Genomic DNA, 72,089 nt, shown 5'->3' with positions numbered 1-72,089 from the left:
GGCACTTGGTGTTCAGCTTTCACTTGCTGACATGTCAGGCATTTCCCAACAAACTACGATACAACTATTTTTCATGCCATGCCACCAATAACGACTCTTTAAATCTTGATACATCTTATTCTCATCTGAATGCATCGTCAAAGGACTATAATGTGCCTCGAAAAGAATATTTTTCTTCAGTTCATCATTATCGGGAATGTAAAGTCTTCCACGATAATATAAACATCCATCAACCTTCATATCAAAGTCTTTAGTCTCATTTTTTCTACTTGTGCAATTCTTGCTAAGCATTTTACATCTTGGCGTTGCAACTCTTTTACCCGATTCACAATCATTGATTTTAATTTAAGCTCATCAATCAAGGTACCATCTTCCTTAAAAGATATATGCGCATCCAAAGCCCGTAGAGCGACAAAAGTCTTTCGGTTAAGTGAATCCTCTACCACATTAGCCTTATCGGGATGAAAATCGATGATCAAATCATAATCTTTTAAAAGCTCGATCCATCTTCTCTGTCTCAAATTCAGTTCCTTTTGAGTCAGCAAGTACTTTAGACTATTGTGATCCGTATAAATATGGCACCGCTCACCGTACAGATAATGACGCCAAATTTTCAAAGCAAACACTACCGCTGCATATTCTAAATCATGTGTTAGGTAATTTCTCTCGTGATTCTTCAGCTGTCTTGAGGCATAAGCCACAACTTTTCCATCTTGCATAAGTACACATCCCAACCCATTATGAGATGCATCACTAAAGACTACATAGTCTTTACCCGACTCGGGTTGTACGAGCACTGGGGCCTCTGTTACTATTTTCTTTAACATTTCAAAACTTTCTTGGCATTTCTCCGACCAAACAAAAGGCACTTCTTTTTGTAACAACTTAGTTAGCGGCAAAGCTAACATTGAGAAGTTCTTCACGAACCGTCTATAATAACAAGTAAATATGATTTACTGAAGTTACTGATTTACTAAATCTTTTAATTGGTCGATATTATGATTTACTAATTTACTGGTTTACTGTTTATGAAATATTACTAGTTGATATATGTTATTCAATTACTTATTTTCACTAGGAAATATGTTTATGTCGATTTATGGATCATGGAATATATTGCTTACTATGTGAACTATTTTATTGCGATACTATTTCAGTAGGATTATGGAGTATGGAGGTTCAGCTCTGATCAAGTTGGTAATTCCTTACGGACCTAAGGTGACCCTTGGGTAGGCTTTGAGACCCCAAGAACTTTCTTGGGTAGGTTCTCAAACCCCAAGATGCTCCCTTAGGTTGGCTCTTATACCCAATGGGTATAGGGTAAGTCCTTATGGATGCAGTTCTGGGGAAGTACATTTTGGAGTACGGGAGGAGGGTAATTATGAGTTTTAAAATTTAATTTCACTATGACTTTTATGATACTTTATTGAACTACTTCCTGATAATTTTACCCATTTCATTTTAATTGCACTATTGGAACACATTGAGTTTCATAGCTCACTTCTCAAACTTGTTTTACGACTTATACTTCTTTTGCTACTGATATTAGATTTATTGCGATATTCGTTATGACATCTTTTATTTTACTCAGTCGCTATGATTTTATATTTACTCATTTGGATTTTATCGTTATTAATTATGTTTTTTTAAAGATGTTATTTTTTAATATGAATTTAAATTATCAAAGTACATTTTTTGGAAAATTTTACTATAATTAGCTAGATCTGGTCGTAACGTATAGACCGGGTCTAGGGGTTACAAAATCTTTAAAATGATAGATATGATAGGGAAATGTTAGTTACATTGCCTTTTACGTGATGATGGTCACTTCCTAATCCTGAATATTTTTATGATAATCCCTAAATTGAGCAATGTAATGAAATGAAAAATGACTTGTATGAATGTATACTAAGGTTGGCTCCTGTACTTGACAAGTAAGATAAGATCATGTAAGAGCTCACTACTTATAAGCAAGCACATAAACTATTTGGGAATCTAATGGTTATTAGACATAGGAAAATTAAGCTCCAGGTAATGAAAATTGAACTTTTTTATAATTTATATACGATATATCATATGTTTCTATTTGTCTAATTAATATAATTTTTATTGTTATAGCTGAATAGTGGACATGTTATGATTCTTCAACAACTACTTTACAATAATTTTCCATAAAAAATTTATGTCTTACATGTAGTGTATCAGGATGTGAGAGAAATTGAAGTACTTTTGAGCATATAAGTCGTAGTAGTCAACTAAGTTCTTGATATATTAATAATTATAAACTAAATATATTTCTCTTACAGTTTCATACCAAAAAGAAAAATAGACTCATATAATCTTGATTCAATGATTTGGTGTATGTCAAGTACAATCAAGCATTGATTCAACGATATAAGTTACATGATAAAAGTAACCTATAATTTTAAAAGATGTTGATGACAATAATAAATGGTTGACTGGAAGGATAGAGAAAGATGCTCAAGAGGAATTCGTATTGATAAAGATCTTACTTGGGGACACATTGCAACTGTTGCTAGAGTTCGTGAAGAGCGATTTAACTTGAGATCAAGAGGGACCATAGAAGGAGGAGATGATAGTTCAAGACGGTCCCTAAGACAAGAAGATGAAGATGAGGAAGACGTCGAAGGTTACCACTCACTTGATGGAGATGATATGAAGGAAGCAAATTTGACAGAGGAAGATGATTACATATAATGTCATATATTCTTTTGAGATTATTATATATCTACCTTTAACTATTTACGGTGTATATGTTTTCTATTGCATGATAAAATATGATGTTATAAACTTTTTGATTGGGAAGTTAATGTTAATTAATGAAATGAAGAGTTTTTGTTGAACTATTATATGTTTTAATGGTCTATTTTAGTAAATTATATAGGCGAATTAATAAGGAAATCTTTTATATGAAAAAGTGCACTTTAATTCAATAAGGTGCGCATCTTGCACCATTTTTTACATTGTTAATGACAATTGATTAACATATTAGTTTGAAGGGTAAGTTACGCGTTTCATACTCAAACTATCAGTTTTGATCTATTTTATTATTTAAACTTTTAATTTTTTTAAAATCATACCTGTCATTTAGTTTTTGTTTCATTTTAGTACCTTACTGTTAAAAATTTAACGGCCGATAGAGACATTTTTAATTATTTTCTTAATTATTATTTATATTATTATTTAATTAATTTTGTTCAACTAATAAGGTGGTAACACATGTCACCACCTTAAACAAAGAAAAAATTCCCTTAAAATAAACAAATTACAGGCTTCAAACTTGTTTCTTTGGGGAGTTAAAGCGCTCAACCATCTGAGCTAGACAAATTATTGGTATTATTTTTTCAAAACATATATTTAATGTATATTAAATTATGATATTTATTTATTAGAAAATATAAATTTTAAATTATTTAAAATAATTATTGTAAAAATTATATTATATCATGAGTAGTTTAGAATTATATGTATTTAATTATTTAAAATTTATATTTATTAAAATAAATAAAAATTTATAAGGATATAATATTAATTTAAATTTTAAATTGATTATTTAAATAAATAAATAATAATAAATAAATAATAATTTTAAATAGTAATTTAATTATTTTTATTTTTAAATAAAATGAGAAATTATTTAATTTTAATTTAGTAATTTTATAAGTTAAATAATAATTTTGGTATATATTAAATCAACTCTTAATTTGATTTAGTGGTTAAATATTTGAATAATTTTATGAGATGTTCTAACTTCAATTCGTAGATCTAGCAAATTTCTTTTATTTTATATTGGTAACTAAATATAAGTTAAATATATACTTTGCCAAACAAGGAAAATGGCCTGCCTAGCTCAAATGGCGGCCAAGTTGTAGGATGGAAAGATACTAAGGGTTTTTTTTTAGTGTTTCTTTAAAAGGGGAAGGTAACAATTGACAAATAAAAAAAATAAGAGAGAAGGGTTTACAAATGGTCTGTTTGAGAACTGTGTGGACTTTTAGGGTTTTTTTAGAGTTTACAATTGATTGACGTAGTATTAGTTTGGATTGTGTCTAACTCTTTGTTTTCAAAAGTGCGCCCAAGGCGCAGGTGGGCGTCGGATGAATTGCCTTCGAAGGCACGAGCACAGTGCAAAACGACAAGCGTGAGCTTCTTCTGCTTTTGGTGCTTTTCTACGTGGGTGCAAGCACTACGCTTCTCGTGCCTATGGGAGGGGAAATAAATTAATAAATACTAATTTTGGTACCACAATGGTCATTGGGTACGTTTTGTTGGGTGGTGTGGGGGATAAGAAAAGGTATTGCGCTTCCATTTCTAATCACCGGTTGGAGAAGGATGGTGGCCAAGTTGTGAGATGGAAAGGATTGTCTAACTCTTTGTTTTCAAAAGTGCCCAAGGCGCAGGTGGGCGTCGGATGAATTGCTTCGAAGGCACGAGCACAGTGCAAAACGACAAGCGTGAGCTTCTGCTTTTGGTGCTTTTCTACGTGGGTGCAAGCACTACGCTTCTCGTGCCTATGGGAGGGGAATAAATTAATAAATACTAATTTTGGTACCACAATGGTCATTGGGTACGTTTTGTTGGGTGGTGTGGGGGATAAGAAAAGGTATTGCGCTTCCATTTCTAATCACCGGTTGGAGAAGGATGGTGGCCAAGTTGTGAGATGGAAAGATGCTAAGGGAGTTTTTTCAGGATTTCTTTGATAGGAGAAGGTAACAATTAATAAAGAAAAAAAAAACAAGGGAGAAGGATTTACAAATGGTCTATTTGAGAGCTGTATGGACTTTTTATATAAAGAAAACGTTTAGCCTAGGAAAATAAGATTCTGGTTATGGAGATTACTAATTTTAATTAATTATACTTTTGGACAATAGATATTACTTTTAAATTTTTAAAATTCAAAAGGGTATTGGTTCAACTGCATTAAATATTATTAGTTATAAATTTATAATACATTATATAATATTGAACTATGTTGTTTATACTATTAGTGTTTAAGTATTTGAACTATGATTTCTTTTATTTTAACTATGTTTTCTTATGTTAACGTGTGTGTGTTTTTTTTAAGAAATCACTAATTTTATTCAAAATAAAAAAATCCTAAATTACAATAAAAATTTACAATCATAATCGTAAATTAACCATATAATTAGGACAATTTTTTTATACATTGAAACAAAACTAGCAACTTAAGATCACATAAGGACCGTACAAGGAAAGATTAAAATCTAACCAATAAAACTCAAACAAAGATAGATACAAACAGATCTGATCGCATCACAAAAGGGGATCAAACTACTAAAAGACCACCGACAAACTGCAAATCAGACTCGAGCAACGTGAAAAACTATCCAAGAACACATAACGGGTATCCAAATCTAATATGAGGGTCTAAAACAGGGAAGATCAACAATATAACGGAAAAGCGTCATCTTGATTAGTCGTAACGATGTCTAATCAACCCTTAGAAAAAGACAAGTGAAAAGTAACGGCTAAACGATTGAAAAATGTGCCAAAAGGTAGAAAAAATGTGACATAAAGGCAACGTAAAATGTGTCATACAGGCAGACTTATTGAAAAAAAAAACAAGAGAAAATAAAAGGAAAATAAAAAATACTGGAGATCGGCAACCAACATTAAAGTTGGTGTCGCCTTCGATTGATAAAGACAAAAAAAAGATGAATGTCTTACCAATAAGAAAAAACTTGTTAATGTGGGTTGTTAGTGTAATTATATTGAATATTTTGATTTTTATAGGTTTTTTAGTACAAATGTGCACCTCGCTTACGAAAGTCGTGTCTTGCGTCTAGGTTCCAAGGATTTTTTGTGCGCCTTTTAAAACTAAGGTTTGAACTAACTTGTAAAGTTAAATTCACGTACTTGTTTGTGCACCATATTTACTTTATATGTAGCAGTAGTTGATATAATACATGATTGAAACAAAATGTATGGTAAATATACAGTCGGTTCTAATAGGGAGACACTTCGAATATGAGAAATTCTCGTTATATAACTTGATGGAAACAAAATAGGAATGCCATTTTTATTTTAGGTTTGAATGCATTAATTTGCTTAATCCATTTAACACTTCGCTCTACCTTTTTATTCTTTTGATGACAATATTTTGATATTTTGTTTGTTTTTTGTCTGAACTAACTTGCTGAGTTCGGCAAATGTGGGGCAATGTGAGAGATCCCCTCCATCGCTTCACTTTGTTGGGGACGTTTAAACATAAACCAATTCAACCAAAATATTAAAAAAGTCATTCTTTTTTGGGTGTATGATAAGAGGTTGCTCATCAATGGAGCCATTGAATATGGAATATTTTTGGCAATGAGATTAATCGAGAAAATGCAAAGGACAACTTTCAATTTAAAGAAGACGAGAACATATTCCAACAACATAAATGACATATTATCATATGATTTTAGAATTGTATTTTGTGATAGTCTATGTGAGAACTATCATGATGACGGTTATATTATTAATAACCTTTAGGTACATTTACTATAATTTATTCAGAGTATGATAAATTAATCATGATGAAATTTATTGATATCATGTTTCTCATGTTTGAGTACGTAGTAGTATATTTATTGATATCATCTTTCTCATGTTTGAGAACGTGGTATACTTTTGTTTGATTTATCTCAGACACGATGCAAAATTCTTTTTTTGGTGCATGCTAAAAGGTTGCTCATCAAATGGAACCATTACATATTCAACAGTACCTTTTGTAATGAGACTAATCGAGAACATGCAAAGGACAACATCAAATTTAAAGAAGATGGGATCATATTCTCACAACATAAATGCCCATATTCTTATATGATTTTAGAATCGTATTTATGATAGTCTATATGATAATAACCATGATGATGATGGTATTATTAACAATCTTCAGGTACACTTACTATAATTTATTTTACTATAGCATATATATTATATTTGGAGCATGACAAATTAATCATGATAAAATTTATTGATATCATGTTTTTTATGTTTGAGTACATAGTAAACTTTAGTTTGACTTATCTCAGATATTCTTGATTGTTTAATATATATACATATATGCAATTTGATTTTCAATTCAAACAATAATCTATTGAGGCATTGTATTCATTTAAGTAGAGAATCTATTTGATGCAAAAATATACATGCTATATTAAATTTGTTTTATTCCCTAAAGTGAATACAACAATGTACATCTTAAAGGTGCATTAATTTTAGATATGATATATTTTATAATAATGATAGCTATAAGGGTGGTTGTAATAGTTATTCTTATCACCAGAAGTCGAAACATATAGATAAATAAGACAGTATAATCAATATGTTTTCTCTGTGTCGGACTGTTAACGATTGTTAAAAAAGTTAGTCAACCATTCAAAATATAACACACGACATCTTTATAATTTTTTAAAAAAAATATTTTTTAGCAAACTTTAAATTATTATGATTAAAAAAATAAAATTTCTTTAAAATCTAAAAAAAGAATCTTTGTAATCAAACCCTTATTTACCATATTCGATCATCATCATCGGCCGACATCATCACTGAACGATCACCCATTGACTAATCATCTCCTCTGCCTTTTCTCCCATCATTGTTTGATGATTTCACTGAATAGGACTATGATGATAACTATAGAATTTCTTCCATCAAATTCTGGTGACAAAGCAAACCAAAAGTTCATTCTTACATTGAGGTGGCGATCCAGGATTAGCATATGAAGAAATAGACAATGATATATTATCAATTGAATTCAAAAATGATACAATGATATTTTTAACCATTATACTAGTTTCTTTAAGGGAAAAAATATTAAGATGAGAGCTATCAACTAAAATACATCCATTACTAGTATTATCATGCAAGTATGATTTTTTATTCTTATGTTTCACTTTCATTGTCCTCAAGTTTGGTAGAAAAAATCCACTAGTAATTACTGAGGGAAAAATATGATCAAAATATACTTTTGGTATTCATACTAGAAGACATATTTGTAAAAGAATCATCATATTAAAAAAATCATGCTACTTTCATCTCCTGAACCTTGAATCGAGTCTGAAACATATTTAAAATATGCATCATACTTTGTCCATCTTTCTTATAATTTTCTTCCAATAATGTAACATAGTCGTATAAAAAATCACCATCATAAAATTCTCATAAGAATGATCCATCTAGTCCTTTAACTCTCGTAACCAAATAATAGAACATTCTTCCTTTAATTGTTCTACTATTTTCATCAAATCAACTATTTCAACTTAACCCTCAGTTATGATATTCTCCTCTCTTCTTCGTATTTCATTAGTTCATGACACATAATCTAGATCAAAATAAAAGTATATGCTTTCTTGTTCATTCTCAATACAAGCAAATCCAGAAGCTTTAATCTGTAAAAAGTTATAACGATAACGACTTATTAACACAACTATAAAGGTAGTATAATAAAGTATGAAGTACATGAACAAACCAAAATCTAATATCATATTTTGTAGGAAAGTGAAAGATGGATGATTGTAAAGTTAAAATAACATACACAACTAAGAATTGTTAAAATTTTACGGACCCTCATTTTATTGATAACCCTTGTTCTTTCAGCATCGTATTTTGTAGGATAATAAAACCCAAAGTTGAAAAGTCATTTATGTCTGGTGAGAATAATAATCTTCCACTTTCAATAATCTCTTGTATTGTCTTTGTCATATAATTCAATTGACCGGACCATGTAATAGAACAAGGAAGAATTGAACTTTTAGAAGAATTACATGATATAAACTAAAATTATGAAATACTTCAGCAAAGAAGCATAGAAATTTAACAACCAAATTCTATCTACAAATAAATACTTGATACTTACATTTTCAAGACGTCTGAAGTAATTGAATACGTGTGCATGGTACCATCAGGCACAACGTAATGGATATCCTACAAGCTACAAGTTTTGAAGAGATATGAGCTCCGTAAGAAATTCTAACACAAAACAAATTAGAAATAATATTGTAAGAAACATCAAGCCCTTCAAGAGACCTCAAATTCTCAATACCACACAATGTTGTTAGAGTTTTATTCCTCTAAAACTTGTTACTGACGATGATAAGGGGGAAGGAACGACTTGAGGGAAAGAGATTAGGGATTTAATTATTGAGGATCATATATTAGAGATTTTGAGGATTGGGGTTAAACACAGTCAACGGTTGATCAATGCGTGGGTGGTCATTTGACTATGACAATGACAATGACGATCAATGATGGCTCACAACAATAATGAGGTTTGAAATTAGGAATTTTATGGATTTGTAATTTTTTACATTTTAGAGAAATTTTGGGATTTTTTTGAAAAATAATAATAATTTTAAGTTATTTAAAATAAAATTTTCAAAAAATTATAAAGCCGCAATGTGTCATGTTTTGAATAAACGATGGATTTTTTAAACGACTTTAACTATTAGACACTTAAAATAGTAACAAATAAAACATTAGAAAGTTACCTTGACAAAAAATCTTTAGACACCTAAAGTGAGCAAGAGGTATAGTTTAAGAAATTATTTTTTAATTAAGTCTTTCTCTTATATTTATTTGGCATGTTTATTGTAATAAACCAATATTAACTTTTATAATACAAATTTTATTGAAAATTTTAGAAGATTTAAAAGTATTCATATTCGAATGAATAATTTTATGATTGCTAATATATTTTCAAGTTTTAAGGAAATTTGTATTTCAAAGTTGTTTAATTTTCTTTTGTTTGTACCACACATATATGAATGATATTGATTCACATGTTATGGTAAACCAGAAGTTTATAAGTTGTGAATGAGATTAAATTACATATTCAAGTAAACCAGAAGATTACAAGTTTTGAATGAGGTTGAATCACATGTTATAATAAATCAGAAGTTTACAAGTTTGTATGAATGAGATTGAATCACATGTTATTGTAAACCAAAAATTAACAAGTTTTGAATGAGATTGAATGACATGTTATGGTAAATCAGAAGCTTACAAGTTTTGAATGAGATTGAACCACATGTTATGGTAAATCAGAGGTTTACAAGTTTTGAATGAGATTGAATCACATGTTTTGGTAAACCTGAAGTTTACAACGAAAATTTTAATTGGTTGACGTGATTGGTTAGACCATTATGGTTAATAATGATGTAAAAAAAGTATTAAGATTTATATAAACATTAACTAAAAGAACCTAAAGTTCTTATGTTGGTTGTTTTAATAAAAAGTTAGAACCTCACTAGTTGAAGTTGAGACTGAATGTCTTACAATATGATTAAAATAAGGGTCCATTTATCCATAATATGGAAAATTTTTATAATATTCTAGTATAATCATCTGCAAGATATTCACATATATATTATCAACACACAACTTGTAACTTGCGAGATTATTTACTCGAATAATTAAAAAAATATATAAGTTTTAGATTATGCAAATAAGATTATTCGTCTTGCTAAAATTAGTGAGTTTAATTTCAGAATTTTAAAGTTTATATTGTATATCAATTGAAACAATTGTTATAAAGCCTATAGTTTATGAACAAAAGAGTTTAACATAATTTTTTATTGTCAGACTCCTTTTAATAGTTAAATTATGAGACTAAAACTTCTAGTATCTATATAGTATTTCACATATAAAAAAAATTATATCCATCAAGTCAATAAGTTGTAATAAATACTCTTCCATATGATTGGCTTTTAGTTAGAAGTCATATATTTTATATTATAATTTTGTTGTTGTGCATTATATGTTCAAATTACTTTACCACATGATGAGATCATGCCTTCACAGGTGAAGTCGAGATGCTTGTGTTCCTGATCGAATTAAGGTGGCCAGATTAAAAGAGATGTCAAATTGGGAATTTTGTTGAAATTGTAAGGAAGCAGTAATTATTGAATTTGGAATGGAATGTATGGTGAATTTTTTAAATGAAATTTTAGAATGGTAACTAGACAATGGAGAATGGAAGTAAGGAATTAGATAATAGAACTTGAACTAATTAAGGACTAAGAGGAACCAATATTATAAAATAATATTGACCTGAATCTTATAAGCCACTTAACAAACACAAGGTGGATTTGATGGAATATGACTCAATATCTATATTGAGATAGGAACCAACACTATAAAAAGATGGATGAACACCACACTCGAAGAGTGATAAGTTCAATACAGAGATACCACAAGGAAACCTTGATAAGTTAAAGATAAAAGTGAGACAAACTCAACTTGTATTTCACTAAGGATTATGATAAATTCAACTTTTTCACAAAATGAAATTTGATAGCTTATATACATAAGATAGGTGAAAGGGCGGATAAATTAAAACAAAAACATAAATGAAATTTGATAGCTTATTTCACAAGGGTTGCTTTTGGTGCTTCAATGAACTTGCTTGATGAATGAATGTACTTTTGGTTCTTCAATGAACATACATGTTGTTCATTCATGTATTTGGGACATGAATGAATATTTCTATGCTCCAAATTCACTCCATTGGTTGTCCATATATGTTTAGGAGATGAATAGGTTAATGCATGAGTTGTCCAAGAGTATCCAAGCTTGCATGTATAAATAACCAATTGAATTCCAAATTCCCATTTGTTGTAAACTTTCATATGACATACCTCTCATCCATGCCAAGTGATTAGGCTCTTGAACCCATCAGCCAAGAAGAAAATGAACGAAAGCACCATCCATGAGTGAGTGGTCAACATTTCCCGTAACATAATTCTAACATGCACTGTTTTCAATAAAATGATCATATCTCAAGCTCCCGATATCGGATTGATGTGATTAAAAAGGTGTTGAAAAGCTAAGAAATAGAGGAATAAGATTTAAGAGATTTCAAGAACCAAATATGTCTGATCCCATCTAAAATCATAATACAAGATGACTTATGTTCTTGATTCTTTTTCCAATTTTTCTTTATTTGGACCGACTAATTGAACCAAGATGTCAAGCCATTTCCATGTATGAATATAATGTACACCAAACCTTCAAATGTGTAATACATATAAATTTTTAACATAATATAAATATGTGGCTAATAAGACCCCTTCTAAATCAATGTGACATCTTCAACAGTGGAGGCTCTTCCTTAGGGTCGAAGTAAGACCTCATATATCCGTTCTTTCCATGAAAATAATTAATTAGGACCTTTAGATACTTGAATTAATTAGGACCTCACATATTTTCACCTTAAAAATAAGAGAAAATAAAATCTTAGTCTGAAAGCGTCATGTCTTAGGTGGTCTACAACCATTGTATCTTAGCTGGTCCAAAAGTACTATCTAAGTGCTACAAGATCGTTATCTTAATCTTCAAACATTATTTGATGCCTATATAAATTATATAAAAATAACAAATATGTACGAGATAAGTTGTGTCACACCCCAAAATAGGGCCTAACATTCTTTTAAAAATTTATCAAGGACTAAATTGAATTTTAATTAATTTCGAGAACCAAAGTGAAATTTTGATTAAATTCATACCCAAATTCAGAAAGTAATTAAAGATGTAGGACTTATGGCATGATTGTGCCATTTTATTTTTTTAGGGTTTATATAACCCCAAATATGGGGGAAATTAATTAAATTTTCTCTCTCTTTAATATTTTCCTTTTTTAGAAACAAATCTTTGATCGTCGTTTTATCACCAATCGTTGCTATGTTTTCGACACCTCCCGCACCATCATGTTCCTTGCGTCATCCCGAGTCCACTGGTATCCTTCTTACCTCCGTTGTCATCGGTGTGTGAGGGGGTGAGGAATATCAAGTTTCTGACGTTTCGAAATCGAGCTCTCCGTCGTTCAACGTTGTGAACCGAGTTTGGTAAATGTCTCAAAACCCCTTAAAACACACTTACGATTTTTTTTAGAATTTTTCTGATCCCCTACAGCCCCGCACGCGCCACCCCTGCGCGCAGGGAAAGTCCACCACCTAGTGGATTTCTTGGAAATGGGCCATGTTTGACCCGACCCGCTAATCCGACCCGATCCAACGTTGACCGTTGACTTTGACCAAAAAGTCAAAAATTTTGAAAAGCCATATTTAATGCTTTTTGACGTCCTGAGCCCGATTCCGAAGTCCGTTTTTGTCAAATTCTAACCCGAAAGCCCCTAATTGATCCCGTTAATCCAAAAATGCTTAGTAATTTTAGTATTTTTAGCATTTTTACTTATTTATTTGAGATTTGGCTATGGAATTGATCGAAGAAGATATTTTTATGAAGGTACTCGTATTTCACCTGACCGAGGGTCGATTAGATCAAGTGTTTTTCGTCCATCAGATTCGTTCGATTCGTATTTTAAGAGAGTTAGCTGTAAGTTTCCGTAAATTATTTAAATAAAGATTAATATTATTCATATTAGAATTTTGATATAGATTTTCCAATTCATATGATCTAGCGCTGTCGCTGATTGTGATCGACAGACTTAGTAGTAGGCTTTCTTATCATACTACTCAGACTGATACAAGTGTGTTTCTTGATGGTGTTACATTTATTGTTTTAAACTAATCATTTGAACTGTTTCAGATTTGTGATAATTCTGAATATTTTTACGACATGATACCTGATTTCTGAATATTGCTTATCCGACGTATGATTTATCGTATATTACTGATTTGATTTCTGATTACCATATTTCTGTATATGATTTCCAAGCATGAAACATTTTCATGTTGTAATGGATTAATTATCGTTTTCACTCGAATACATACATGTTTATTACTGTCATTGGGGGTATTGTTGGAGGAAGTATTTCAGGCCTAATCTATGACTTGTAAGAACTTTCCGTTTCTGCAGGCTCTTCTGCTATGTGCTAGGGTAAGACCTTACCGTTTCTACAGGCTCCTCTGCTATGTGCTATGGTAAAACCTTACTGTTTTCGCAGGCTCCTATGCTATGTGCAAGGGTAAAACCTTACCGCTTTCCACATGCTCCTCGGCTTTGTGCTCAGGGTAAGTCCTTACTGCAGGCTCCTCTTCTTTGTACACAAGGTAAGCCCTTACTTGGTGTACAGGTGGGTGTATGGTTCTGGGGAACCTACACATTATGGTGATCGGACGGGGGTAGTGTTCATGTATTTAAAACATGTTTGATAAATCAATTTTACTGAAATATTTTATCTGTATGTTTTTATACACCGTAAGGAGCACACTGAGCTTTTTAGCTCATTATGTAAATTTTAACCTTTTCAGATAATAGTAGACTAGACTAGCAGACTTGGCATCAGTAGGACCAACTTCTCCTAATTTTCTACCACTGTATATTTCTATATACTTTTCTGTTATATTTTGGTGACATGTGTTTTGCTACCTTCTATATATATGTGTGTTACCGGTATTTTGTTCCGTAAATGTTTTATACGGTTTTCTGCGGTATTTTGATATGTATATGTTTTATAAAATTTTCTGACATATGTATACATATATGTTTATCATATGAATCTTTAATATGGATTTTAACGTTGTTTTTAAACATGAAAAAAAAATTCTAAATACGATATGTGACCGCCTAGATTTGGGCCTAACGTTTAGGTCGGGTCTAGGGGGTTACAAGTTGAGAATATGTTTAGATAAGACTATTAACCTAACACATTAAGAAGATATGTGATTTGCTTTCCCATGATAAGATATCAACTATATTATACGAAGATAATGAAAAATATATAGTTCAATTGAAAAGATGATACATTAAAGGAAACATATTTTTCGAAAGTTTACTCCCTCATGATCTTCAAAAGAATAATAATATAAAAATTCGATGAATCCATTCAAGTTGTAATTTGGAAGATTTATTCTCCAATGCATTATCTATTTCAAAATTTGAAGATTGTATTCAAGATTGAATGATAAAGACTCAAAGATCTTATGTGATAATATGATGAGGGAGAGTAAAGACACGGTGTACTCTTTTTTCCCATAACCAATTTTTTTTCACACTGAGTTTTCCTAGTAAGGTTTTTAACAAGATAACATGTTATACATATTAAAGATATATGTACTTATTTCCTTCATTAAGATTTTTATCCACAATTTATTTTATCTTTTTAAGATTTTAACAAAGTACAATGTCTTTAGACATACAAGGGATAATATTATGAATAGTTATTTATGTAGATGTCTATTATGATTAAAACATTATGTATTAAATATGAATTTAAAGTACTTTATTAGCAGAATTTTAATACCCATTAAGATTAGAGTTCTGTATGATATATGCTCCTTATGATTATAAATATAGATGTTAGAGAAAGCATTGTATATAATTCATATTGAGATAATTATACAAGATTTCTCTTTTTATTCATATATCTTCTTCTTGTTCTTCTTATTGCTTCATACCTTTTATTTTATAACATATTAAGTTTTTTTATAATAAATAATATTATTTATTGTATTTGATATTTATGATAAATAATTTCAAGAAATTTTTTCAACCAACGAAAAATGGTTTATACAACATCAACCAAACATCATAAAACGATTTTCAAAAACGATTTTTCAAAAATTACAATTCATTTTATAAAAATAATTTTTCAAATTTTATTTTTAGAGAAACAACCAATATATACCAATTCTCCCTTAAACAATAGATTATTCCCACTTAAGCTCTCATGTGCCATTTGGTCACAACGTTTTTTAACGAAGTCAGTAAAATCAAGGCAAAAGTAAAGATGTAATAAATTTAAGAAAAATTACGTATTTAGTTATACACTTATTCTTGCGGTTCTATTTTTATAACTATCTTTTTTATAATCATACTTGATATTATGTTTTGTTTTTTTAATGATGAATTGACATTATCTTATGATGAGTAATCAATATCACTATTAATTTTTTAACGGTGGTTGATCAAAACGAAATCAAAACATTATGTTAGGTATGATTTAAAAAGGGTAAACTATGTCGATAATCCTCTATGTTTTCGGTATGACCGACTTTAGTCACACAAAAAAATTAAGGGAAAATGGTACTTAACGTTATCGGTCCGTCTGATTTAAGTCCCTAAAATTATCGATCCGTCCAATTTAAATACGTCTAACGTTAACTTCCATTAATCTCTTAACGAAATTCTGAAGTGACAATTAAAAAAAGTCAAAATCTAAAATCGAAAACCCACACTTCTTCTTGTAACACATCCATCACTCCCAACACACAAGTATCTTTTTTAACTCTCTTCTAAAACCCCCATCTTCCCCTCCCCCTTCTCGACACTCCCAACACACAAGTATCTTCTTTAACTATATTCTAAAACCCCCATATTCCCCTCTCCCTTCTCGACACTCCCAACAACAATGACAACTCTTCAGTCTCTGGCTTTGGCCTCAAATTTAATTTGGTTATGCATGTTTCAGTTTGTCTTATTTACGTCGCGTCAAATGTGCTGTTTCCTCTGTAGACATTACCATTCATGGATTATTTTGTAGTTACTTTGCCTCAGAAATGTGTCATAGACTCATAGTGTTTGGTTCAAGACAAAGCTGTACGTACCATACCTAAGGTTGAAATATGTAAGTGAAGGATAAATCAGAGACTTATGGGTGCATATTGGGTATGAATAGTCTGTCAATGGGTGTTTTATGACTGTTTTATCAAATCTATTTTGAAATAAGATATGCAAACCTTATATGCAGAAAGCAAGAAGGGGAAATTTCCTAGAGAACGGTCTTTTAGGAAGGTAAAATGGAAAACTTAACATTGAATTATTGAAGTGCACTAACTCTTGGGTCCAGGTGTAAAGACTTTCTTTTAGCATAGTCATCTGATCCATATAGTTTCTGCTCCTATAAGCGATCATAAAGTTATGCTTTTGGAAATTGAAGTTCATCTTTCACTCCCAGTGAACTTGTGTCGATGAGTTTAGGATCTTGCGTTATTAACCAGTCAAATGATTTATCAATGATCAATTCAGAGAATAATGATAACTGGTAACTGCTATTAGTTTCTATATAAGATCAATCAATTAATTCAGTCATTTTTTTTACCAGTAATGACATCTTCACTTTCTGCTAATCTGGACCATTGAATGATTGCATTCAGGACTTGCGTGGTGAATAGCGGTTTTGGGGGAATTGTTTTAAGTTATTTTCAACAACTCGTATTTTGATTGGGGGAATGGGTGATTTGGACTCGAGGTGTATACATGCGCCTATTACCGGGCTAAATGTTCAGTGTGCTACTGTGACCAACTTTTCACCTTTGTTTTTCCCAAGTTGATGCTGTATCTCATAGTCTCAGATATCACCTGATAGTTGTTCTTTTGTACTAATATTCTTCATGGCTGATACATACTAGCTTGTGTTTTCTGCTTCTTCGTCCTTTGCTTTGACTTATAATTTTTTTTATTATCTGTGCTTTGACCCTCTGCTGGGAAGTCCTGTTGGTAATCAGTGCGTCTCAAAAGAAGATTACAACCTAATGAACAGAAAAGGGTTAGCTGTTGTGGATTGCTCATGGGCTCATCTTAGTGATGTACCCTTTGTGAAGCTGCGGTGTGGTGCTCCTCGCTTGTGCATGAATATAAACTTTTCAAGTGTTTGCTACGTGAATGCACATGCTGCATTTTGTCTAGCATATAAATTTAGTTTTTTTGCCTCTACAATCTATTAGTTAAAACTCATATAGATAGTTCATTTTGCCTCTACAATCTATTGGTACTTCCCCAGGTTGATGGAGGAGGAGGAGGAGGAGGAGGAGGAGGAGGAGGAGGAGGAGGAGGAGGAGGAGGAGGAGGAGGAGGAGGAGGAGGAGGAGGAGGAGGAGGAGGAGGAGACGTGGTTTTTTTTTTAATTGCCACGAAGAGCACGTGATTATTTTATTTTTTTTAATTGTCACGTAATAATTCCGTTAAGGATTAACGGAAGTTAACGACTGAGAGACTAAAATCGGACGAATCAATAATGACAGGGATAATTTCCCCTTAATTTTCAAATTAATGACCAAATTCGGTCATACCAAAAATATAAGAGATTATTCGCATAATTTACCCTTTAAAAATAGTTAAATGACCAAAATGAAATTGCTAGAATAAGAAGGTGACTATATATGTAGTTTATCCTAAAACTTAAGCGTCCACTTTTAGGAAAAAGAAAGCTCTAGAGGCCAATCATTTCAAAAAAAAAAAAAAAGAACTTTAAAGTGGAAGATAAATTTGGGTCAAAATAACTAATATGGAAAAGGGTAAATTATAAATTTCTTACTTAAACTATTAGTTTCGATTCGTTTTAATATTTTAATTTTTAATTTTTTTAAAATCATACTCAATGTTTAGTTTTTATTTCGTTTTAGTACATCGCATCGCTCTTAAAAACTTAATGGATGATTTGCAAGTAACACCTTTTATATGGGTAAATTGCATTATGCATCACTCAATTATCTTTTTACTTCTATTTTGGCCACTAAAGTTTAATTTCTTAAATTACTCCTAATTTAATCACTCTAACTTTCAAATTTATTTTTTTAATTATATATTAATAAAATAAAAAAAATCATGTCACAAAAATTATTAATAAAATAAATTAGAGTGATTAAAATAGGAGCAATTTGAAAGTCGAGTAGTTAAATTGAAAAGTTTTAAATTTTAGTACCAAAATAGAATTGATAAAATAGTTGAGAGATGAATAATATAATTTACCTATAAAAATGCGTAATTTTTAATGGGTGATTTAATTTACAATAAAAGATAAACAAAAACTAAATGTTAGGTATAATTTTAAAATATTGAAAGTTTAAGTACTAAAATAAATCAAGACTAATAGTTTAGTTACTAAACTTATAATTTACCCAAAACAATACAGTGAAAAAAGATTGGTAAACGGAAACATAAATTCCTTCTTTCTCGACCCGTGAAAGTTTAATATTAAAAATTCTGCAAATTTTCGGTTTTCGCAGAGACAGGGAGGGGAGCTTCTTTTTTCTTCCCGTTAATGGCAGTTAGTTGGTTTGGCCAAGGCCATTGAACACGGTATGTGTAATCTTTTAATTTTCTTATAGATCTAATTGATTATTTTCAAGATCAAACCATGCAATACTCTGGGGTTTCGGATTTGGATCTTATGTTCTTATGTTTCGTAGGGAGATCCTTTCATTCCCGTCGTTTTGTTGATGAGATGTCGGGGATGAGAACTCTTTGTAACATTTGAAAATTGAAAACTTACTGCTCGCTTTAGTCGGATTGACTTTCTTTTTCTTTTGTTTTTCGCTTTATTTTACTTCCATTATTGATAGCGGAACTAAAATTAATGAAATTTAGGTTGAATTAGTTTTGTTATGTCTTAGTCTTATGATAGGCCAAAAAAATGGAACAAAATATTGTCTGGTTCTTGCAAATGGGTGAGTTGGAAAAAAATCTAATTCATTTGTGGCTAATTTATTAGCTTCTAATGGCCCTTTGCAAGATCATGCACTTTTAATCGAATATCTATTGTTATTTGTTAATGCAATCAGGGGAAGCGAGAGGGTTAATTAGAGATCAAAATAATATTTTGGTGGATCTAATTTTGTAAGATGTTTTATATTTAGGTTGAGCCTTTGTGAGTCATTTAATTGTTTTATATTTAGGGGATCGGCGAAGGTTAAATGAGGGAAAATTTTCCAATCTAATGGTTAAGTGCTTGGGTTTTATTATCATCTTAATAACTTAAGCCTAAACATTGCATTAAAAACTCCTCTTTTCCATCTCATCCTTCTACCTAGCTAAACTTGGATGGTATTTTACACTACTTCCAGACACAATAATATGAGATTTTAAATATATATCATTTAAATGTTCATTTCTAGTCAAAATGGTGAGAGTTTTATATTGTTTCTCAGATCTTTTAGTCTATGCAATTACTTTCCCACCACTTTCTGGGTTTGTATTTTTATCCACTCAGAGATGGTCCTAAGTAGGGGCTTTTGCTGCTTAATATTAAGTATAACCAATGTGAGCATAAATTGCATAATTAAAATGTTAGATTTTCTTCTGATCAATGTAGAGTACTTCCATAATCACATTTCCAGGCCTATGGGCCCAAGATATTCAATTTTTATAGTTGGCAGTGCTATGAATTAAGAACCCTTTTCCAATTATCTGCCCAAAAGCATATTATTCACTGATGAGATACTCTTTTTTTTTGCATCATCAATGTGGTAGCTTGGGTTTAATTTACTTAAACCTTAAATGTTTGTAATTTGTGTCTGTTTTCATTCGTTTTAACCAATAAATGTTATATTTTCTCTTTATGCAGGAAATTAACTTGTCTAAAAATACTTGGAACTGGAATATTTTATTAGATCTAGAATTTCAGAGGTAAGGCAAGTAAGGCAAGAATAGAAACTATTGAACCTAATCACATCATTTGTTAATAAAGAAGTTGTTTATCTTGCATCTCAGGGGAAATTATAGTCTTTCACTGTACAAATTAAAGCAGTCAAAATTCAGCGACCAAGTTCAGGGGGTGATTTGCCCCATCCTGTGGAGTTCTCTTTTCCAGTTGTCCGGAGGGAAAACTCTGCCAGTGCCATGATGATGGAAGATGATGTTGAGAATGGTAATTTGGGGCCTTACCAAGATAGGCCAAGGACATTTCCGAACATGCGTAGTAAACCTTATACCCCCTTGGTAAGGATCTTATGTTTGTCTCAATTCACCGTGTGCTATGTTAGTTGTGGATGAGTGTGCATTGGAATTTTTGGACATGATGTTGTTTTGTTTCCTTCTCATTTTTCATATTTGATGTTTTAGTAATATATTTTGATCCCACATTTATTTTGTTATGAATACCTGGTTAAACTATTTTTTGAGAAGAGTAATTATTTATCTTTGATTATGTCAAATTTCTTATTGGATAGATCATTGTTTTCATTGTTAGTTTGTAGTGGCATTGGAATAGTTTAATATTGCCATAGATTAAGTGTATTTTCGCCATATACTATCAGTGAGCAGAGCTATTTGATATAAAAACTCTAAAATTAAGCAATTGTTTGAAGGCTTCCATGTGAGAATGCTCATTCTAACATTTCTAGCACAATTGGTATTTCAAATACTTGTTATGATACCTACAAAATAAATCCTGATTCTTTTTTGCCATACTCTACCTTCTTAACTGCAATTAAGATCCTTGACTATTATCTTGTACGTATATGTGATCAATATTCACTCGGTTGTTGTTTTTGGTGTAATGGTGTTTATTACAGTTGTAGTGTTATTAAACATAACATAGAAAAATATCTTAGAGTTTTTTGGGTGTAGCATAAGAAAAGGAAAATAAGTTTAGAATGAGCTTCATAGAGACTGCTGAATTGGTGTGGATGGCAGTATGACTAGTATTGGCAGAGTTAAGCAAACAAGTTAATAAAAAATCGCAGCTGAATATTTTAGTCAAAAAATAAGCAGTGATGTGGAATCCTTTACCTTTTCATTTCTATGCTTTTGGCTAGCTAAGCATATATTTAATCTTTCTCTCCTCTTTCCATCCGGGCCACTCATTTTCTTGTGTGTTCTTTAGTTGACTAATTCATTTGTGCAGATTTTTCGAATTCTTAGGGGAATAAATGTCCGTGTTCTTGTCATACTTCTCCTTTTGGGCTTCGGATATGTCTTTTACATTGGAGCAAGTACTTCTCCAATCATTGTCTTTGTCTTCTCAGTTTGCATTGTCAGCTTCCTTTTGTCAATCTATCTCACAAAGTGGGTCCTTTCCAAGGATGAAGGTCCTCCAGAGATGGTTCAGGTAAATTTCTCTATGTAAAAACAACTTCATAAGGTCATAATCTCAAGCTTTCTTTATGCTCCTGTAAAAATTGTACTAAATACTTCTCCAGAATTTTTAAATTTAATGTTTCTCCAAATTGAAAATGTCTTTTATACATTGCGAGTGTTTATTTTGATATTGGTTACTTAGAATGTTTTATTCTCAATGCCTATCAAATTTGTTACAATTGTTTGCTTTAATTTACAATTATCATATCTGATGAGTGTTAGAGTTCGATATAAGGTTTGACCAGAAATTTGACGATGGAGGACATTTGTGTTATACGTCAAATGTCAATTAAAATTTCTGAAATTGTTTTTACAATTGAATAGTGTTACGGTTGCCTTTGTGGACAAGACAAGAAATCAAACATGACAAAAATGGAAAGAAGACAAATAATTTTATTTTAGTAATATTCCTAATTAGAATAATTTATTTAGCCATTAAAAGTACTTAAATTTAGTTTCCTTAATTATAAATTCTACAAGTTAATTTTAGTTTCTTAATATGCTACAATAAAACCCTCTATGACCTCTATTGAAGGGGACAATTCTTAGTGATAATATAAGATAGAAAATATTTCAATCTATACAGGTTTGAAATTCTCTCTTTCTAATGAGTTTAAGGTTAGGAGCTCTCTCCAACGAATTCCATATATTATTAATTATAGTGTCTTCACAAGCTAGGAACCGAGACAAGGTTAAAGTTTTATCAATCGAAGTAGGTTTTCCCTTGAATTGTTGAATGACTCGATCCATAACCCATTAACATAACAATTAGTATACATAGAACTAGAAAGATGTCTACTTTCTTCATTGTATCCATTTGTAGCAAGAAGAAATTCATAAGGCTAAGAAAACCATGCTTTCTTACTGCTTTGTATTATTACATATCTAGATAAAAGAGAGGTAGGCTCCCCTTATTGTTTATCATCTTCTTGTCAACCCTTAAAATGCGACTAAGAACTTATTATTTTTAGCAATCTTCCCGTGGACTTGTATCGAGCTTATCCTTTTTGTTCTAGATATCAGAGGCTATACGTGATGGAGCAGAAGGATTCTTCAGGACACAGTATGGTACTATCTCGAAGATGGCATTGTTGCTAGCTCTAGTGATCCTTAGCATATATTTGTTTCGAAATAAAACTCCCCAACAAGAATCCTCAGGCCTAGGAAGGTTGAGATATATATGAACATTATGTAAAATAGAATTCAACTTTTTTTTCATTACCCTTGTGATAAATATGATTATGTGCAGGGTAACATCTGCATGTATCACTGTTGCTGCATTTCTTCTGGGGGCTCTATGTTCAGGTGTTGCTGGGTATGTTGGAATGTGGGTATCAGTTCGCGCAAATGTCCGAGTCTCCAGTGCTGCAAGACGGTCAGCAAGAGAAGCATTGCAGGTTGTACCCTTTCTAATTTTGAAAGTTATTCTGAATGTTTGCAGATTTGAGAACTAAGTGCAATCATATCATGCAGATAGCTGTCCGTGCTGGTGGTTTTTCCGCCTTGGTGGTGGTTGGTATGGCTGTGATTGGTATAGCCATCCTTTATGCCGCATTTTATGTTTGGCTGGAAGTGGATTCACCTGGTTCAATGAAGGTCACAGATTGTATGTAATTAATTTCCTTATTCCTTTTATTTGTATTAATGCACTTTGTGACGAAGGTTATTCTTTCTACATGGTTCTTTCCTTTTCCTTCATATTGTATATTCTGAACAGTTTGATATTTCTTGAATATTCATCTTCTCTTGGTGAAATGTTGGTTGATGTATAAGCATGATTTTCTGTTTTCCACCATATTAATGGAAGTAGATAGCTGTTAGTTCTCTTGGCTATCTAAGATTGGTCATTGCCCTACAAATTCATCAAGTGTGATCTTAGTGTAAAGCAGCAATTACTGGGGTTTTAGTTGTTTAATTATATCTGTAACTGACGTTTGGTACCACTTCTTTCTAATAGTTCTTTGACTGATTGCAATTTTTCTTATTAATGAATGAACAGCACAGATAAACACTATATGAATTACTAGCAAAATACAAAACTATGATAAGGTGGGACAGCATTCCTTTGAATAATTATTACTATATTCTTGCCAAAGTTAATGATTTGAATAGCTCTTTCATGTTAATTTTAGGATTTGAGTTAGAATGACTGAAAACCTTGTGATTCAAGGTTCTTGGTTAAATTATATCAAACATCTCTATTTTGGAATCTGTCTCACATGTTTGCATTGGAATCTATTCCTATACGCATAATATCTTATCTATGATTTTATTGGGTGTTGGTAACACGGTATGCTTTATTCTTGACATAGTGTTGTGTTTAGTGGGTGTTGGTAAAATGGTATTATTTATTCTTAACGTATTGTTGCTAACATCTAGTCTTTGCTATCTGCAAATTTCTGTATTTCGTTTTTTATGACAATATGATTATCAGTTAACTTTGTCTTTCATGGTTAACAGTTTTTTACACTTAGACAATTCAGGTGCTATCCTGCCTTGCAGTGCCTAAGCGATCTGTATATGCATGTATGCTTGTATGCATGTGGATTGTATGCAGACATGTCTACACTTGGACTGTGGTTGTTGATTCTGTGTTCACCTTAAACTAGCATTTTATGGGTTTTAGAATCAATTATACTGGTGACTCCTTGACTCCTTGATTGATATTGTTTATTTCTTTCAGTGCCTCTTCTTCTTGTGGGATATGGTTTTGGAGCTTCATTTGTTGCCCTGTTTGCCCAGTTGGGTGGTGGAATATTTACAAAAGCAGCTGATGTTGGCGCAGATCTTGTTGGAAAAGTAGAACAAGGAATACCTGAAGATGATCCTAGAAATCCAGCTGTAATTGCAGATTTGGTATTGAATTTGAACTTCCTCAAATTCCTTATTTGAATTGATGCTTAAGATATATAGTTAATCATTTTAGAGTCAGAAGTAACATGGACTTATTCTTATATTATTTCTTATATATAGTTATATATAGTTAATCATTTTAGAGTCAGAAGTAACATGGACTTATTCTTATATTATTTGTTTAGTTGAATTGAAAAAATGAGTATGTAAAGCTTGTGCATATGTCATGTAGTTTCCTGTTTTATACAATGAATCTGTTCATTTATGGACTTAACACTGAAGGTTTATGGTTGTAGGAGTTGACCATATGGGTGTTCATTGAAAGAAATTTTTGAAGCTGTATTTTAAAAGCAATTGTGATTCTGTTAAATATTTAATAATGATAGCATTACTCTATGCAAGTTATAGGGGGTATGTTTGTACTTGGCTTTGCACATAATTTGTTAGTCTTTCTCAGATTCAAATTTATATTTTAATTTTGTTTCAAACTCTATGTTACTTTACCATAAAGAATTGAATCTTCTAGTTTTAGGGAAAACTGAAGTAATTTATTTGAAAGGTTTGTTACTTAAAATATTTTATTGGTTGAATGAAGTTCAATATGGAAGGTGGCCAACCATATGTACTGCAAACCAATATTGGGAGAAGTGTGACCAAATTTACAACAATAATGATTCTGCTTGATCTTTGTTTTTTAATGTGTTTTCACTAATTATCTTGGTAGTTATGTTTGTTACTTGATTTTTTTTTTTGCACTGAAGGTTGGGGACAATGTTGGTGATTGTGCTGCACGAGGTGCCGATCTTTTCGAAAGCATTGCAGCTGAGATAATTAGTGCCATGATACTTGGTGGAACAATGGCTCAGCGGTGTAAAATTGAAGGTGGGTTCAAGTTTCTTCTCATTTTTATGGAGTTTTAACATATTTATACTGTTGCATCTAGTGAATGTCTTATGTTTTAACAATGACAATTGACAACTGCAAAAATTGCATTTATTTAAATTTTTTAATAAATTCATCTTAAACCAAGATGAAAGTTAAAGCATTCCTGACCGGTAAAAGATACCAAAATCTGCAGTTTGTTGAGATAAAGAGAAGCTTTCTTCATTTTGTTAAGTGTAATGAATCGAGGTTTTAGAGAGGGTTGTAACAGTGTTCAAGTAGTGTTATTCTTCTGTTACCTAATGATGGAGAGAAACAAACTAGAATATATTTCTAACTGGAAGTAATTAGGAATCTCTAGTCTTGATTGCTAACTTTTACATCTGTAGTCTTTGGATCCACCTTGTTGACAAACAGGTATGCAGAAGTGTGCATCCAGTATGGTGAACTAAGCTTGTTGGTTATGAGAGTGTGTCCATTGGTTGTAGTTACATTAAAGGTTCAGGCCTGGAAAAACGTAAATAAGAGACAGCTTGAAAAATATTTCCTGTTCAGTTACTAGTTGGGTTGTTTCATTTTATTTTCCTTTGGCATTAGCATATCCATTATGTTGAGAGTGTACTTTTGGTGTTAACACATATTCAATATTCATGCAGACCCATCTGGCTTTATCCTGTTTCCTCTTGTTGTGCACTCATTTGACCTGGTGGTATCATCAGTTGGAATATTTTCAATTAGGGGTACACGTGACTCCAGTGTGAAAGTTCCATTAGAGGATCCAATGACAATCCTTCAGAGAGGATACTCTGTTACAATAGTTTTGGCTGTTCTAACATTTGCTGGGGTAGTATATCTTCTGCAATAAATTTTCTGTTCTTTCTTGTCAAGTATTGAAATATTGCCATTTATATTTCCTCTTTTTTGGTTACAAACTCATTCAGGACTTGTTCCTTTTCTGAAATTGTTGCAGTCAACTCGGTGGTTGCTTTATACTGAACAAGCACCTTCTGCATGGTTGAACTTTTCCTTATGTGGGTTAGTTGGTATTATTACAGCATATGTTTTCGTCTGGATAACCAAATATTACACCGACTACAAGCATGAGCCTGTACGCACATTAGCTCTTTCTAGCTCTACGGGACATGGGACTAACATTATTGCTGGAGTCAGTTTGGGCCTGGAGTCGACAGCACTTCCTGTTCTTGTGATAAGTATATCTATTATTTCTGCTTTTTGGCTGGGTCGCACCTCAGGGCTTGTAGATGAAACAGGAAGCCCGACTGGTGGGTTGTTTGGAACAGCTGTAGCAACAATGGGAATGCTCAGCACCGCGGCCTATATTCTAACAATGGATATGTTTGGTCCAATAGCTGATAATGCTGGTGGAATTGTAGAGATGAGTCAGCAGGTACTATATGGTTGATTCTCTAGCTTCTACTTTTACCAATCTGTATGTTGCAGTTTCTTCTTTTTGGATCATCTAAATTAGCTGTTAATGCCTTGTACAGCCAGAGAGTGTGCGAGAGATTACTGATGTTCTTGATGCTGTTGGGAACACCACAAAAGCTACCACCAAGGGTTTTGCCATTGGATCTGCAGCACTTGCTTCTTTTCTTCTGTTTAGTGCATACATGGATGAGGTTTCATCTTTTGCACATGAATCCTTTAAACAGGTCTGGTCTGTGTTACTATACTTCTGCTTTAACGAAGACGGTATATGGTTTACCACTCATTTGCTACTTTTGTTTTACTTCTGAATAAAATAAAAATAAAAAGAAGCAATGATTGAATAGTTTTACTTGTAAGCACATAATTGTGTTTGAATTGGTGTTTCTGAGAAAGAGAAAATAATGGTGAAAAGATGTAAAAAAGTGGCAATGAATGGAGTTTGAATAAACTTTCAGGTTAGTGACACTGCGAAGTCTTTCATTTTTTTTTCTTTCTAACATTTGTAATTTGAATAAACTTTCAGGTTGATATTGCCATTCCTGAGGTTTTCATTGGTGGATTGTTGGGCTCCATGCTTATATTCTTATTTAGTGCATGGGCCTGTGCTGCAGTTGGCCGAACCGCTCAGGAGGTTGTCAAGGAAGTTAGAAGACAATTTATTGAGAGGCCTGGTATCATGGTGGGTCTAAGATTTCAATTCCCTTTTTAGCGTACTTTAACATTTAGCTTTTTTCATTATATTTGAATCAAAAGCAACCTAAAAAATTGTACAATATTTCTTATCCGGATTAAAAAATCATGAGATGAGTCACAAGAAGAGGAAAAAAGATGCAGCTGCGGTCTTTGTTCCATGTAGTTCACTCGTGAAGTCTCTTTCCAAAAGTATAAAGATGTGAATGAGATTTAAAATTTTCTACTATCAATTTTCTGATATTAAGCTCCGATGCAAACAAATGTGAAGTGATTGAATTTTGCTTTAAATCATGTTGTTTCTTTACTATAGTTTTCTCTCATTTATCTTGCGTGTACATTTATGCTTTATTTTTCTGACAAACTTACTGCAGGACTACCAAGGAGAAACCAGAGTATGGTCGCTGTGTTGCTATTGTGGCATCTGCATCTTTGAGGGAGATGATAAAACCGGGTGCTTTGGCTATAGTATCACCAATTGTCGTTGGTACGTTAATTTGCTGGTTTTATTAATTTAGGTTTTGCAATACTGGGGTAGTTTTTTATCTATCTTATTAATCCTTAACTCCGTCTTTTTTTCTTATTATTATTATTTTCTCGTAAGTCTCCTTGTTCTATTTGTTTCATTTTTTAGATGTGTTGAAATACTGCTGGAATCTCTAGATCAATGTCAAGAATGTAGGAAGTTATTTTTTACCAAAAGAAAAAGAGAATTTAGGAGTTTAGATATTCAAAGTGGTTTCTTGGATTTTCTGTTCAGTTTAGTTAATTTTTTAGGGAATCTAAGCACAATCATTGTGTAACAATTTGCAGGTATTCTATTCCGAATTTTGGGACACTATACTGGACATCCTCTCCTCGGAGCGAAAGTTGTGGCTGCTCTGTTGATGTTTGCAACAGTTTCTGGTATTTTAATGGCTCTCTTTCTGAACACAGCTGGTGGTGCCTGGGATAATGCAAAGAAGTTTATCGAGACCGGAGCTCTCGGTGGCAAAGGCAGTGATGCTCATAAAGCAGCAGTTACTGGAGATACGTAAGTTTGCTTTTCCTTTCCTTTTTCTTATATTCTTGTTCCTTCATGAATGTAGAGCTATGTTGGCCCGACTCGTTTTTCTTGAAATATCCATGTTCAAAACTCGTGCCTGAAAGTATGGTGATATGACCTCCAAGGATTCTCCAAATATATTGGAATCTTGATCATACTCATGCTAGGCGCATATCTGTATTCGATGCTCACACCCGAGTCTGAGTAACATTGCTCTACGATAATACGCCTAGCAGAAATAGGCAATCATAATAATAGAAGGGTAAACAAAAGAAGCATAATCGGAACATGTGGGATTGCAGTGTGGGAGATCCATTCAAAGACACAGCTGGACCTTCACTTCACGTGCTCTCATAAAAATGCTTGCAACCATAACACTTGTAATGGCGCCAGTGTTTCTCTGAAAGACTTTGGTTAGTTTATATATATAATGCGCATTACCTTGGAGTTGTTAGGGTATTTTGCACATACATAACAGATTGATTGATAGATAGGTATTTTGATGTATATCATGGCCATGGCTGCCCGTCTCATTAGATCTTTTTCTATCTGAAATAAAAAGACACGTCAACATTTAGTATTTTTTAGTTCAAAGTTTGCACTTCGATCTTCCATCTTCTGGTTTTGAACGGATTATTATGTTCAAGCAATTCATTTATAAGGTTATAGTGTATCTTATACTTAATATACAAAATGATCCCCTGAGAATATCCGTTTGCATCTAAAGAACACGTTCATAAATAGGTACCTGAATTTGTATCAGGTCGATTAAGTTTGTCCAATGCTGAACTGTGTGGTGACGTGTATTTTATTATCACTGGAAAATATTTTAATAACAAGTTTATGAATTAAAGAAAGTTGATGTGGAAATTGACTGATTAAATAGATATTTGAAAAGAAAATGAAAAACTTGAGTAAATTCGAAATGATACATTAAAATAGATAATGACATAGTAATAAATGTGGTTTGATTTAATCGGTTAGAGGAATTGCTTTTTTTTTAACTTCCTATGGCTGAGTTCTCTTTTCTTTCATAATACTACTATAGGTCAACGTTAGATCGAGTTGAGTCAAAATTTTTTGAGTTATTCGAGTTAACGAATCTTATTTTGTAACTCAAATTTGGTTTAAAAAAATTTCAAGTTGAATCGAGTCGAGTTTTTGAGTTTCTATTTAAATTTAATTGTAAATATTTATAATATTAGGACACTATTTGATTCTAATTTAAATGATTTTTCATAACCATATATATATATATATATATATTTCTTCATATTTTTTCATATGTGATATACATTTATCATACAGAATCGAGTGACTCGACTCAAACTTGAAAATCAATCTACTAATTACTAAAAATTTTAAGTTATTGGAGTTACTATTCGAGTTACATTTTATAACTCGATTTGAACTTGAATTTTTTTCAAGTCGAATCGAGTTTATGAAATTGGAACTCAAAGTCAATTCGAGTCGAATTCTTTTGAGTCGAATCGAGTAAAAAAAGTAATTTTTCGAATCGAGTTGAGTTTTATTCACCCTTAACTACTAAACATTTTTCTCTACAAATGGTCTTTCGCACTCTTCTAACAATAGCCTATGTCCATTTATGCTTGTCTAAATAAAGGCACTGTTCTTCATTCTATTATTACTAGTATGATGAATTCTTCATTTCTTCAAATCCTTCATTTACTTTTAAGTTTTTTTAAATCAAATTTGAATTACATATTCTACCCACCACTAAAGAATACCAATATAACTTTAATTTCTATTTTTAACAACAAATTTATTATTTTTGCAATTTAGTCCTTTCTTATTAATTTTTTTGACTCCTTTATATCCCATTAATATTTTTCCTAAAAATATATTCTTTAAAAATAAAATTATAAATATATTTTATAATTTTAGATGATATTTAATTTATTAAATAATATTACAAATCTTACTCATGTAAAAAAGAATATGAAAAATATGTGTATATCTTACATGATTAGAGAAATGTGTTTAAATTGGAACCAATTTATATAATAATATTATATATAATTATAATTAAATTTGAAGAAAAACTCAAATAAATCAACTTGAAATTCATATACACGACTAAAAAAATTAAATACAGTTTAAATTATAAAATAAGATTCGTTTATTCAACTAACTCAAAAGTTTTTGACTTGACTCGATCGACTATCTTTGATCTATATCGATCGTTATGGTGCTAACATGATAGTTAACGGTGCTAAAGTGATGGTTTATGATCCTAATGCGACAATCCATGTGTGAATGAAATAGAGAGGCTTAACTGATTTTTTTATCAAGTTGGAGGGTAAATTTGATTTTTTTGAGTTCGAGTGTATAACAATTTTAATTGAAAGTTAAAGGGCTTGTTTTATCTTTAAGAAATATATAGTATAAATTATTTATTTATAATTAAAAAATATTTATAAAGTATTAAACAATTTAATCATTTTCATCGTAAAAGTCTTTGACTGTCTTCCATCAGCATGAATTTATTTAGGAATGACAATTTAATCTGAAACCAACACATTTTAACCCGATCTGATCTAACAGGGTCAGATTTTTTATAAGAAAATTTGGATTCAGGTTGGGTCAGGTTGAGATAGAGAGTGAAAAAACTCCGACCCAACCCGAGGATAATAATGTAATTTCTTCAAATAAATTTATGGATAATTGATAGAATACCCCATCTCTCTATTATTTTTTAATTAAATCTTTATTTTATATTGGATAGGGTCGGGTCAGATCGAATTTATACTCTAAAAATTCGGATCAGATTAAGATCGAGTGGAGGATATATATTTTCGGGTCGGGTTGACCAAAAGTCCACCCAACCCGACCCGTTGCCATCCCTAAGTCTACTACTATTCATTACTATATTTTTAGTGAAATCAACTTTGTATTGGAGTAACAATAAAACTCAAATTCTCCTAAAACTCAAATTCTCCTTTGATTTTTTACCCCAAATAATAACGAGTACTAATATGGTGTAACAAAAAATGAAAAAAAAAGTTTTATTGTTACTCTAATACGAGGTTAATTCTACTAAAAATATGTTCAAGGAATAGTAGTAGATTCATGCTGACGAGAGATTCGAAAATTTTTCCGATGAAATTATTCAAAATTTTAAATATTTTAAATTTTATTTGTAATGTATTATTTTATAACTTTTTATTTTTTAAAAAATTTTTATAATTTTTCTAGTTTGAAAATTATTTTTATTTTTTTTCATAAGAGTTACATCTTTGCTTATTTTAAGGGGTAAACTATATGAATAGTCCCTTTTATTTAGTGTCTGTCCAAATTTGGTCAGCAATTTAAAGATTAAGGGTAAATAGTCCCTAATATTATTGATCCGTCCTATTTAAGTCCCTTTGACGTTAACACTTAACGAATATGTGACATAGTTGAGAGACTAAAATCGAACGGGAGTTAACGACTGTGGGACTAAAATCAAACAAATCGATAACATTTTGGACTAAAATCGAATGGATCGATAATGTAAGGGACCATGTACCCTTAATTTTTAAATTGATGACCAAAGTCGATCAAACCAAAAAACAAAGGGAACTATTCACATAGTTTACCCTATTTTTAAATTGTTAGAGACCCAAAGGATAATTACACAAATTTGTTAATCAAGGTTTTTCAAATATTCAAGTTGTGAAAGTTTAAGTTGAAAAAATTAAAAATATTTATCCAATTTTATTCAAAAACTAAATAACTTGATTCAGTTAACTTGAAATTGAAACAATAATATTCTTTAAAAATTAACTTGAATTTTGTCTATTCCTAATTATATTCTTACATGGAGCGACAGCTGATGACTTTAAGAGTAAGGTTTTGTCTCATACAGGTTTTGGAACTACAAACTCAAATAATGCAGATATGTTATGGAAAAATATGGCAAATTCCATCAGAGAGGTGGGTAAAAACACTCTTGGGTTGTCGACAGGGAGGGTTTGTCGACAGGGAGGGTCAAGGAACATAAAGAATCGTGGTGGTGGACGACGAAGTACAAAAAGGTGAAGACAAAGCAAATTTGCTTCAAGGAGTTTCTACAATGCAATGACGACGAAGAAAGATTGAGAGCTAAAACAAAGATACAAGGAGGCAAAGCGGGAAGCCAAGATACAGTGGCTAAAGCAAAGGAGGCATACGAGAAAATGTACAAGAGATTAGACACCAAGGAAGAAAAAACGGCATTTTCAGGCTTGCAAAATCCAGGGAGAATAGGAAAAAGGATTAGGTAGCATTAGGTTTATCAAGGATAACAATGGTGTTCTTTTAGTAAAGATCATGATTAAGAGGGTTTGGGGTAATTACTTCCTCGGATTATTTAATGACGGTGCCTCTCCCTGTAGAGAAAATACCGTTGATGGATCAGCCGACCATCATACTACGGCCAATGACTTCCCTACAAGTAGGATTGAGATTGAGGAAGTCAAAATGGCTCTTAGAAAGATGGGGAGGGACAAAGCTGTTGGTCCAGATCAAATTCCTATCACTGTGTGGTTGGCCCTAGGAGAAGATGAAGTTAAGTGGTTGACCAATATCTTTAATATTATTTTAGAGACTGCCAAGATGCCAGAGGAATGGAGAGAGTCTACGGTGATACCAATCTATAAGAATAAAGGAGATCCCCAACGTTGTGGTAACTACAGAGGTATTAAACTACTCAGTCATACCATTAAGCTATGGGAAAGGGTGATAGAGGCTAGGTTGAGACAGATTACTAGGATTTCGGAAAACCAATTTGGCTTTATGCCAGACAGGTCTACTACGGAGGCGATTCATCTACTTCGACGGCTTATGGAGAAATATAGGGAAAAAAATAGAGATCTTCACATGGCGTTCATTGACCTTGAGAAGGCGTATGATAGCGTTCCCCGCGATACGATATGGAAGACCTTGGAAACGAGACAGATCCCAACTGCTTATATCCGGGCGATTCGTTATATGTACTGTAGATCTACTACATACGTCAGGACTACAGTTGGCGACACCGAGGCTTTCCCGGTGGAAATCGGACTCCACCAGGGGTCTGCTCTTAGCCCTTACATCTTCGCCTTGATTATGGACGACATCTTTTGTGCGACACCAGACGGTGTTCCATGGTGTATGCTTTTCGCTGACGCATTGTCCTAGTTGCTGAAACAAAAACTGAACTGAATAGTAGACTGACTTCCTGGAAGACTGCTTTGGAAGAAAAGGTCTAAGGATCAATATTGAAAAGACAGAGTATTTATGTTCAAACTTCAGTGGGAACCAAAAACGATGAAGATCTAGAAGTATGCATAGAAGGAACGTTCCCCACAAGGGATTGTTTCAAGTACCTGGGGTCTATGATACATAAAGATGGAGGTATAGATGATGACGTTACACACGTATAAAGGCGGGATGGCTAAAGTGGAGGCTGCAACTGGAGTTTTGTGTGACAAGAAGGTGCCTCTAAACTTAAGGGAAAATTTTATAGAATGGCAATAAGACCAGCGCGCTGTATGGATCAGAATGTTGGGCAATCAGAAGAATCATGTAAGGAGGATGGAGGCCGCAGAAATGAGAATACTTCGATGGACATGTGGTAAAACTCTGTGGGACATGACACCAAACTCTGCAATTAGGATGTCCTTGGGGGTGGTTCCTGTATCCGAAAAATTGAGAGAGGGAAGACTGCGGTGGTTTGGGCATATCCTTTGGCGACAAACGTCAGATACGGTCAGGAGGGTAGAGTCGATTACACTCGACGGTGCCAGAAAAGAGGACGACCAAGGAGGAAGTGGGTAGACTGCTTGAGATCATTTGAAGGAATTAGCCCTTACGAGGACATGACCTCTGATAGAAAAGTATGGAGACTTATCTTTGGCGACAAACGTCAGATACGTCAGGAGGGTAGAGTCGATTACACCGACGGTGCCAGAAAGAGAGGACGACCAAGGAGGAAGTGGGTAGACTGCTTGAGATCTGATTTGAAGGAATTAGCCCTTACGAGGACATGACCTCTGTAGAAAAGTATGGAGACTTAAGACCAGGGTAGTCGAGTAGTGTGGGTCACAACCATAGGGTGTAGCATCTCTGTCTCCTTTTAATGCCTTCGTAGTAATATCCATGACTTCTACTTTTTATACGTTTATGTTATTAGATTTTATGAAGGCTTAGAACTAGAATAACGAAGTAGTGTTGCCTTAGTTTAGGTTTTAAACCATTTGACTTTATTCCTTCTCGTAGCTTGCTATCGCTGACTCTTGTGTATCCTTATCTTCATTTTTCCTCTTTTTATATTTAACTAGGACTTACGTTTCTGTCTATAAGCATAGATTTTTACGCAAGAATTTATTTGCAGGGATTTACTAACCATTACAGACGCAGATATGAAGACATCATATGAAGACTATCCAACTATGTATTTATTGATTTATTTATGCAGGCATTGTATCTTATCTTTATTTTTAATTTTCTTACTGTCGGAGGTCTTCCACGGAAGCTGCTCTCAATCTGGCGTTGGGGGCAGCCTACTACCCCACCTCCCTTTACCTCATTGCATATGAGAATAGGTTTTTGTTGTTTTTGTTGTTGTATTTTTATATAACCAAAAATAAAAGAAAATCGAAAGTTGACCAATCTAATGGTGTGTTCATCAATATTCAGTATAGAAAACTCAACAAAAATTCGAGTTTTATTTTTATTATAATACAAGGTTGATTTTACTGAAAATATGTTCAAGGAATAGCAGTAGACTTAGGTTGGAGAGAAATAGTCTAAGAATTTTATGATAAAAGTGTTCATTTTTTAATACTTAAAAAATATTTTGAATTCTAATTTTTTATATTTATAATTTATCATTTTATAACTTTTGACATTTTAATTTTCTAATTTTCTTTATTTTTTGAGCTTTTATAAATTCTTTGTTTTTTAAATTTTTAAAATTTTAAAACTTTTGAAAGTTTAATAATTTCTTAATTTTTTTGCTTGAAGATTAACAAACTAATTAAACTTTCAATTAAAATTAATTATATATTCGAACTAGACAAAATATCAATTACTCGGCTAAAAAAATTTAATTAAGCCTCTCTGCCACATTATCATTTATAATTAGACTACCACGCTATGAACCGTCACTTTAACACAATGGACCACCACGTTATTACCATAATGGTCATAAGATAAAATTAATCAAATTAAATGAATTTAAAGATAAAATTGATACAATTAAAATTTAGAAAGTATGAATAAAATTATTGATTTGCATTTATTATATAGACAAAATAGCTCTTAAGCATTATTATTATTATTATTATTATAAGGCTAAACAAAATATTACGAAAGCACAAACTTATCAAATTACATAAAACTTTATCAAAATATAATATTTTACGTAATTATTTAAAAATTTACTCAAAATTACGCAATTTGTTATCATACTGATAGCATTTTGCATAATTATACGGAATATTAATTAAGTTTTTCGATGGTCAAAAGCAGTGACAGATGTATATATATTTCAGGTTGGGTCAATACTCAGTTACTCACCTGAAAATTGTATTTTATTATTATATATTTTATTTATTTATTTAGTCCCACCCTGGTTCATTTGTGCTTACTTTAATTTATTTGTGCCCAAAAGAAGACTATAAAATGTCCATTATAAATAAAACTTTTATTTTAGTCTAAAATTTTGTTCATTAATTCATTAGACTCGAACCAAAATTAAACCTAAAATCTATCCTCAACCCGTATCTCCCCTGTCGGTCTGGCCCATACCCATTTATTCAACCGGTTAACCTAGAAAAAAATCCAAGCGGCCAAAAGAACGGAGAACGATTTGGACTAAATTAGAAATTGTGATTGAATGTTAAAAATCTGGAAAAAAGGATAGAAAAATTAGCAATTAAAATTAGAAAGAAAGAAAGAAAGAAAGCAGAATTGAATGAAAAAGACCAAACTAATTTTGAGATTTTCTGGTGAACGATACCTCCATTTGTGAACTCGTACGGTGAAAAAAACCCTCTACGACAAGTGGGCAAGGATATCTGAGACCAAATTCATCAGACGACGGAGCTCCGAGCTTGAGACTGGTAACACCCGCGAGTTTTTTAATTTATATCTACACAGCCACAACTCTAACTTTCAGTCTTTCAGAGCTTTTAGGAGAGGAAAAATGGTTGAAAACTTAAAATGTAAAAAAATGAAAACTTAAAACGACTCGAATCCCTCTTTACTGCTTTATTGTTTTCTATGGGACTTTATTGCTTTATTTTTTCAATGAGACTTTATTGCTTTGTTGTTTTCCATGTACTTTTATTTATTTATTTATTTTTTCATCTTGCAACTTGCAACTTAGTTTGCTTGTTTATTTTAATTTTATGTTCTATGAGCTTTTTTAATGTCACAATTCAATTAATTCCGTCTTTTGTTTGTTTGAAAAAACATTTTAAAAGGAAGAAAACGCCAGAGGCTTCATGTTAAGAAAAAAAAGATAAACTACTCCAATGGTTATTAATGTTTGGGTAAATTTTTGTTTTCACTATTGATGTTTCAAAAGTTACAAATTATTTTCACTACCGTTATCGTTTGTTACAAATTGGTCAATTAACAGGCTTACCTGGATGGTATAAATACACAAATAGTCCATGTTATTTATATATTCTTTCAATTTGATCATAGTTTTAATAAATTAAAATATATTTATTTTTAATTCTTATAAATAATTATATAATTACACATGCCATTATTCAAAAATAAAAATAATAATCTTGTAAAGATTGAAACTTACCAAATATCCCCTATAAATGAAATATATAATTGAAATTTGTATGAAGTTTCGTAAGAGAAGAATAAAAATGTTGAAAGCGGAGAATTCTTGAAAGTTACTGTTTGAGCTTTCCAATGGAGAGTAGAAAGTAAAACGGGTAAAGGAAAAGCAGAAGGGAGCAGCAGTTTATGCTTCCCAGCCTCAAGGGTAGTCGCACGGGCTACACGGTTCACACCGAGGGTAAAGGCACCCATCCGGAGACTGCAATCGTGCTTCTGGCACATGTTCTTTATGTTATGAAAAGCTCGAGTAATGTACTTGTTCAGCTCCTTGTTCACTTTCTCCTCGTCCCACATGAATCCTTAGATGTTCTGCCAAATCACATGGAAAATAAATGTACCATCCTTATGCTGTTCTCGCAATTCTATAGCAGTAAGAGTTGCTTTATTTTGAAAGGTTTATAAGTTGAAATTTAAAAAGATGAGATACCTCACTCGAGTAGGGGAGAAGTTCAGCTCATCTGCTTCTGGATCTGTGGGATGGTTTGCTGCCTCTATAATAAACTTGGCTTTCACATCTACAGCATTTTCCCTTGAAAGTAGAAGATAAATAAGTCAATATGTGAGACAATCAGTATGAGAAGCAATCATGGGGATATAAGATTACATCAACTACCAATATGGTTGGAAATTGATTCTAACCTGTTCAGGACTCCACCTAAAGCACATGGGATGAGAACATCACATTCATGTACAAGCAGTTCATTTGGATCCATGGAATCTCCTCCGCCGAAGCTTTTCATACTGCCAGTAGCTTCTCTGTGCTTTACCAGTTCTGGTATATCGATTCCCTTTGGATTCTTGATAGCACCGGTTACGTCACTCACCGCAACAATCTTACCACCCTTCTCGTGTATAAGCCTTGACGCCCAAGACCCCACATTACCAAAACCCTATGAAAATTTAACAATAATACGATCATTAGAAAAAAGAAGAAGGAAGTTTTGAAGCATCTCAAAGTGAAATGCATTTTAACCATGTAACAATTGGTGTTGATTATACCTGAATAACAAATGACATCCCCTTTATTGACTTCCCATATTCAGCAAGCAAAGCTTCAGTTGCATATACAACACCTCGCCCAGTTGCAGCCTCCCTTCCTAGGGATCCGCCAAGATCCTAAGATTTCCAGTATAAGTATATCTAGGTTTTGTTGTCAAACATTCAGTAAAAGTATTAAAATTGTCTTTAGCACTTACTATAGGCTTCCCTGTAACAACAACTAGTGAGTGTCCATGAAACTTTGAGTATTCATCCAGAATCCATGCTATGGTCTGCGCTTACTCATTTTTACTTTTTTATATATTATAAAATAGTAAAAATATTTATATATTTGTTGAATGGATAAATGAAAAATTGAAAAGTAATTCAATATTTATCAACGTTAATTTTTTTGTTTTTATAACTAAAAAAAATTAATTATTTTGTATAAAAATATATCATTATTTATAAGAATTAAAATAAATATATTTTAATTTATTAAAATTAGGATCAAATTGAAAGAATATATAAATAACATGGACTATTTGTGTAATTACACCATCCATGTAAGCCTGTTAACTGCTGTTAACAGGCCACATGTGTTTTCCGTCACGCATGTTAACGGCGAGTGACCAATTTGTAACAAACGATAACGGTAGTGACCGATTTGTAACTTTTGAAACATCAGTGCTGAAAACGAAAACTTACCCAAACATTAGTGACCATTGGCGTAGTTTACCCAAAAAAATTACAAGTTGATTTAAAAATTCTTCAAGGGGATACCATAAAAAGACCAAAGATTATATAATATCATCCTATTGATCATGAAGAAATTCGAATGACTTATTTGTTGAAAGGTCTTTGACAACCAAAAGAACACAAGTTTCCTAAGAACTATAATGATAAGTTATGAAGTTTCAATCATAAGTGGTTCGAGAGTATAAAAGTTGATTAGAATATAGTGTATCCAAAAATGAATCATTTTGTTTATATTGTTACCATATGAGACCAGAATCTAAATGAGAGCAACGAGGAGGTGATGCATTTGTTGTTGACGGATTTAAAGATTAGAAAGATAAGAGCAGATTGTAACTTCATGTTCGAGGTCATAATAGTGTACATAATGTAGCTTGAAGAAAATGTGAAGCTCTAATGAATCAAAAACAACATGTTGAAGTTGTCATTACGAAGCAATCTAATCAAGCCAAACAAGAATATTGAACTCATCTTACAACTACAGTTGATTGTGTTTGATTCCACTTGTGATAAGGATTGACTTTTCATGGACATGATGAGTTTTACGATTCTTGTAATCAAAGTAACTTTCTAGAGGTATTACAATTTCTTGCTACTCATAACAAAAATGTTAACAAAGTTTTAAAAAATGCTCGTGATAATCTTAAACTAGTAGCACTGACTATACAAAAAGATATTGTTAATGCAACTTCTAGTGAGATTACTTGTGCAATTATTGATGATTTTGGAAGTGAGTTTTTTTCTATTTTAGTTGATGAGTCTCGTGACATATTTGTTAAAGAGAAAATGACTATCGTTCTACACTATGTAGATAAGAAAGGAAGAGTTGTTGAATGATTTTTGTGTCTTGTTCATGTTTATAATACTGTTTCTGCTTCACTTATGAATGTTCTTTAAAATGTGTTTGCAACTCATGAATTATGTTTTTCAAGAATAAGGGGACAAGATTATGACGGGGCAAGTAATATGCAAGGAGAATTTAATGGGCTTAAAAGTTTGTTTCTAAGAGATAATGAGTGTGCTTTTTAATGTTCATTGCTTTACACATCAGCTTCAATCAACGCTTGTTGATGTTGCTAAAAATCAAGTTAAGGTTGCCTTTCTTTTTAATTTGGTTGGTAGTGTGGTTAATGTGGTTGATGCTTCATGTAAGATAAAACAAATCATTCAATCTAGCCAAATGATTAAGGTAAGATAAGCAATACAAAGTGGTGAAATCTTTAGTGGTCGGGGATTGAATCAAGAAACTGTTATAAAGAGAGCTAAATACACTCGTTGTGGTTCACATTATAAATTTTTTTAACTTGATTGCCATGTTTTCTTCTGTGATGGATGTGCTTCAAATTATTCAGAAAGATGGAACACACTCAAAACAAAGAGCTGAAGCTTGTATGTTGAGTTCTTTACAGTCTCTCCAGTTTGTGTTTAATTTACACTTGATGAAAAATCTATTAGGAGTTACTAATGAATTATCTCAAGCATTGCAACGAATTGATCAAGAAACTGTGTATGCCATGCAATTAGGGTGTCTAAGCAACATTTACAAATGGTAAGAGATGTGGGATGTGTCGCAATGGTCATTCGGGTGGCCCCTGGATCATATTTCAACTTAAAGTGAATTTTACCTTTATGGAGTTGCCACCAACTATAACACCCTCAGACCGATACGGGTGATCCGATCTGATCTGGGGTGTCACATTAGGGTCACTAGAGTGACCCATATTGAAAATCCTAGAAAATTTATTTATTTTTGTTAATCCATTTAAAACTGTAAAATAATTTATAGATAAATTACAAGTTTAGAAAATCATTTATATATTAAAAATAGAATTAAAAAAATATCCAATAATAAAATAAGTTTTCATACTCAAATATAAAACAGAATACAAACTATATGCCCTTATTTACATGAACCATACTCCGCAAGCAACGCCGGCGAAATTCCTTTACTGATGTCAATAAACACACATGATCAAACTCTTTAACCTGAAATGGTAAGTAACAGAGTGAGCTTTGGAAAGCTAAGTAATACATAACTACCAGATGAATACAATAGGTCATCAGGTATATGGTAAAGCACAACTTTCCTTAGTGGGACATACATCATCAGATTCTATCAGTGATTTTAGATTCCATTAGCTAAGTCTTCAATTACAAATAGGAATTTACAATATGAAAAAAGTATTCAGAGAGATATATTCAGAAGATGGAATTGGGGAGTATAGTGTGTTCCAACAAACCAGAGAAATGTGTACAGTTCCTTCAAAATCATTTGCAGTTTAAAACATATTTTAAAACCATAGTAATACCCTCTAATCGAACACCGATATGTAGTTCCCCATAATTGCATCCATAAGGACTTACCTTAGGCTCATTGGGCGTAGGAGCCAACCTAAGTGATTATCTTGGGGCCTAAGAGCCTACCCAAGAGTGTACCTTGGGGCCTAAGAGTCTACCCAAGGGAATAAATTGGGGCCTTAGAGCCTACCCAGGGAAATAACTTAGGGCCTCAAATCCTACCCAAGTGTCATGTTAGGTCCGTAAGGATTTACTAGCTTGATCAGAGTTGAACTTCCATACTCTAGAATGCTACCTAGACAATATCCCAATAAATCGATTCATACAGTAATCCAATAATTTCCATGATATATAAATATGCCATAATTATATTTTCTAGTGAAAATAGGTAACCAAAGAGCACATATCATGTCACCGTAGTTCATAAACAGTAAATCAATACATCAGTAAGTCAAGAATATCGAACACTTAAAATATTCAGTAAATCAGTAACTTCAGTGAATCATATTTCAGAACAGATAAAACAATCATATAATACATAGGGAACACACTAGGGGATCTAGTTATTTTCCAGGTGTACTTGATATTTATCAGGTAGGGAGCCACGAAATTTCTGCAAACTCATTGAATTTCAGAACGAGGTCCCTATAAAATGGGAGTTTAATAGCTAACAGATTCATTAGTCATTCAGGAAATGATTTATCAAGATCATAGTATTTAGATATATCATCAAGGTATTCCAGAATTATTACATCAAAATTTATTCAGGATTTAGACATTCCTAAAGTGATTCCATCAATCAAGCTTATAAGGGAATATTAGTCATTTATTTCATTAGGAATTTGATAAATCAATTTAATAAGGGTATGCAGCGATTTTCAGAATTCCATATTTCAAGCATCTTAACAAGTTTTCAATTTCAATCACACTGTACAATTCCCTGCAAAGGTGACACTTATCAATTATGTAGGTAGAGAAACTCTACGACTATTCATTTCTTAAAATTGGCTGCACTATAGAATCGAATTGATCACCTTCATAACCATATTTGAAAGGATCATGAGGAGGCGAACATGTATTTAATAAGTATTTATTTACTTCCCGAACTCTAATAGTATTAAGGATGATCGACCTACTTAGGTCGTACTCTATAAACCTCAAGGGTGTTACAACATTTAAAGCTTCACCGGTATCTTCAGAAGTTATCCAAAGATATTTGCTTAATCCAAGTCATGAGGATATTTAGATCATTCTGGTATTCAAGCTAGCTTTATTCATTCCAGAGCTTAAGGGTATTCATCATTCCAGGGCTTGAGGGTATTTGTTATTTCACACTTAAGGGGTATTTTGATCATTTTACAGTTCAAGGGTATTTCAATCCTTTCATTCCGTCCAGTCTTTCCATCTAATTCAAACTTGTCATTTATTTAAGTCATTTCGAACATTTCTGACAACAAGAGTACTTTCGATAAATTAGTCTTCGAGTGAATGCTCATAAATTAGAAATTCTGGGTCTAGTACATTCTCAGAGGTTACGAACTATTTATCAGAAATCTTCCGAACAAAATAGGAACTTAACAATTAAATCAATAATTTATCGGATACGGATTCTCACTGTACTTTCTCAATCAGGGTCAATCAATGCTATTTTTACCTCTCAAAGGTTATTTCGTACTTTCTCATCTAGGTATTTTCGGTGTTTTAATTTTTAATAAGAGTAATCAAATTTTAAGTGTTATGAGGTTAAATGCTTTACTGGCTAATCACGAAACTTGGAATTGTTCCTTATAAATCTTCTAATTTCTTATACGATCTATCAAAGTTTTATTCAGTTATATACATTTTACTGTATTCGAATCGAGTTTAGAAATAATTAACTATACATATGAGATGAAACATATTCATCCATGCACTTAGCAATACCAACATGTAACGTAAAACATGCATAGGGTAGTAAAGTATAACCTCGATTCTCAAGCTACACGGGTCAAACATTCAAACTCTATTCAATCATTTTTAAACTTGAATCCAAGGTCCAATAATATATTGGATACAGATCAATAGAAATTACATCATAAACGGAGCTTAATTGCGAGAAACAGATTAAATTGGGAGGTTAATTAGTGAAAAACAACTTATCATGTTCGAACTTGGCAAAACAAACCTAAAAAATAGACTCAAGATGTCGAAAAACATTAGGATATGTGTTCCAAGAAAAAGCCAACGCCGATCAACGCCCGGTCAATGGCTCGGCTTCGCTCGGTGTGGCTTGGCTCAAACGGATTGTAATAGATTAGTCCAATCGATTCAAAACGATTTAGACCCCATGGTTGACAAAAGTAACCCACGTGTCGCTTCGATCGTCGATTCGTCGTGAAATTTTCCAGTCTTGTAGATCAACACCTCGAGAGTCTCATGGTGGTGGCAGTGTGGTGAACAAATGTCGAGGTCGGTTGAAAAAGAGGAAAAATTGAAACAAAGGAGATGGGTTTTTGACATATCTTTGGGATAAATTTACGGTGAACGACGCTGATTTTTGGAGCGAGGTTAAAGGGGTTTTGTTCGCCAGTTGATGGCGAGTCAAAAGTTGGTGGTAGTATACTCCAAAGATGGTATGACGACGAGAAATCAACGAAGGGGCGGCGACTAGAGATTAGGGTTAGGGAAAATTTTGGAATTTAGGGTTTAGGTATTATAAGCTGAGCCTTAAACCTTTAAAATATATATTTAATAAAAAATCACTAACAGTACCCTAGCCTAATGGTATGGTGATGGTAGACTATACATGGGACAAGGGTTCGAAACCTCTCAGCCACACCCTTACCTATTTTATTTAATTTTTTTCTTTCTTACCTATTTTATTTTTTTGCCGAAAAAAAAGAGAAAATTCAGGATCAAGTCCCTGAACTTCTTACAGATTCAAAACTGAGCTGCAAGTTTTGAAACTTGCAATTCAATCGCTTAATTAACTAAATTAATTTTTTATATTTTTATTTTAAAATAGGGTTGTGATAATTCTCCCCTCCTTAAAGAAATTTCGTCCTCGAAATTTACCCAAGTTATAAAAATGTGGACTAAACCTTAATCAGATGATTATGCACATATCTATTCTTTGTCAAAATTCCAGAATCTAAACATAATTCTCCTCGTAGAACCAAACATACCTTAATTACCAATCCTTAATCAGAATATCACTTGCTTACTTTCAGTGCAACATGCAAAATAACTATTTTCTTTTATACGAGCAACATCACCTTGAGATTTATACTTTTACCAAGTATTTGAACATTTACTTTAATCTCATAGAGGTCAAATAATTGAGGTACAAAGCTCATAACTTATTGGGTTTCAAACTCGTAAAATTTGGAACAAGAATGATTCCAAAAATTCTTTAATTCAGTACATCAGTTCAGAACTTTAGGGGGGAGAACACCTTAACACAACTTGGACCAAAATCATGCTGTTCAATCTAGTTGGGTAGTAGTTCTTAATATCAAAACATTACTTATAAAGTTGGCTATGGGTTTATCATCACAGAACGTTTATGGGGGTAACAACTCAAATTCAAGTCGGGAGTCAGGTCATAATTCTCGAACAAATAATCTCCTACGTTACTCACAGGGTAACTTCTAAAATTGAGATGAATACTGACATTATTCCTTTTTATACATAGATTGAGTCATACCATATAAGATACTTTGGTACACTTATTACAGAATGATTACTTGACATTAGAATTTTGGCTCAGAAGAGTACGATCATAATCTAGGAGCATGTACAGACCAGACATCCTATGATAGTCGATCGATCGATCTATCCAGAAGACTCAACTCAAACTAAGCTCTGATACTAGTAAATGTAATAACCTCAGACCGATACAGGTGATCCGATCAGATCTAGGGTGTTATATTAGGGTCACTAGAGCGACTCAGATTGAAAATCCTAGAAAATTTAATTTTTTTTTGTTAATCCATTTAAAACTGTAAAATAATTTATAGAGAAAATACAAAATTAGAAAATCATTTATATATTAAAAATAGAATTCAACAATATCCAATAATAAAATAAGTTTTCATACTCAAATATAAAACATAATACAAACTGTATGCCCCTAATTTCATGAACATTATTCGACAAGCGATACCGGTGAAACTCCTTTTCTAATGTCAATAAAAACACATGGTCAAACCCTTTAACCTGAAATGGTAAGTAACAGAGTGAGCTTTGGAAAGCTCAGTAATACAGAACTACCAGATGAATGTAATAGGTCATCAGGTATATGGTAAAGCACAGCTTTCCTTAGTAGGACAAACATCATCAGATTCTATCAGTGATTTTAGATTCCATTAGCTAAGTCTTCAATTACAAATTGGATTTTACAGTCTGAAAAAAGTATTCAGAGAGACATATTCAGAAGATGGAATTGGGGAGTCTAGTGTGTTCCAACAAAATTTGAGAAATGTGTATTGTTCCTTGAAAATCATTTGTAGTTTAAAACATATTTTAAAACCACAGTAATACCCTCCAACCGAACACCAATATGTAGTTCCCCATAATTGCATCCATAAGGACTTACCTTAGGCTCATTGGGCGTAGGAGCCAACCTAAGGGATTATCTTATGGCCTAAGACCCTACCCAAGAGTGTACCTTGGGGCCTAAGAGCCTACCCAAGGGAATATATTAGGGCCTTAGAGCCTACCCAGGGAAATAACTTGGGACCTCAAATCCTACCCAAGGGTCACCTTAAGTCCGCAAGGATTTACTAGCTTGATCAGAGTTGAACTTCGATACTCTAGATGCTACCCAAACAATATCCCAATAAATTGATTCATACAGTAATCCAGTAATTTCCATGATATATAAATATTCCTTAATTATAGTTTCCAGTGAAAATAGGTAACCAAATAGCACATATCTGTCACCGTAGTTCATAAAAGAGTAAATAAATACATCAGTAAGTCAAGAATATCGAACACTTAAAATATTTAGTAAATCAGTAACTTCAATCATAACAGATAAAACAATCATATAACACATAGGGAACACACTAGAGGATCTAGTTATTTTCCAGGTGTACTTGATATTTATCAGGTAGGGAGGCACGAAATTTTTGTAAACTCATTGAATTTCAGAACGAGGTCCCTATAAAATGGGAGTTTTATAGATAGCAAATTCATCAGACATTCAGGAAAGGATTTATCAAGATCATATTATTCAGATATATCATCAAGGTATTCAGGAATTATTGCATCAAATTTTATTCAGGATTTAGACATTCATAAAGTGATTCCATCAATCAGGCTTATAAGGGCATATTACTCATTTAATTCATTAGGAATTTGATAAATCAATTTAATAAGGGTATGCAACGATTTTCAGAATTCCATATTTCAAGCATCTTAACAAGTTTTCAATTTCAATCACACTGTACAATTCCCTTCAAAGGCGACATTTATCAATTACGTAGGTAGAGAAATTTTACGAATATTCATTTCTTAAAACTGGCTGCACTACAGAATCGAATTGATCACCTTCATAACCATATTTGAACGGACCATGAGGCGACGAACATGTATTTAAGCAATATTTATTTACTTCCTGAACTGTAATAGTCTTAGGGATGATCGAACTACTTAGGTCGTACTCTATAAACCTCAAGGGCGTTATAACATTTAAAGCTTCATCGATATCTTCAGAAGTTATCCAAAGATATTTTCTTAATCCAAGTCATGAGGATATTTAGATTATTCTGGTATTCGAGGTAGCTTTATTTATTCCAGAACTTAAGGGTATTCATCATTTTAGGGCTTGAGGGTATTTTAGGTTATTTCAAACTTAAGGGGTATTTTGGTCATTTTACAATTGAAGGGTATTTCAATCCTTTCCTTCCGTCTAGTCTTTCCATTTAATTCAAACTTGTCATTTATTTAAGTCATTTCGAATAATTCTGACTATAAGAGTACTTTCGATATGTTAGTCTTCAGGTGAATGCTCATAAATTAGAAATTCTGGGTCTAGTGCATTCTTAGATGTTACGAACTATTTATCAGAAATCTTTCGAACAAAATAGGAACTTAATAGTTAAATCAATAATTTATAGGATATGAATTTTCACGGTACTTTCTCAACCAGGGTCAATCATACCTCTCAAAGGTAATTTCGTAATTTCTCATCTATGTATTTTCGGTGTTTTAATTTTTAATAAGAATAATCAAATTTTAAGGGTTATGAAGTTAAACGCTTTACTTGCTAATCACGAAACTTGGAATTGTTCCTTATAAATCTTCTAATTTCTTATACGAGCTATCAAAGTTTTATTCAGTTATATACATTTTACTGCATTCGAATTGAGTTTAGAAATAATTAACTATACATATGAGATGAAACATATTCATCCATGCACTTAGGAAGACCAACATGTAACGTAAAACATGCATTGGGTAGTAAAGTATTACATCGATTCTTGAGCTACACCGGTCAAACATTCACTCTATTCAATTATTTTTAAACTTGAATCCAATGTCCAATAATTTCTTGGATACATATCAATAGAAATTACATCATAAACGGAGCTTAATTGCGAGAAACAGATTGAATCAGGAGGTTAATTAGTGAAAAATAGCTTATCATGTTCGAATTTGGAAAAACGGACCTAAAAAATGAACTCAAGAAAAATATTAGGATATGTGTTCCAAGAAAAAGTCAACACCGATCAACGCCCGTTCAACGACTCGGCTTTGCTCGACGTGGCTTGGCTCAAACGAATTGGTCTAGATCAGTCCAATTGGTTCAGAACGGTTCAAACCCCATGGTTGACAAAAGACGCCCCGTGTCTCTTCGATCGTCGGTTTGGCGTGAAATTTTCTTATCTTATAGATCAACACCTCGGGAGTCTCATGGTGGTGGCAGAGTTGCGAAAAAATGTCGAGGTTGATTGAAAAAGAAGAAAAATCGAAACAATATGAATGGATTTTCAACGTAGCTTTGAGATAAATTTACGGTGAACGGCGCTGATTTTTGGAGCAAGGTTAAAGGGGTTTTGTTCGCTAGTTGATGGAGAGTCGAATGCTGGTGGTAGTGCACTTCAAAGATGGTCTGACGACGATAAATCAACGAAGGGTCGACGTCTAGAGATTGGGTGTAATATCCCAAAAATTTAGACAATGACCAAAATGAAAATTTTGATAGTTTGATGATCAAAGTATAAAATTAGAAAAAAGTTGAGGAATTAGGTGATAAATTTCCTAGAGAGAATTTTATTCCATAAATATATAGTTTACTCTTGAGAGTGGAGTTTTTATAGAAATCATATTTTTGGATTTGAAATTTTAGTAAAGAAAATGTTGAGTTAATCGATTGACGAATATGGCCAAGAGGGGGGTGAATTGGCAATTAAAATTTTGGTGGAAGCTTTTGCAGAAAATTGAAAGTAATTGCACATCGATTTAGAGTGGTTCGACTTTATCAACCAAAGTCTACGTCCACTACCTTAGCTATCCACACTAAGTATTTTCCAACAAATTCACTAATTTGTTCTTTCTTTTGAGGACAAAGAGTAACCTTACAGCTCCCTCAAGAATTATACCCCAAATTCTCGAGCACATTCTTTTTCAAAGAGAAATACCAAATTTGCAAACTTACAAGAAAAACCTCACAAGGTAAGATGTTTGCACAATTCTAGAACAAGAAAAGAACACTCACAAATAATTACAAATAAGCACAAATGGTGTTCTTTGAAAGCAAAAAGAATATTGAAAGGAAAATTGGCTTGACTTGCACAAACTTGATGTTTGATGCTTTCTCTCTTGTTTCTCTATGATTTCTTGTTGCTTGATGTTTCTTTTTTTATCAATGGCTTCTAAGCTTGTTTAAATACTCCTTGAATCAATTCTGAACGTTGGTGATAATTAGTGGAGTCAATAGAGCCGTTTAAGTGTGAAAACAATTAATTAATACAGTGCATCGATGCATACCCATGGTGCATCGGTGCATCAGTGTAAAATTCAAATATTTTGACCGTTGGAACCTTGGTGCATCAGTGCACTAAGAGTGCATCGATGCATCAAGTGCATTCGATGTTTCAAAATAGCCTGAGTGCATCGGTGCACTAAGAGTGCATCGATGCATCAAGTGCATTCGATGTTCTTATAAAATCCTCTGTGCATCGGTGCATGGTGTGCATCGATGCATAGAATGCATTCGATATTCAATTTAATTCATGGTGCATCGATGCATGGATTGGTGCATCGGTGCATCAATCTGAAAATTGATTTTAGGCTTGATTTTGGTTCAAAATACTTTGTGAAAATTGTTTCAAAAATAGTTTAAGTATAAATCACAATTTTACACATTTAGTAAGAATTTAAAATATTTTTTAAAAGACTTGGAGTAATAGTTTGACATTCAATTAATTTGAATTGAATATATTTAGAAAATCATTTGTAAAATCTTAAAATTCATTTAAACTTAATTTGTTATATCGAAATATCAAAATGTTTTCAACAATCTCCCCCTTTTTGATATAACAAAACATTTGTGTTATTTTAAGATTTTCTAATTTTGAAATCAGTTTTGAAAGATTACTCCCCCTTACTAAAACACTTTTCCCCTTAAAAACATTTCAACACTTAACATTTATTTCTCCCCCTTTTTGTTAAATCAAAAAGCTTCGAAACATTTTAAACAAGTTAGAGAGAGATATAGCCAATTGATATTATATTTATATTAAGCTGCTAAGATCACAAACAAAAGAGAGATTAGCCATTAGTTTCATAAATCAATATTCATATATCATGCAATGGACAATTGGTCATATTGCAACTAAAATAACTGATGCATATGTTGTAACAAACCAAAATATATATAAAATATCAAACAGTCATCCAATCAATCAAAGAAAGATAACCCAAAATGTTTTAACAATTCAAGTTCATCCCAAAAACAATCAAAGAAAGATAAGTCTATTCATCCATTGAAGGATCGGGAGGAGGAGGAGGGTAACGAGCTCTCATCTCAAGTGAGAGTGCATCCAGACGATCATTCATATCTTGTTGTCGAGCTCCCAAGGTAGAGAGCTGTGACTCAATGAATATGAAGCGCGAATCCATGGACGCATACCGTAAATCAAATGTCTCCAAAAACGAACGAAAATACGGAGGCATTTGTTCTTCTTGTGGAGCTGGTTCCGGTGCAGGCTCGTCATCGGGTATGTGATCATCTATGTCTTGCATAAGCTGTTGGAAATCAGGATCATCGTCATCAGCAGGAGCCGAAGGAGGAGGAGGAGCACGAGAGGAGCTAGGAGCAGCTCGAGAGGAACTAGCTCCCGGAGTTTGCTTGCCGGGTCTAAAAACCCATTGACCGGTTACCTCGTCTTGCTTCCAATCTGCTTTCTTCAATGATGTGAGATTGATTTGATTTTGAAGTGGGATAGGATTGTCAAGAGAGACGTCTAGACCAAGTTTGATAGAGAGGTTACTAAGAAGACATCCATAAACTAATGTTTCGACATGTTTTGAAGGAACGATATTTATGACATCAACTAGTTGACTGAAGATAATGTGGGGTAGATTGATTTGGATTTTATGTTTAAGACAATACATCCACCATAAATCCCTAGCACGAAGAGTGGAGTACCTACCTCCGGATAGTCTAAACCACCAAGATATCATCAAATGGAGAAAACGATCGTGATGAGATCGTAGAGTACTAACACTTGAGTTTGGAACATAGGGATATTCCACACTTTCACACTCATTATAAACACCACATCATCTAACCCAAACGGAAAGCTATAGTCTCGGGGTCAATATTAATATATTGGCCTAAAAGATAGGATCTAATGGCTATAGTTCCACATTGAGTTTCATTTTGAATACACACCGCATTGGAATAAAAAATTCAGACCAGTTGTTGATAGACGATAGGTTTAAGCTTAAACAATTTATCAAACTTCCAAGCTTTAAGAGTTGGAAGGTATTCGAAATTGATGTCAACCATAGCTTGAAGCGAAGGAATACGCTCTTCACGAATTCTATAAGTTTGGAAAGAATTTCTGTACCTAGAGTACAGTTCGTCTCTACGACGCTCAGACATGTTAAAACATGAACCTAATAGACTAGTGGGTGGTGGAGGAACGGGATTTGGCGGTTGGTTTGAATGATAACGACTAGACGAAGTTCTAGGACGTTTTGGATTAGACATGATTAAAAGAAACGGAATAAGGAATATTACCTGCAATTTGAAAACATATGTATGCACAATCAATCCCAAAACTCAATTGAGTACTCAATATTTCAAGGTTCTCTAAATCAATCCTAATGGGCATGTTTTGAAAACTATTAAAAATTGATAATCATAATAATATAGTTTTCATGAAAACAAAAACAATTAAATCAAAAATCTTACTATTTTTTTTAATTTTCGAAATCCAATTTTTTTTTGAATTTTTTTTTTGTTTTGGAAGAAATTGGTAGTAAAATCTTGTTTAGAACCAACAAACAATCAATGCCCGATATAATGTACATCCTAGAACTAATTAAAACTAGTTCTAAAATCATAAATTTGTAAAATAGAGGTTTTTAGAAAAATACCTTGAAAATTCGGATTGAGAGAGATGAGGAGTTGTTTTGCACGATTTAATGATTGAAGCAGGTTTGGGAGTTGAAAAGCTTGAAAATTCCGTCGAAAAATCATTGATTTTGAGCAAGAATGGAGATTTTAGAGAGAGAGAACGAACGGCTTGAGAAGGGGTTTTTAGGTTTTGAGAAAATGAAGAAAATGAGACATTTTAACCCAAAACCCGACCGATGCATCGATGCATGACCCCGTGCATCGATGCACATTCAAAGTTATGCATCGATGCATTGAATGCATCGGTGCATGAGACACAAAAATGTTCAAAAATCTGTTTTAAAGACTCAAAATGCTAAATTAATTAGCTCTAGTGGTTTTGGCAACTCATATATTGAAAATTAACCATGTTCAATCAATCAAGTTAATCTAAAAAAATATTTGAACATAAAATTAATTTTCACCAAATAACATAAACTCCCCTAACTAATAGCAATGAATGCAATCAGAAATTACTATTATAAGCATTTTTCATTTATTCTTAAAAGTGCTAAAAATTATTTCAAACACTAAGTGAAGATAGGTTGGTTAAACCTAATTCTATCCTAAGTGTCCAAAATCTTTCTTTGTCTAAAGGTTTTGTAAAGATATCCGCTAATTGGTGCAAGTATCAACAAATTCTAGAACTACATCTTCCTTAGTGACATGGTCTCTAATGAAGTGATGTCTTATTTCAATGTGTTTAGTTCTAGAGTGTTGGATGGGATTTTTAGTGAGACAAATAGCACTAGTATTGTCACACTTGATAGGAATGGTACCAACTTCAATTCCATAATCAAAAAGTTGTTGTTTCATCCATAAAACTTGTGCACAACAACTACCAGCTGAAATGTATTCGGCTTCAATAGTAGATAATGCAACACAATTTTGTTTCTTTGAAAACCAAGAAATCAGCATATTTCCAAGGAATTGGCAAGTACCGGAGGTGCTTTTCCTATCTAATTTGCATCCTCCATAATCCGCATCAGAAAAAGCATGCAAGCTAAAGCTAGAGTCTCTAGGATACCAAAGTCCTAAACTAGGAGTGTCTTTAAGGTATCTAAAGATTCTCTTAACAGCTAGTAAATGTGATTCCTTAGGACATGATTGAAATCTAGCATATAAGCAAACACTAAACATAATGTCCGATCTACTTGCAGTTAGATAAAGTAGAGATCCAATCATTGACCTATATAATTTAACATCTACACATTTACCTCCTTCATCTAAGTCAAGCTTTGTTGAAGAGCTCATTGGAGTGTCATGAGGTTTGTCATTTTACAGTCTAAACTTTTTGAGCATATCTTTGACGTACTTAGCTTGATTGATGAAGATTCCATCTTTTCTTTGCTTGATTTGGAGTCCCAAGAAAAATGAGAGCTCCCCCATCATGCTCATCTCAAATTCACTTTGCATTAGCTTAGAAAATTCTTGGCAAAGAACATCATTAGTAGAACCAAATATTATATCATCAACATAAATTTGAACTACTAATAAATCTTTACCTTTATTCTTTAAAACAATGTAGTGTCAACCTTCCTTTTGAAAAACCTTTTTCAATTAAAAATTGACATTCTTTCATACCAAGCTCTAGGTTTAAACCATAAAGAGCTTTTATCAATTTAAGAACATGGTCCGGAAATTTTGAATCTTCAAAACTTGGAGGTTGTTCACATACACTTCCTTTATAAAACCATTTAAAAATGCACTTTTAACATCCATTTGATATAATTTAAATTCATGAAAACACACAAATGCTAATAACATTCTAATTGCTTCATCCTAGAGGGAGCGTATGTTTCATCATAGTCTATGCCTCTTTCTTGAGTATACCCTGAGCAACAAGTCTAGCCTTGTTTCTCACTATATTACCACTCTCATCAAGCTTATTCCTAAATACCCATCTAGTACCTACAGTAGATTTATTACTAGGCCTTTCAACTAATGTCCATACTTTACTTCTCTCAAATTGATTTAACTCTTCTTGCATAGCCATAATCCAATGTTCATCATTTAATGCTTCTTTAATATTCTTAGGCTCTACGCATGAGATAATGCAACATAATTACAATATTTCTAAGAGAAGATCAAGTTGTTACCCCTTTGGATGGACACCTATAATTCACCATCATTGACATAGTTGTATTCTCTTGGATAAGATACTTCCTTTCTTCAATGGTTGGATTCTCAAGAGGATCATGAGTTTCACTTCCTTTTTCAATGGTTGGATTCTCAAGAGGATCATGAGTTTCCTCATTTTTTGTTTCTTCCTTTGATGATGGTTCTCCATCGTCATGTATAACGTCATTTGTATTTATAACACTACATCATCATTCACACAAGAATCCTTCCTCGAAAGGGGATTATCATCGAAACAACATGTATAGACTCTTCTAAACTAAAGTTTTTTATTAAATACTCGATAAGCTTAAAATTTAAGGAAGCCCAGAAAAATTCCTTCATCACTTTTAGCGTCAAATTTGCCAAGGTTTTCTTTACCATTGTTTAAAACAAAACATTTACATCCAAAAGGATGAAAATAGCTAATGTTAGGCTTTTTATTTTTGAAAATTCATATGGAGTTTTCTTTAAAATTGGCCTAAATTACTCGATTATAACATAACAAGCGGTATTTGTGGCTTCCGCCCAAAAATATTTTGGCAATTATTTTCACAAAGCATGGTTCTAGCCATTTCTTCTAAGTTCGATTTTTCCTCTCAACAATCCATTTTGTTGAGGAGTTCTAGGTGCTGAAAAATTATGGCTAATACCATTAGAATTACAAAACTCAGTAAATCCAAGATTTTCAAATTCAGTGCCATGATCACTCTAACACTAGTTATAGAGTAACCTTTTTCATTTTGGATTATTTTGAAAATGTGATGAATATTCTAATGCTTCTTTAGTACTTAAAAATAGAACCCAAGTATATCTAGAATAGTCATCTACCAAGACAAATGCATATTGTTTTCCACCCAAGCTAGTAGTCCTAGTTGGCCCAAAAGATCTTTATGGATCAATTGTAATACTATACTAGTTGATACGTCATTATGGATTTAAAAGAAACTCGCTTTGTTTTCCTTTAGCACAAGCATCACAGATTTTATCATTATCAAATTTAAGTTTAGGCAACCCTCGAACTAAATCACCTTGAATTAGCCGTGCAAAACACTCATACTAGCATGTCCTAGTCCTATGCCATAACCAACTATCAGTTCATCCTTAGAACCTAGGCACAAATTAGTCATATCAATAGAATCTAAATGCACCATGTATGTTTCCTATTCTATGACCAACAAGCATAATCCGATTAGATGCAATGTCAATGACTTTACAACCATTAATTTCAAATAAGACATTGAATCCTTTATTGCATAATTGACTAATACTCAATAGACTATGCTTTAATCCATTCACATATAAAACATTTTTAATTTGTATGGAAGAGGTATTACCTATTGTACCAATACCTTCAATGTGACCTTTTGAATTGTCTCCAAAAGTCACTTCTCCTCCATTTTTGGCGTTAAGCTCAATGAACCGACTTTTGTCTCCGGTCATGTGTCTTGAGCATCCACTATCAAGGTACCATGAGTTTGAATTTGTTTCCCGTGCCTTGTAGTAATGCTCCTTTTCCTACAAACATAGATTAATTTCTAATTTTTGGTACCCAAATTCTTTTGGGTCCATATTCATTAGTTTCCAAAATTCTAGTCCCCTTAGGTATCCATTTGTGTAGGATATCCTTATCTTTAGTAGTAATGAGCTCTTTAGGAACCCATATACTTCTAATGATTTTTCTATTAGAGGTTCTTTGGGGACCTCTATGATTGTAGTTTTTAAAACTTTTTCTAACAAAGTTGGATTTTGAATTTTCTCCTTTTTCAAAACATTTTGTTCCAACTTTATCAAAAGAAGCTTTAAGATCATCAATTTTCTTTTGATAATCATCATTGACCTTTGAAAGTAAATTTTACAAATCTAAAATTTTCTTTTCAAACTCTTCTAGTTTGATTTGCAAATCTTTGATTTTACTTTCAAGATCGTTGTTGGTTTTGGATATGAGTTTATTTTCATTTTTCAATTTTGAAACATCATTTTTATATTTTAAAAATAATTTCTCATAATCCGTAGCCAACCCATTATATTCCTCTAATAACTCATCATAGGATAATTCATCAAAATCAGATGAGTTAGAGGTTACCTTAGAATCTTCCCCGAATGCCATCATGCATAGGTTTGCTACTTCTTGTTCCTCTTCATCGGAACCTTCTTTATCGCTCCATGTAGCCACATGAGCCTTGTGCTTATTTCTTTGATTGACCCTTTCTCTTCAGTTGTGGGCAATCATATTTGACATGCCCCGACTATTTGCATTCATAACAAATGATCGGGTCCTTCTCTTTTGGTTCAGTTTTTAGGCCTTCATTTCATTTAAACTTCCTTCCTCGGTAAGGTCTCATCATTTTTCTGAACCGTTTGGCAAACAATGCCATTTTTTCGTCATCGTCATCTTCATCCAAATCACTCTCATCTTTTGTTGATTTGAGAGAAACTCCAATGTTTTTCTTCTTCTCCTTCTCCTTTGGTGTTTCTTAAATCTTATCAAGGTCCACCTTATCTTCAAGCATCATTTCATGAGTGAGGAGTGAACCGATTAGCTCTTCAAGAGTTAAGGATGTTAGATCCTTAGACTCGATGATTGCCATCTTCTTTGATTGCCATGATTTTGGGAGGGAGTAAACTAACTTCCTCACAAGCTTTTCATTTGAAATGATCTCTCCATATGATTTGAGACCATTGACAATCATTGAGAATCTATCCGTCATAGCTTTGATATCTTCACTTGGTTTCATCCTGAAATTTTCATAGCTATGTGTTAGAATACTAATTTTAGATTTCTTTACCTCGTCGATACCTTCATGAGTGACTTTAAGTTTATCCCATATTTCTTTGGCGGTTGTACAAGATGAAACTCTTCCGTATTCATCTGGTCCAAGAGCACAAAATATGATATGGATGGCTTTGGAGTTGAGCTGGAACATTCTCGTCTCTCCTTCAATCCATAATCTTGGATGAGTAAGAGGCTTGATGTATCCTTCTTCTATTGCATTCCATGCTCCCATGTCACTTGCTTGAATGAAGTACATCATTCTATTCTTCCAATAGGCATAGTTAGCCCCATTGAAGAAAGGAGGCTATTGCATTCCATGCTCCCATGTCACTTGCTTGAATGAAGTACATCATTCTATTCTTCCAATAGGCATAGTTAGCCCCATTGAAGAAAGGAGGCTTGTTGACGGGCATCGAATCGAGACCGGAGTCAAAGTTTGATGTAGTGGCCATTGATGACTTTAATAATCGATGTAACTCTTCCTGAATCGACTCAAGAGGCGATTAAACCTTCAAATGAGTTAGGCTCTGATACCAATTGTTGAGTTAATCGATTGACGAATATGGCCAAGAGGGGGTTGAATTGGCAATTAAAATTTTGGTGGAAGCTTTTTCAGAAAATTGAAAGTAATTGCACAGCGATTTAGAGTGGTTCAACTTTATCAACCAAAGTCTACGTCCACTACCTTAGCTATCCACACTAAGGATTTTCCAACAAATTCACTAATTTGTTCTTTCTTTTGAGGACAAAGAGTAACCTTACAGCTCCCTCAAGAATTATACCCCAAATTCTTGAGCACACTATTTTTCAAAGAGAAATACCAAATTTGCAAACTTACAAGAAAAACCTCACAAGGTAAGATGTTTGCACAATTCTAGAACAAGAAAAGAACACTCACAAATAATTACAAATGAGCACAAATGGTGTTCTTTGAAAGCAAAAAGAATATTGAAAGGAAAATTTGCTTGACTTGCACAAACTTGATGTTTGCTTGATGTTTCTTTTTTTTGATCAATGGCTTCTAAGCTTGTTTAAATACTCCTTGAATCAATTCTGAACGTTGGTGATAATTAGTGGAGTCAATAGAGCCGTTTAACTGTGAAAACAATTAATTAATACAGTTGGGAGCGTCTGTGCATCGATGTTGGAACCTTAGTGCATCGGTGCACTAAGAGTGCATCGATGCATCAAGTGCATTCGATGTTCTTATAAAATCCTCTGTGCATCGGTGCATGGTGTGCATCGATGCATAGAATGCATTCGATATTCAATTTAATTCATGGTGCATCGATTCATGCATCGGTGCATTGGTTCAAAATACTTTATGAAATTGTTTCAAAAATAGTTTAGTATAAATCACAATTTTACACATTTGTAAGATTTAAATTGTTTTGAAAGACTTGGAGTAATAGTTTGACATTCAATTAATTTGAATTGAATATATTTAGAAAATTATTTGTAAAATCCTAAAATTCATTTAAACTTAATTTGTTATATCGAAATATCAAAATGTTTTCAACAGAAAAATTAGAAAGGGTTAAAGCCGGTAAGAAAATTAGTATTTCAGATCGAATTGGAATTTTAAAAAAAATTGGAAGGATGTTAGAAAATGGTTGTAATTACTATTTTAATATTTTGGATTAGAGAAATTTTGTTTTGAAAATGTGCATTTTTTCAGATTTAACCGAAACAGTGGAATTTAGTGACTAAAACGCAAATTTTGAAAATTTAAGTGGAATTTCAGAATTAAAAGTCAAATTAATTCATATTTTACTTTGTAATATTATATGTATCAAGTGCCTTGGTTTTATGGTGAATAGGAAGATTCATTAAGGGCAAAAATGGAAATTCTTATTAAATGGAATAAAAAAATTCCATTATGCTATTATATTAAGCATGTGCTAGATATAATTAAGATTAGAATAACAATAATGGGGGAACATTTCAGCTTCTTCTTCATCCAAGACCGACACCCCCAAGATTTCAAGGTAGGTATTTTTGTTTTGAATTTTGAAGCAATCTTGTTGAGAATTAGACTTCGGTGTGATAAGGAAAAATATTCTACGTTCAATTCTCTATATTTTGACATGAATATTACTAGGGTTCATGTTCAAGTTCATCTTGAGTTGATGAAGGGGATGTTGATTCCTGTGTTTTATGGGTTTTGAAAAGTTAAGTGATTTTAAAGAATTGGTTGTAAGAATTGATGAAGAACCTAAGGATGAGGTTTAAGAAAACAGTTTAGATTTTGAGTTTTACAGTGGGTTTGAAAATTCAACAGAATTTATATAAAAATAATTTGGAGATTATTATTATATATTGTGTTAATATATCGATCTAGTTTTGTTTAAAATAAATGGGGATCAATTTCAAGGTGTGTACAAAAAGATATGAGTTTTTAACCAAGGAAAGGTCAAAAAAATCGGACAGCAGATTCTGCAAAACAGATTATGTTGGTCAACTTTGAAAATTCACCATAAATTGTACATAATGAATTAGAAGGAGTTATTTATATGGATAGATTCATATTCAAGTATAGTTTTTAAAGGAATTAACGAAATTAAATTAAAGGGTGTATATCAGTACATAATACTGATTCTTTAAAGGTAATGCAAGTTGTCAGAATATGGAAATTTTAGAAAGTTTGGTGATTGTAATACAAATTCCAAATTATTGGGATTGTTATTATAATTATTCCTTTGTGTACTTGGTTGATAATAATTTCAATACTGGAATTTTTGTATTGAAATTCTAAGTGATAAAATGGTGAAGGACCATTTTGTGTAAATTGGAAAAGTTGGTTCCAATGTTAAAATGAAATTATTAAGTATTCAGTATTTTGATAGATAATGAGTATCAAATATATTATGGAGTTATTTTGGGATATGTTTATGTTAGTACAATACTAATATATATATCGTTATGAAGTTGTGAATTATACAGATTATGATTGATTTGCGATTGAAGCAAGTCAAGTGGGTTTATTGTGGGCAATAGTGAGGCACATATTTTTGAAAGATATAAAGTGTCAAGGTGAGTGCAATACATGCATGAAATTATACATGGATGTTTTATACATCATCAGGAAGACTTGCGATAAGTCGACCTTGTTTATGTTGACATGATATTTATGTCATTTATCATATATTTGATATGTTCTAAATATGTCAAAGGTTGAAAATAAAATGCATTGATCATTTATTGTTGCATATGATGTTATCATGAATATATATGATTTTTATCATGAATGTTATTTTCGGGTATGAACTGCCCAATGTTAAATATTGATAATATACTTTGCCATGGATGGATCAAATAAAATAGACTGTACGCCCAAGTAAGTCATTGAGGGATAGGGTATAGTTGGCATGCCTTAGAGTCCACCAACAGGCTGCATATGCGGGAATACACTAAAGGATACCTAGTGTATATGGTGGGCACGACCTTATGTGTCATATTCAGGATTGTACTTAAGGATACCTAGTACAGATGGTGGACACGACCTTATGTGTCATACGGATTAGCACTACGGTGCTTATATTTGACTCATGTACCCAGGGTCCTCAGGGTTGTATATTGGGCTATTGTATATGGTATATGGTTATGGAATAATAGCAAGTGTATTGGTAAAATAAGCTTACAAGCTTATGGTACAAATGGTAAGTATTTTTGGTAAAATAAGCTTACGAGCTTATGGTTCATAAATGGTAAGTTATTGAATATGCAAATAAAATGATTTTATGGCATTTTGAATTTGTCATTGAAATTCATGCATGACTTGTATTGCACTGTATATTGTTTTAAATTGCCTCACTAAGTTTATACTTAGCGTGTGATGATTTTCACGTGTAGGTAAAAAGCCAGTAGTTTGATAATGTTTAATTGTTTTGTTGAATTAATTTGGAAACAAATTGATAAATTGATAGTGATGAAAGGTTAATATTTATGAGTTTTATTTTCGGAAGTTACTGCAGTAGTGAACAGTAACCATGTTTTAAGCAAAATTTCCAGAATGAATTTAAGGAACCGATACCCCCACTGTTCAATGTACACTGTTCACGGGTATTGTTCACTGTTAAAAAAAATCTTTTGAATTAATTTTGTTATAAAGAAACACAATTCATATGATATGATATTTTATAATATCATTTACCATTTTAAGAAAATAAATTTTAAATCGCTTTCGAATTGTTAAATGCTTTTAGAAAATTCAGGTCACATCTATAATTTGTATATGTATAATTATACGGGTTATGGGTGTTACATTGGGGTTAGGGAAAATTTTGGAATTTAGGGTTTGGGTATCATAACCAGAGTCTTAAACCTTTAAAATATATATTTAATAAAAAATAGTACCCTAACCTAATGGTATGGTTATGGCCGACTATACATGGGACAAGGGATCGAAACCCCTCAGCCACACCTTTACCTATTTTATTTTATTTTTTTCTTTCTTAGCTATTTTAGTTTTTTGCCGACAAAAAAAGAGAAAATTCAGGATTAAGCCTTGAACTTCCTACAGATTCAAAACTGAGCTACAAGCTTTGAAAACTTGCAATTCAGTCCCTAAATTAACTAAATTAATTTTAAATTTTAAAATTTTATTTTAAAATAGGGTTGTGATAATTCTCTCATCCTTAAAAGAAATTTTGTCCTTAAAATTTACCCAAGTTATAAAAATGTGGGAAATGAGCTTTAATCAATTCTTCAATCTCTTAGGTATCTTTTAAAGGGTTACGATTCCTCTTCTAAACCTTAATCAACTGATTATGCACATATCTCTTCTTTTTCAAAATTCCAGAATCTAAACACAATTCTCCTCGTAGAACCAAACATACCTTCATTACCAATCTTTAATCACAATATCACTTGTCTACTTTCAATGCAACATGCAAACATAACTGTTTTCTTTTATACGAGCAACATCACCTCGAGATTTATACTTTTACCAAGAACTTGAACATTTACTTTAATCACATAGAGGTCAAATCACTGAGGTACAAAGCTCATAACTTATTGGGTTTCAAACTCGTAAAATTTGGAACAAGCATGATTCAAAAAATTCTTCAATTCAATACATCAGTTCAGAACTTTAGGGGGAGAACACCTTAACACAACTTGGACAAAATCATGTTGTTCAATCCAGTTGGGTAGTAGTTCTTAATATCAAAATATTACTTATAAAATTGGCTATGGGTTTATTATCACAGAACGTTTGAGGGTAACAACTCAAATTCAAGTCGGGAGTCGGGTCAAAATTCTCGAACAAATAATCTCCTACGTTACTCATGGGGTAACTTCTAAAATTGAGATGAATACTGACATTATTCCTTTTTATACATAGATTGAGTCATAACATATAAGATACTTTGGTACAACTTATTACAGAATGATTACTTGACATTAGAATTTCGGCTCAGAAGAGTACAATCATAATCTAGGGGCATGTACAGACAAGACATCCTATGACAATCGATCGATCGATTTATCTAGAAGACTCGACTCCAACTAAGCTCTGATACCAGTAAATGTAACAACCTCAGACCGATACGAGTGATCCGATCCGATATGGGGTGTCATATTAGGGTCATTAGAGTGACCCAGAATGAAAATCCTAGAAAATTTAACTTTTTTGTTAATCCATTTAAAACTGTAAAATAATTTATAGATAAATTACAAGTTTAAAAAATCATTTATATATTAAAAATAGAATTAAACAATATCCAATAATAAAATATGTTTTCATACTCAAATGTAAAAAAAAATACAAACTATATGCTCCTAATTACATGAACTATACTCCGCAAGCAACGCCGGTGAAACTCCTTTACTGATGTCAATAAAAGCAAATAAGCAAATTCTTTAACCTGAAATGGTAAGTAACAGAGTGATATTTGGAAAGCTCAGTAATACGGAACTATCAGATGAATGCAATAGGTCATCAGGTATATGGTAAATCACAACTTTCCTTAGTGCGACAGATATCATCAGATTCTATCAGTGATTTTAGATTCCATTAGCTAAGTCTTCAATTAAAAATAGGAATTTATAGTTTGAAAAAAGTATTCAGAGAGACAGATTTAGAAGATTGAATTGGGGAGTCTAGTGTGTTCCAACAAAATAGAGAAATGTGTACAGTTCCTTCAAAATCATTTGCAGTTTAAAACATATTTTAAAACCACAGTAATACCCTCCAACCGAACATCGATATGTAGTTCCCCATAATTGCATTCATAAGGACTTACCTTAGGCTCATTGGGCGTAGGAGCCAACCTAATGGATTATCTTGGGGACTAAGAGCCTACTCAAGAGTGTACCTTGGGGCCTAAGAGTCTACCCAAGGGAATAAATTGGGGCCTTAGAGCCTACCCAGGGAAATAATTTGGGGCCTCAAATCCTACCCAAGTGTCACGTTAGGTCCGTAAGGATTTACTAGCTTGATCAGAGTTGAACTTCCATACTCTAGAATGCTACCTAGACAATATCCCAATAAATCGATTCATACAGTAATCCAATAATTTCCATGATATATAAATATGCCATAATTATATTTTCTAGTGAAAATAGAAAACCAAAAGAGCACATATCATGTCACCATATTTCATAAACAGTAAATCAATACATCAGTAAGTCAAGAATATCGAACAGTTAAAATATTCAGTAAATCAGTATCTTTAATGAATCATATTTCAGAACAAAAAAAAACAATCTTATAACACATAGGGAATACACTAGAGGATCTAGTTATAAATTAATAAATTTATATTTTCATATTTTTATTTTAAAATACGGTTATGATAATTCTCCCCTCCTTAAAGAAATTTCGTCCTCGAAATTTACCCAAGTTATAAAATGTGGGAAATGAGCTTTAATCAATTCTTCAATCTCTTAGGTATCTTTTAAAGGGTTATGATTCCTCTACTAAACATTAATCAACTGATTATGCATAGATCTCTTCTTTGTCAAAATTCTAGAATCTAAACATAATTCTCCTCGTAGAACCAAATATACCTTAATTACCAATCCTTAATCAGAATATCACTTGCTTACTTTCAGTGCAACATGAAAACATAATTGTTTTCTTTTGTACGAGCAACATCACCTCGAGATTTATACTTTTACCAATTATTTGAACATTTACTTTAATCTCATAGAGGTCAAATCATTGAGGTACAAAGCTCATAACTTATTGGGTTTCAAACTCGTAAAATTTGGAACAAGAATGATTCCAAAAATTATTCAATGCAATACATCAGTTCAGAACATTAGGTGGGAGAACACCTTAACACAACTTGGACCAAAAATCATGCTGTTCAATCTAGTTGCGTAGTAGTTCTTAATATCGAAACCTTACTTATAAAGCTGGATATGGGTTTATCATCACATAACGTTTGGGGGGTAACAACTCAAATTCAAGTCGGGAGTCGGGTCAAAATTCTCAAACAAATAATCTCCTACGTTACTCACGGGGTAACTTCTAAAATTAAGATGAATACTACATTATTCCTTTTTATACATAGATTGAGTCATAACATATAAGATACCTTGGTATACTTATTACAGAATGATTACTTGACATTAGAATTTCGGCTCAGAAGAGTACAATCATAATCTAGGGGCATGTACAGACAAGACATCCTATGACAATCGATCGATCGATTTATCTAGAAGACTCGACTCCAACTAAGCTCTGATACCAGTAAATGTAACAACCTCAGACCGATACGAGTGATCCGATCCGATATGGGGTGTCATATTAGGGTCATTAGAGTGACCCAGAATGAAAATCCTAGAAAATTTAACTTTTTTGTTAATCCATTTAAAACTGTAAAATAATTTATAGATAAATTACAAGTTTAAAAAATCATTTATATATTAAAAATAGAATTAAACAATATCCAATAATAAAATATGTTTTCATACTCAAATGTAAAAAAAAATACAAACTATATGCTCCTAATTACATGAACTATACTCCGCAAGCAACACCGGTGAAACTCCTTTACTGATGTCAATAAAAGCAAATAAGCAAATTCTTTAACCTGAAATGGTAAGTAACAGAGTGAGCTTTGGAAAGCTCAGTAATACGGAACTATCAGATGAATGCAATAGGTCATCAGGTATATGGTAAATCACAACTTTCCTTAGTGGGACATATATCATCAGATTCTATCAGTGATTTTAGATTCCATTAGCTAAGTCTTCAATTAAAAATAGGAATTTATAGTTTGAAAAAAGTATTCAGAGAGACAGATTTAGAAGATTGAATTGGGGAGTCTAGTGTGTTCCAACAAAATAGAGAAATGTGTACAGTTCCTTGAAAAGCATTTGTAGTTTAAAACATATTTTAAAACCACAGTAATACCCTCCATCCGAACACCAATATGTAGTTCCCCATAATTGCATCCATAAGGACTTACCTTAGGCTCATTGGGTGTAGGAGCCAACCTAAGGGATTATCTTGGGGCCTAAGAGCCTACCCAAGTGTGTACCTTCGGGCCTAAGAGTCTACCCAAGGGAATAAATTGGGGCCTTAGAGCCTACCCAGGGAAATAATTTGGGGCCTCAAATCCTACCCAAGTGTCACGTTAGGTCCGTAAGGATTTACTAGCTTGATCAGAGTTGAACTTCCATACTCTAGAATGCTACCTAGACAATATCCCAATAAATCGATTCATACAGTAATCCAATAATTTCCATGATATATAAATATGCCATAATTATATTTTCTAGTGAAAATAGAAAACCAAAGAGCACATATCATGTCACCATATTTCATAAACAGTAAATCAATACATCAGTAAGTCAAGAATATCGAACAGTTAAAATATTCAGTAAATCAGTATCTTCAATGAATCATATTTCAGAACAAAAAAAAAACAATCTTATAACACATAGGGAATACACTAGAGGATCTAGTTATAAATTAATAAATTTATATTTTCATATTTTTATTTTAAAATACGGTTATGATAATTCTCCCCTCCTTAAAGAAATTTCATCCTCGAAATTTACCTAAGTTATAAAAATGTGGGAAATGAGCTTTAATCAATTCTTCAATCTCTTAGGTATCTTTTAAAGGGTTATGATTCCTCTACTAAACATTAATCAACTGATTATGCATAGATCTCTTCATTGTCAAAATTCTAGAATCTAAACATAATTCTCCTCGTAGAACCAAATATACCTTAATTACCAATCCTTAATCAGAATATCACTTGCTTACTTTCAGTGCAACATGCAAACATAATTGTTTTCTTTTGTACGAGCAGCATCACCTCGAGATTTATACTTTTACCAAGTATTTGAACATTTACTTTAATCTCATAGAGGTCAAATCATTGAGGTACAAAGCTCATAACTTATTGGGTTTCAAACTCGTAAAATTTGGAACAAGAATGATTCCAAAAATTCTTCAATGCAATACATCAGTTCAGAACTTTAGGGGGGAGAACACCTTAACACAACTTGGACCAAAATCATGTTGTTCAATCTAGTTGTGTAGTAGTTCTTAATATCGAAACCTTACTTATAAAGCTGGCTATGGGTTTATCATCACATAACGTTTGGGGGGTAACAACTCAAATTCAAGTCGGGAGTCGGGTCAAAATTCTCAAACAAATAATCTCCTACGTTACTCACGGGGTAACTTCTAAAATTAAGATGAATACTACATTATTCCTTTTTATATTAGAGTGACCCAGAATGAAAATCCTAGAAAATTTAACTTTTTGTTAATCCATTAAAACTGTAAAATAATTTATAGATAAATTACAAGTTTAAAAAATCTTTATATATTAAAAATAGAATTAAACAATATCCATAATAAATATGTTTTCATACTCAAATGTAAAAAAAAATACAAACTATATGCTCCTAATTACATGAACTATACTCCGCAAGCAACACCGGTGAAACTCCTTTACTGATGTCAATAAAAGCAAATAAGCAAATTCTTTAACCTGAAATGGTAAGTAACAGAGTGAGCTTTGGAAAGCTCAGTAATACGGAACTATCAGATGAATGCATAGGTCATCAGTATATGGTAAATCACAACTTCCTTAGGGGACATATATCATCAGATTCTATCAGTGATTTTAGATTCCATTAGCTAAGTCTTCAATTAAAAATAGGAATTATAGTCTGAAAAAAGTATTCAGAGAGACAGATTAGAAGATTGAATTGGGGAGTCTAGTGTGTTCCACAAAATAGAGAAATGTGTACAGTTCCTTAAAAGCATTGTAGTTTAAAATATTTTAAAACACAAAATATCCCTCCATCCGAACACCGATATGTAGTTCCCCATAATTGCATCCATAAGGACTTACCTTAGGCTCATTGGGTGTAGGAGCCAACCTAAGGGATTATCTTGGGGCCTAAGAGCCTACCCAAGTGTGTACCTTCGGGCCTAAGAGTCTACCCAAGGGAATAAATTGCGGCCTTAAAGCCTACCCAGGGAAATAACTTGGGGCCTTAAATCCTACCCAAGTGTCACGTTAGGTCCGTAAGGATATACTAGCTTGATCAGAGTTGAACTTCCATACTCTAGAATACCTAAACAATATCCAATAAACGATTCATACAGTAATCCAATAATTTCCATGATATATAAATATGCCATAATTATATTTTCTAGTGAAAATAGGTAACCAAAGAGCACATATCATGTCACCATATTTCTTAAACAATAAATTAATACATCAGTAAGTCAAGAATATCGAACAGTTAAAATATTCAGTAAATTAGTAACTTCAATGAATCACATTTCAGAACAAATAAAATAATAATATAACACATAAGGAACACACTAGAGGATCTAGTTATTTTCCAGGTGTACTTGATATTTATCAGGTAGGGTGTCACAACATTTCTTCAAACTCATTGAATTTCATAACAAGGTCCCTATAAAATGGGAGTTTGATACCTAGCAGATCCATTAGTCATTCAGGAAATGATTTATCAAGATCATAGTATTCAGATATATCATCAAGGTATCAAGGAATTATTGCATCAAAATTTATTCAGGATTTAGACATTCCTAAATTAATTCAATCAATCAAGCTTATAAGGGCATATTAGTCATTTAATTCATAAGGAATTTGATAAATCAATTTAATAAGGGTATGCAACGATTTTCAGAATTCCATATTTCAAGCATCTGAACAAGTTTTCAATTTCAATCGCACTGTACAATTCCTAGCAAAGGCGATACTTATCAATTATGTAGGTAGAGAAACTTCACGAATATTCATTTCTTAAAACTGGCTGCACTGCATAATCAAATTGATCTCCTTTATAACCATATTTGGACGGATCATGAGGAGGCGAACATGTATTTAAGCAGTATTTATTTACTTTTCGAACTGTAATAGTATTAGGGATGATCGACCTACTTAGGTCTTACTCTATAAACCTCAAGGGCGTTACAACATTTAAAGCTTAACCGATATCTTCAGAAGTTATCCAAAGATATTTTCTTAAGCCAAGTCATGAGGATATTTAGATCATTCTGGTATTCAAGGTAGCTTTATTCATTTCAGAGCTTAAGGGTATTTATCGTTCTAGGGCTTGAGGGTATTTTAGGTTATTTCACACTTAAAGGGTATTTTGGTCATTTTATAATTCAAGGGTATTTCAATCCTTTCTTTCCGCCCAGTCTTTCCATTTAATTCAAACTTGTCATTTATTTAAGTCATTTCGAACAATTCTGACAACAAGAGTACTTTCGATAAGTTTGTGTTTGGGTGAATGCTCATAAATTAGAAATTTTGGGTCTAGTGCATTCTCAGAGGTTACGAACTATTTATCAGAAATCTTCCAAACAAAATAGGAACTTAATAGTTAAATAAATAATTTATCAAATACGAATTCTCAAGGTACTTTCTCAATCAGGGTCAATCCGCGCTATTTTTACCTCTCAAAGGTAATTTCGTAATTTCTTATCTAGGTATTTTCGGTGTTTCAATTTTTAATAAGAGTAATCAAATTTTAAGTGTTATGAGGTTAAATACTTTACTGGCTAATCACAAAACTTGGAATTGTTCCTTATAAATGTTCTAATTTCTTATATGAGCTATCAAAGTTTTATTCAGTTATATACATTTTACTGCATTCAAATCGAGTTTAGAAATAATTAACTATACATATGTGATGAAACATATTCATCCATGCACTTAGCAATACCAACATGTTACGTAAAACATGCATAAGGTAGTAAAGTATTACCTCGATTCTTGAGCTATACTGGTCAAACATTCAAACTCTATTCAATTACTTTTAAACTCGAATCCAACGTCCAATAACATCTCGGATACATATCAAAAGAAATTACATCATAAATAGCTTAATTGCGAGAAACATATTGAATCAGGTGGTTAATTAGTAAAAAACAACTGACCATGTTCGAATTTGGCAAAGGCTTGGCTCAAACGGATTGGTCTAGATCAGTCCAATCGGTTCAGAACGGTTCATACCCAATGGTTGAAAAGAGACGCTCACGTGTCGCTTCGGTTGTCAGTTCAGTGTGAAATTTTCCAGTCTTGTAGATTAGCACCTCGAGAGTGTCATGGTGGTGGTAGTATGGTGAACAAATGTCGAGGTCGGTCGAAAAATAAGGAAAATTGAATCAAAAGGGATGTGTTTTCAACGTAGCTTTGGGACAAATTTACGGTGAAAGGCGCTGATTTTTGAAGCGAGGTTAAAGGGGTTTTGTTCTCCAGTTAATGGCCAGTCGAATGCTGGTGGTAGTGCACTCCAAAGATTGTCTGACGACGAAAAATCAATGAAGAGGCGGCGGCTAGAGATTGGGATTAGGGAAAATTTTGGAATTTAGGGTTTAGGTATTATAACCCAAGCCTTAAACCTTTAAAATATATATTTAATAAAAAATAACTAACAATACCCTAGCCTAATGGTATGGTGATGGCTGACTATACATGGGACAAGGGTTTGAAACCCCTCAGCCACACCCTTACCTATTTTATTTTATTTTTTTCTTTCTTACTTATTTTATTTTTTTGCTGATAAAAACGGGAAAATTCAGGATTATGTCCCTGAACTTCTTACAGATTCAAAACTTATCTGCAAGCTTTGAAAACTTACAATTCAGTCCCTAAATTAACTAAATTAATAAATTTATATTTTCATATTTTTATTTTAAAATACGGTTATGATAATTCTCCCCTCCTTAAAGAAATTTCGTCCTCGAAATTTACCCAAGTTATAAAAATATGGGAAATGAGCTTTAATCAATTCTTCAATCTCTTAGGTATCTTTTAAAGGGTTATGATTCCTCTACTAAACATTAATCAACTGATTATGCATAGATCTCTTCTTTGTCAAAATTCTAGAATCTAAACATAATTCTCCTCGTAGAACCAAATATACCTTAATTACCAATCCTTAATCAGAATATCACTTGCTTACTTTCAGTGCAACATGCAAACATAATTGTTTTCTTTTGTACGAGCAACATCACCTCGAGATTTATACTTTTACCAAGTATTTGAACATTTACTTTAGTCTCATAAAGGTCAAATCATTGAGGTACAAAGCTCATAACTTATTGGTTTTCAAACTCGTAAAATTTGGAACAAGAATGATTCCAAAAATTCTTCAATGCAATACATCAGTTCAGAACTTTAGGGGGGAGAACACCTTAACACAACTTGGACCAAAATCATGCTGTTCAATCTAGTTGGGTAGTAGTTCTTAATATCAAAACCTTACTTATAAAGCTGGCTATGGGTTTATCATCACATAACGTTTGGGGGGTAACAACTCAAATTCAAGTCGGGAGTCGGGTCAAAATTCTCAAACAAATAATCTCCTACGTTACTCACGGGGTAACTTCTAAAATTGAGATGAATACTACATTATTCCTTTTTATACATAGATTGAGTCATAACATATAAGATACTTTGGTATACTTATTACAGAATGATTACTTGACATTAGAATTTCAGCTCAGAAGAGTACGATCATAATCTAGGGGCATGTACAGACAAGACATCCTATGACAGTCGATCGATCAAACTATCTAGAAGACTCGACTCCAACTAAGCTATGATACCAGTAAATGTAACAACCTCAGACCGATACGAGTGATCTGATCCGATATAGGGTGTCACATTAGGGTCATTAGAGTGACCCAGAATGAAAATCCTAGAAAATTTAACTTTTTTGTTAATCCATTTAAAACTGTAAAATAATTTATAGATAAATTACAAGTTTAAAATATCATTTATATATTAAAAATAGAATTAAACAATATCCAATAATAAAATATGTTTTCATACTCAAATATAAAACAAAATACAAACTATATGCTCCTAATTACATGAGCTATACTCTGCAAGCAACGTCGGTGAAACTCCTTTACTGATGTCAATAAAAGCACATGATCAAACTCTTTAACCTGAAATGGTAAGTAACAGAGTGAGCTTTAGAAACCTCAGTAATACAGAACTATTAGATGAATGCAATATGTCATCAGGTATATGGTAAATCACAATTTAGTGGGACAAATATCATCATATTCTATCAGAGATTTTAGAATCCATTAGCTAAGTCTGCAATTACAAATAGGAATTTACAGTTTGAAAAAAGTATTCAGAGAGACAGATTTAGAAGATTGAATTAGGGAGTCTAGTGTGATCCAACAAAATAGAGAAATGTGTAGAGTTCCTTGAAAAGAATTTGTAGTTTAAAACATATTTTAAAACCACAATAATACCCTCCAACTGAACACCGATATGTAGTTCCCCATAATTGCATCCATAAGGACTTACCTTAGGCTCATTGGGTGTAGGAGCCAACCTAAGGGATTATCTTGGGGCCTAAGAGCCTACCTAAGAGTGTACCTTGGGGCCTAAGAGTCTACCCAAGGTAATAAATTGGGGCCTTAAAGCCTACCCAGGGAAATAACTTGGGGCCTCAAATCCTACCCAAGTGTCACGTTAGGTCCGTAAGGATTTACTAGCTTGATCAGAGTTGAACTTCCATACTCTAGAATGCTACCTAGA

The 72,089-nt window shown here is 32.5% G+C and overlaps 1 protein-coding gene and 1 pseudogene across 1 annotated transcript; one reads left to right on the top strand and one right to left on the bottom strand.

Moving 5' to 3' along the window:
- Window positions 1–18,913: 18,913 nt before the first annotated feature.
- Window positions 18,914–29,207, top strand: LOC120203773 (pyrophosphate-energized membrane proton pump 3-like). The gene is given in 18 exon segments (XM_039203954.1): window positions 18,914–19,005; window positions 20,270–20,331; window positions 20,416–20,643; window positions 21,551–21,754; window positions 22,800–22,951; window positions 23,033–23,180; window positions 23,257–23,389; window positions 24,467–24,639; window positions 25,398–25,518; window positions 26,175–26,362; window positions 26,489–26,926; window positions 27,027–27,191; window positions 27,491–27,646; window positions 28,032–28,037; window positions 28,039–28,144; window positions 28,471–28,690; window positions 29,005–29,050; window positions 29,053–29,207. Coding segments are annotated over 16 exon segments (2,409 nt in total). The 5' UTR covers window positions 18,914–19,005; window positions 20,270–20,331; window positions 20,416–20,544; the 3' UTR covers window positions 29,107–29,207.
- Window positions 29,208–37,483: 8,276 nt separating this feature from the next.
- On the bottom strand, window positions 37,484–38,805 carry LOC120199483 (annotated as a pseudogene).
- Window positions 38,806–72,089: the final 33,284 nt, after the last annotated feature.

The sequence above is a fragment of the Hibiscus syriacus genome, unplaced genomic scaffold (genome assembly GCF_006381635.1).
Source record: "Hibiscus syriacus cultivar Baekdansim isolate YM2019G1 unplaced genomic scaffold, ASM638163v2 tig00000340_pilon, whole genome shotgun sequence".
In the NCBI taxonomy this organism is placed as follows: domain Eukaryota; kingdom Viridiplantae; phylum Streptophyta; class Magnoliopsida; order Malvales; family Malvaceae; genus Hibiscus; species Hibiscus syriacus.
Note: the sequence above shows the minus strand (reverse complement) of the source record. Positions and strands in the feature narration are given on the sequence as shown.